This window comes from Panicum virgatum, chromosome 7N (assembly GCF_016808335.1).
Source record: "Panicum virgatum strain AP13 chromosome 7N, P.virgatum_v5, whole genome shotgun sequence".
Taxonomy (NCBI): domain Eukaryota; kingdom Viridiplantae; phylum Streptophyta; class Magnoliopsida; order Poales; family Poaceae; genus Panicum; species Panicum virgatum.
In genome coordinates, this window is record NC_053151.1 from 42,091,505 (window position 1) to 42,159,557 (window position 68,053).

The 68,053-nt window shown below is 46.8% G+C and overlaps 5 protein-coding genes, 2 long non-coding RNA genes and 1 pseudogene across 12 annotated transcripts; 7 read left to right on the forward strand and 1 right to left on the reverse strand.

The window, feature by feature from the left end:
* Window positions 1-921: 921 nt before the first annotated feature.
* Window positions 922-9,652, forward strand: LOC120680721. The gene is made up of 3 exons (XM_039962246.1): window positions 922-1,754; window positions 1,907-2,120; window positions 8,936-9,652. Exons 1-3 carry the CDS (start codon window positions 1,254-1,256, stop codon window positions 9,460-9,462), a joined length of 1,242 nt encoding a protein of 413 aa, XP_039818180.1. The 5' UTR covers window positions 922-1,253; the 3' UTR covers window positions 9,463-9,652.
* A 2,569-nt stretch (window positions 9,653-12,221) lies between these two features.
* Window positions 12,222-18,791, forward strand: LOC120680720 (nucleoporin NSP1-like). Of its 3 annotated transcripts, none has more exons than XM_039962243.1 (10): window positions 12,222-12,511; window positions 13,130-13,284; window positions 13,757-13,844; window positions 14,182-14,440; window positions 14,540-14,860; window positions 15,717-15,762; window positions 17,064-17,163; window positions 17,284-17,403; window positions 18,194-18,283; window positions 18,387-18,791. In XM_039962243.1, the coding sequence occupies exons 1-10, from the start codon at window positions 12,458-12,460 to the stop codon at window positions 18,510-18,512; spliced, it is 1,359 nt and encodes a 452-aa protein (XP_039818177.1). In that variant the 5' UTR covers window positions 12,222-12,457; the 3' UTR covers window positions 18,513-18,791. The 3 variants fall into 3 exon arrangements, with proteins under 3 accessions (XP_039818177.1, XP_039818179.1, XP_039818178.1); XM_039962245.1 differs by having other exon boundaries at window positions 13,177-13,284; XM_039962244.1 differs by having other exon boundaries at window positions 12,224-12,511; window positions 15,717-15,758; window positions 17,066-17,163.
* A 949-nt stretch (window positions 18,792-19,740) lies between these two features.
* On the reverse strand, window positions 19,741-23,993 carry LOC120680719 (putative pentatricopeptide repeat-containing protein At3g11460, mitochondrial). Of its 3 annotated transcripts, XM_039962239.1 has the most exons (4): window positions 21,998-23,993; window positions 21,839-21,923; window positions 20,298-20,408; window positions 19,741-20,210 (listed from the first exon to the last, which is right to left on the reverse strand). In XM_039962239.1, the coding sequence occupies exon 1, from the start codon at window positions 23,935-23,937 to the stop codon at window positions 22,447-22,449; it is 1,491 nt and encodes a 496-aa protein (XP_039818173.1). In that variant the 5' UTR covers window positions 23,938-23,993; the 3' UTR covers window positions 19,741-20,210; window positions 20,298-20,408; window positions 21,839-21,923; window positions 21,998-22,446. The 3 variants fall into 3 exon arrangements, with proteins under 3 accessions (XP_039818173.1, XP_039818176.1, XP_039818174.1); XM_039962242.1 differs by lacking the exons at window positions 19,741-20,210; window positions 20,298-20,408 and adding an exon at window positions 20,418-20,749; XM_039962240.1 differs by lacking the exons at window positions 19,741-20,210; window positions 20,298-20,408 and adding an exon at window positions 21,554-21,768.
* A 2,950-nt stretch (window positions 23,994-26,943) lies between these two features.
* Window positions 26,944-27,999, forward strand: LOC120682663. The gene has a single exon (XM_039964636.1). The coding sequence runs from the start codon at window positions 27,259-27,261 to the stop codon at window positions 27,637-27,639; it is 381 nt and encodes a 126-aa protein (XP_039820570.1). The 5' UTR covers window positions 26,944-27,258; the 3' UTR covers window positions 27,640-27,999.
* An 8,983-nt stretch (window positions 28,000-36,982) lies between these two features.
* On the forward strand, window positions 36,983-38,961 carry LOC120682278. Of its 2 annotated transcripts, none has more exons than XR_005678338.1 (3): window positions 36,983-37,345; window positions 37,431-37,574; window positions 38,680-38,961. It is a non-coding gene; the product is annotated as an uncharacterized LOC120682278 (long non-coding RNA). The 2 variants fall into 2 exon arrangements; XR_005678337.1 differs by lacking the exon at window positions 38,680-38,961 and adding an exon at window positions 37,688-37,855 and having other exon boundaries at window positions 36,984-37,345.
* Window positions 38,962-38,968: 7 nt separating this feature from the next.
* On the forward strand, window positions 38,969-45,186 carry LOC120682277 (annotated as a pseudogene).
* Window positions 45,187-60,541: 15,355 nt separating this feature from the next.
* Window positions 60,542-63,030, forward strand: LOC120680642 (protein HOTHEAD-like). The gene is made up of 5 exons (XM_039962144.1): window positions 60,542-60,664; window positions 60,791-61,438; window positions 61,527-61,906; window positions 62,013-62,578; window positions 62,734-63,030. The coding sequence occupies exons 1-5, from the start codon at window positions 60,580-60,582 to the stop codon at window positions 62,798-62,800; spliced, it is 1,746 nt and encodes a 581-aa protein (XP_039818078.1). The 5' UTR covers window positions 60,542-60,579; the 3' UTR covers window positions 62,801-63,030.
* Window positions 63,031-63,711: 681 nt separating this feature from the next.
* Window positions 63,712-64,384, forward strand: LOC120682858. The gene is made up of 2 exons (XR_005678622.1): window positions 63,712-63,970; window positions 64,131-64,384. It is a non-coding gene; the product is annotated as an uncharacterized LOC120682858 (long non-coding RNA).
* Window positions 64,385-68,053: the final 3,669 nt, after the last annotated feature.

Here is a 68,053-nt window from a genome sequence, read left to right on the forward strand (position 1 = left end):
TGCCGTAAATTTGCAGCAGTAAAATTGTGATGACTCTTTGTAAATTGTACGAACTCCTATTTTTAAATACTTGTCAATTTTACCAATACGCGGTTTCCAAGGCAATCCACCTTTTTAAGATGAAACAACCAAAAAACACCTTAGAGCAAGTATAATGATGGTAACTTTTCAGATTTGAAGCTAACGAGGTGGACGAAATGGAGGTACACGTCAGCCTGTATCCGATGTGGGAGAGGGAGAAAATAGGAGAGAGAATGAAGATGGTGTTTCGCTCCACGCCGGCTGCAACAGGCGACGTGCATTATTCAAAGGTTTGTGCTTCTCTTCAAGCTTGATGTTGCTGCTCTGCTCTCCAGAATCCACTTAGCTGCTAGAGTCTGCAGAGTATTGATTGATATGTGGGGTCCGCCACTACCATTCCCTGCTTTATGCGTGACCTGGCCTCTGATGTAACCATTAGCTTTGCTCTTATAAAGTTAGCTTTACGTGATTCAAAACATTTCAATAGTATGTGCACAAGGGCAAAACTGAAAAATATACTTCGATAAGCTTGAAAAATCATGTACTCATGTGTTTTGAAATAAGAAAAGAAATTAAAATGACAAGTATTTGAAAACGGAGATCGGTAATAAACAATCTGACAATCCGGCAGAATTAGTGTACGCTCGACCGACAGTATGTGCCGGATGAGGACGGTCATTCTTGTTTTATCGCATTCGCATGCACGAGCTCTTGAACCCAGCCGAGCACGACAAATCCGGCCTGAAAACGATACGAGCATCCGATGCAGCACACTGCCGACTGCTCATCTGTAGCCACACCCTCCGAAATCCGAAGGCCTCTACCAGCATCCACAACGTGCGTGGCGGCTGTTTAACCGCGGCCGGCGGAACACAAAAGCGCAGACATCCTCTGCGCCTCCTGACGCCGCTGCGCTGAGCTCCTGCTTCCAAGCTCCAGCTCAAAATTTTACTCCGGAAGTCCGGAGTCCCCTCTCAGCGCACGCAAGTTCGGTCGCCTCGCCTCGTGTCCTAACCCCATCCGATACATTAGCAGGCGGCAGCCGAGGCCGAGCCCTGGCGGTTTCGCCTTCGTCGTCTCTGCTCGCTCAACCTCCCAAGGACAAGGACGCAGGTCACATCGACCTCCTCCGTCTCTCCACGCGCAAGATCAAATTATTCCTTCGGAGGTCGGAGCAATCGCGGCGCAGTTTCTGTTGGCGTGGCCGTGCAAAAAAAAAAACGCTGCCCTCCATGGGCGGCACGGAGCTGGAGGGGAGGCCGATGCCGCAGGCGCTGATGCTCAAGGAGTGGCTGGAGCTGGAGTCCAGCGCGGAGCTCTCCCGCGACGGCTTCGGCTGCTACCCGCGGCACCTGGCCGCCGACCTCCGGAGCGCCAGCGGCAGGCGGAGGAACGGGGACGTCATCGCCAGGTTCTCGGCCGCGGTGAGGGCCGCGCTGGCGCTGTCCCGCGCGCCGGCGGGGCGAGAGGCGGCGGCGGCCGCCGCCGCGCTCCCCAGGACCACGAGCCTCTCGAGGCGGCTGCGGGTTGGGTTCTGGAACAGGAAGCGGAGGGGGGAGGCGGAGGAGACGGACAGGCCGGCGGCCAGCTGCTCCGCCACGGCCGCGAGCAGCGGAAGGAGGGACGCGTCGTCGCCGGCGATGTCCCCGCGTCGCATGAGCTGGGAGGGACGGCAGGGCGGTGGCGACGGTGCAGGTCATCTGAGCGTCGGCCGTCTGAGCCATGAAAAAATGGTAGGAACTGATGATCCTTCCTTTTCTTGAAAAATTATTAATTCTACTCAATTCGTTGTTCCTCCTCACGAGCGTTTTCTGTTCTTGATCATACAGTAGCTAGCAAATTCCATATCCGATTGACCGCAGCGATTCTGTGATCGATGATGAAGGTTGTGGGATGCGAGTGCGAGACAGCTAGTCGCTTGGACGAGGCGCGGGAGCGGGAGCAGCGGCTGAGCCCCGTCTCGGTGATGGATTTCCTCAGCCAGGACGGAGATGACGGCCACGACGACGACTGCAACGACCACGGCGGCGGCAGCGGCCACAGCGAGGACGGCGACGGCGCCTCACCGACGTTCGAGCGAAGCCTGGCCTACATCCGAAGTAAGCCCTCTGCTTTCCGTTTGGCTCAATTTCCAACTGAACTCAGTTGACCCAGTTCCCGTTAGCGCCATGCAACTGAGTATGCAAGTTGTGTCTGTTTCATCTGCATACAGCATCCGTTTCTTCCTTTTTGAATCGCTCACGTACAAGTGTCTGTAAAAAAATCTGGTAGTACACGTACACGGTACAAACTGTCCCTGAGTAGCCCGAGAAGCCGGTACAAAGCGCACACTTGGGTTGTTTGGTTTAGGTTGTGTTAGTGAATAGTGACAGTTTGACCGCTAATTATGGTGTCAAATAAAATCAGTTTACAAAACCAACTTCAGAACCCTCGCGCTAGTGACCCTGAAAAATCTATAGAGGTCTTTGATCGCGCGATTAGAGAATGGTTATTGTAGCATTACTATAGCAAATCATCGATTAATTACCGTCATTAGATTCATCGCGAAAAATTACACACATCCCTGAAAAAAATTTACAAATAGATTTCATCGCGAAAAATTACACCCATTCCTAAAATTTTTTGCAAATAGACTTTATTTAATATACCTATACATATAAATTTTTTTAGAATGGAGTAGCGTGGGAAAAATAAACAACGCCCACATGCCCAGAGTCCGTACTTCGTACTGCTCTGGTCAGACTGCTGGTCATGTTGGTAGCAGAACCTTTTTTTTCCTGCCAGAGTCCGTACTTCGTACTGCAGGTGTAGGAGAGCTGTGACAGCAGCAGTTGCCCACACAGCTCGTCGGCACAGTGCTTACGGTGTCAAATGCCGGTTTATAAACTAACTCCAGAATTCCTGTGTTAGTGAGCTAGTGATCCTAAAGAATCTAATGAGATCTTTGACTGTGCAATTAAAGTATGCTTACTGTAGCATCAATGTAGCAAATCATTGATTAATTGTCGTCATTAGATTCGTCGCAAAAAATTACACCAATCCTTAAAATATTTTTACAAATAGACTTCATTTGGTCTTTCATGCGGAGACTAAAAGAATCACGCTAGAATCCTAACGCGCGAACCAAACAGGCCGTTGTCTCGTCTTGTGCTAATGCTAGACTGTTAATGTCAGGCTGCTTTCACCGTTTCACCCGTGACAGTCGTCGAGCAATCTGGGCCGTTGGAACAGAGAACGCACGCGTGTAACCTGACGCGCACGATCCGTTGGCGTACTAGGGTTTAGGATCGACCATGCTGGTAGCCCGTTGCTATCGCGAGGCTAGCTTCCTTATCTGCCCAAGGAGATCGCGCATGGGCGAGAGCCGTTGGAGAACAGTGCGGCGAGCAGGTGGTGAACAAAACGGAAGGAAGAGAACGCGAGACGTTGATAGCCAAGCGGAACGTATAATTGGGGCTCGGAGAATAATGGTGGCGTGGGAGTTTGTATATGCTGTGTGCAACTAGTATACTATCAGATTAAACAAACATGAAAACCTGATTCCCAGAAGGCAAAAGCTATGCGGCCAGAGGTACACGACGCATGATATTCTGGTCCAGTCCAATATGTAAAGTGCAAAGGGAAAGGGATAATAGGACAGAATAATCACTTAATATTAAAAATATAATCAACTAATCAACATAAGGGCCAAACTTCAAAACTAGATGATTCTCCATGGGTTGCTGCGAATTTTGAGAGAGGTTTTTTTTATAAACTATGAGAGGTTGGATGTCTTTTATAGTTGCAGGAAGGGAGCAGAGAAGTCAGACGATGAGCTGAAAAGCCATCAGTAGTTGCACTCGATTTATGATCAGACATTGATGAAGATGTTAGACATAGAATTTCAGCTGACTGGTTGAAATGGCGACAAGCTTCTGGCATCCTTTGTGACAAGAGGGTGCCACAAAAGCTAAAAGGCAAATTCTATAGGACAACAATTCGTCCGGCGATGCTATACGGTGCTGAATATTGGCCTACAAAAAGGCGACATGTCCAGCAACTGAGTGTAGCAGAGATGCGGATGTTGCGGTGGTTTTGCGGGCACACAAGGAGGGATAGAGTCCGGAACGAAGTTATTCGGGGTAGGGTCGGAGTGGCACCAATTGAGGAGAAACTTACCCAGCATCGGCTGAGATGGTTTGGACATGTCCAACGAAGGCCTCATAAGGCACCGGTGCGTAATGGGGTTCTTGAGCGGGTCGATAATGTAAAGAGGGGTAGAGGTAGACCTAAACTGACGTGGGATGAGTCGGTTAAGAGAGACCTTAAGGATTGCAATATCTCTAAAGAGATAGCTTTGGATATGAGCGCTTGGAGACTAGCTATCAATGTGCATGAACCTTGAACTTATTTCTTTCGGGTTCCATCTCTAGCCTACCCCAACTTGCTTGGGAAAAAAGGCTATGTTGTTATTGTTGTATGGTTGATGCTAGTGGAGGATGAGGGGACGATGCATGGACGACAGGAAGTCGGATGATGAGCTGAAAAGCCATAAGTAGTTGCGCTCGATTTATGAATTATTATGATCGATGCTAGTGGAGGATGAGGGGATGATACATGGATGACATGAAGGGAGCAAAAAAGTCAGATGATGAGTTGAAAAGCCATAAGTAGTGGCATTTGATTTATGATCATTATGATTGATGCTAGTGGAGGATGAGGAGATGATACATAGACGAATGGATTTTAGAGATACCGATGATATGACAGTAATGAAAATAGAAGTGAAGTAGCTTAATGTGGTCGTAGAGAAATAGGAGTAAATGAACCTTAGTGGGTTTCATCTATATAGGTTATATATATAGATGTATAATCAACGTAAGGGCCACTGGTTGCCTGTTGGACTTTAGATCCACAAAAATATACATACAGAAGATGGCGCGTGTTATGGAGGTGTAAAATACGTAGTATTTGTACCTAATAATATACTTCACAGACGCTGAAAAAGAGACAAACTGCGCTGACATCCCACGGTGTTGTCAGGTACGCATCCTACCTTTTTGAAAGAGAAAGTTCGTATCATACCTGTCAGTACGAGCCTTCTCCTGTATATGATTGGGCTTCCTTGGATACGCAGCTGAATGATACGCGTGTGCGGTAGAACACCAGGAAAGGTGCATGAATTTAGCATTTGTTTAAGTTGGGTTTCAGCTGTTGGGAATCTTGTGCGTGCGTTCATCATGAATTCATGATGAGAATTGAGAGTTGGCCAGTGCCTAGGATTTGTTTAATTTGATAATTTATAATTTGGTTACCGAGCTAAAATTATCTTTCTTGGGGGGAGAGAGACAGAGCTAGAGAAGAGCTAAAAGTTCTCTTGGGCAGCCAAACTGAACCGACAGGGCCTAGAGGTGATGGGCCACAAGGCCCACAGCCAATATCCACTACAAGAAAAAGTTCCATGAGTACCGGGCGCATGGCGCCGTTAGTACGGGCTGGGCAGCCGGTACCGGCTGGCCGGTACTAAATGGACAACTATTTAGTACCGGTCGCAGCATCCGGTACTAAATGTACCAATCTTTAGAAAAAATACATCGAGATAACTGTGCGTGCACCGGGGTTCGAACTTGTGATCTGTGGCCTCGCGTGTAGTCTGCTCTACCATCCCACCCACACAACACATGTGAGTGGATAGAAGATGCTATCCTTTTGATGTAACCAGGACGAACCATTTAGTACCGGACCATAACCATTTAGTACCGGGCCGTAACACCACCCCGGACGAACCATTTAGTACCGGACCATAACCATTTAGTATCGGACCATAAAAATGGTGGCATTTAGTACCGGGTGGTGTTACAGCCCGGTACTAAATGGTTGGGAGGCCCCGGGAGCCATTTAATACCGGATCATAACACCAACCGGTACTAAATGATAGCATTTAGTACGGGGTGGTGTTATGGCCCAGTACTAAATGGCTCCGGAAGACACTGTGTTATAGAACCGGTACTAAATTGACATTAGTAGCGAGTTTAAAGCAACCGGTACTAATTGGAGGTGGACGAATGACTTTTTTTCTAGCAGTGATCTTGCGTCTTGGTGCGACTTCCAGGCTCATGATATGCCATATCGGTACGCAGCTGCCACTAATCATCACTAGAGCTTGGTTTCTTTCACAAAGAAACATATCATTCGCCAACATTTGTTGTAGGATCGTTCGCTCGTACGATCACGAGGCCTAGTTTCAAGAGCCCGTGATTTTAGCACTAGCTAACCAACCTTTTTTTTCTTCTTCTTCCAACTCACTAGCCCTGCTAATGGATTGTAACCCGCACCATACCCAACCCCACCCAAAATTAACATATTTAGATACCCAACCCCACCCAACCCAATTATTTAATTTCTCAACTCTAACCAACCCGCCCCATTATAAACGAGTAACCCATAAAAACCCATGAGTTCTACTATGCAGAGGAATTTAGTGGTTCTACACTTAATATGGGGACCACATATGTCTAGTCACACTACTTTGCACAGAGTATCTGTTAGTAATATTGACCCATCTCTAAAAATTTCAGTCAATTTCGATAAAATTTTATAGTGTGAACGCGAGATTTTAATTCTAGGGTCCGGCTCTTGATGTGGAGCCCACGTGTACTTCTAGCCACGCTGCTTTGCACAGAGTAGCTGCCAGTCGTACTGAGTCATCTCCAACAAATTTCAGTCAATTTCGATAAAATTTTATAGTGTGAACGCGATGTTTTAATTCTAGGGTCCGGCTCTTCATGTGGGGCCCACAGATAGTTCTAGCCACACTGCTTTGCACAAAATAGCTGCCAGTCATACTGAGTCATCTCCAACAAAATTCAATCAATTTCGATAAAATTTTCTGATATAAACACGTGGTTTTAATTTCAGAGTCCATCTCTCATGTGGGACCCACATTTATATATAGTTATACTATTTTGTAAAAAGTATCAATTTCAACCCACCCCAACCCGCTCAATCCGTATTTATATAGAACCCGCCCGACCCACCCCATTAACTAAATACAACCCATTTTAACTCATCAAACACACCCCATTTCAAAACCCACCCCATAAAACACATTTCAACCCAACCCATTAGCAGGCCTACAACTCACTAGTAAGTGCACCCGTGGTAACGCCAAGGATAAGCAAAGAAATACAGGCTAATTAATTTTGCCCCTCTTTACTCTACCTTTATTCTTTTCCCCTCATAAAAACATTATATTTTCTTTTCATTATAAAACAATAAAACATTCACTACGCATATAAGCAGACACGAAGTTGTACATCAACCCGTGCTAACGCTACACATAAATTTTTTTAAAAAAATAGAAAGCTTACCACATCTTTCTGTTGATCTCGTGCCAAAATACTGACTTTATAGCTGATGTTGTAGAATCAACCTTGATCCTAGCTAGTAAGAAAATAGAAAATCAGCATGAGAAATCTTGACACGAAATACATACTCGCTCTGTCCTAGAAAGACCATAGTTGTAGGGTTTAAATTTTATCAAAAAAACTGTTGTTATTGGAGATCATCATTTCACGTGGGATCCACTTCTCAAGTGTTCCCACCTCACAGATATTCGTTGGAGCTGCCCACCGCTACGGAAAAAAAATACTCCTTCTATTCTAAACTATAAGTCATTTCAAGAATTTTGAAGAGACAATTTTTTTAAATTTGACTAAATATATGTAACAAGATAATAATATTTATGATACCAATTAAATATCATTACACTCTTTGTTAGCTATATTTTCATAGTATATATGTTTGACTTCATAAATATTTATATTTCTCTCTATAATTTTGGTCAAACTTTACAATAGTTTAACTCTCCAAGATTTTTGAAATGACTTATAATTTAGAAGGGAGGGAGTAAAAAGAATTAATCGAAGCTCTAGGCACAGATGCCCTCTCATCCACTCATTTGCTGACAGCCACAACAACATCGCATCCCCCGCCTTCTCTTTCTCCCTTGGCCTTCCACGAGCTCTATTCGGCTCTTCCCCAATCCTTTTGCTCCCTCAATTTCTCTCTCCCCACCCTACTGCTCACCCGCCCCTCTCTGTCTCTCCCTCCCTGCTTCGTGCTGCCTTTGGTGGGCGCTCCCTGCTGGCCATCTTTCTTCCTCAATTCTCCTATCTCCCTCCCTGCTGCGTGCTGCCCCTCGTGGGGGACGGCGCTCCCTGCTGCCCCTCTCTCCCTCAATTCCCCCCCTCTCTCTCTCTCCCTCCCTTCCTGCTGCCCCTGGTGGGCGACCCGCGGAAGGGATGACGGCGGGGCGCTGCGGGTGTCCCAGCGGCGCAGCCCACGCGGACGCCCCTGAGCGTGGCGCACGAGGGCCACGGCGAGAGGGGCGATGCGGCGACCCGTGCGTGGCCCGTGGGAGCCACGGTGGCTGGCGATGGTGGCGTGCACCGTGTCATGAAGGCAGCCGGCGTTGGGATCCAAAGTGAGGCCTAGGCGTTCTCGCCAGAAGCTTCTATATGCTGCACATTATTTCAGGGCTCATGGTGCATGATTTGGGGGAGAAAAAAGTGGAGAGGGAGGAAAAAAGAGAAAAGAGAGGAGCCTGGGATTCGAACCCAGGGCGCCGCGGGAGAGGGAGGTGGGGGCGCGGTGGAGTGTGTTGAGGCTGGGATGATACGGCGATTCTGGAGAGTCGATTCGTGTTGAAGCCTCTGAGATAGAATGGTAGCTTTAGATTTTGATGTTGTTGCTTTTTTTTGGGTACATTTGCATGGGTGGATAAAGGTTGGACATCTCTGTTGGGGGCAAATTTTTGGGTGGACACAGCAAAGTTTTTTCGTGCTTTAGTAGAAGGATATGATTGATTCGCCGTTTTCACCATTAATCGCCTCACCCTAACGAGCTGACGTCTAAAAAAATTCTCTTGCTACAGGAGCAAGCCAGCAGCTGCTTCAGAGAGTCCAGCGATTCGAGCAGCTGGCAGACTTGGACACGTCGGACTTGGACGACGCCACCACGACCGCCGAGGACACAGCAAGCTGCTGCCACGTCGAGGAGCTGGACCCAACCGAAGAATACGATGGAGTAGGGCACACACCGGAGCAGGACCCGCCACTGAGCCTCCACGAAGGCGAAGCGGGCTCGCCGCGCGCCGCCCACTGCTTCAAGAAGCTCCTCCAGGATTTCTTTCGCGAGGGCCTGTCGTCGTCGCCGTGCCACGGCGGGAGGCCGGACGACCCACCAGAGGAGGTGGAGAGGTCGTTGCTGGAGACCGCCAGGGCGTGGCTGGACGGGCGGCATCGCGCGCCGGGGCCGGACGGGAAGGCGGAGGTGGAGGAGATCGAGCGGCTCGAGCGGTGGAGGCGCTTCGGGGAGGACGAGCGGGAGCCGCTGGGCTGCGACGTGGAGGGCGGCATCTTCTGGTCCCTGGTGGAGGAGTTGGTCGCTGATCTCTGCTGACCGAGCAACGCTGCGGCATGGATGAAACCGTACTTGGATAGGAAACGTGTTGGGGATCCCCGCATGATTCCTTACCCGATTGGGGATCGGTGTTTTGCTCTGCCAACAAAGCTCAACTGTAAATTCGAACGTATGAAAGTATGAAATGAAACTAGTAAGAAAAGAAGGAAAAAAAATTTAATTAGAGCAACTCGAGCACATCGTCTAAACAATTTTTTATCTCAAATTTAGAGAGCTAAGCTCAAAAGATGCACTCCAATGGACCTTCTATTTGGCCCCCTATTTGAGGTCTTCAAATTTACTCCTCCACTCTCTATTTCTATGAGATCTCTAGAGGAGCTCTCTATTATATATTAGAATGGAGGATTATTGCTGGAGTTGAATCAAATTTAAAAATTTCTAAAAAATAGAGGCAACCTCTATTTAATATTTAGAGGGTTTAATTTAAGAGGTGTTGTTGGAGATGCTCTTGCTTCAACCGGACTGTAAATTTGGGATTTAACAGTAAGACCTGGAACTGAAACGAGGATGAAAACACTTTGCACGTCCTTTCCTTCCTGAAACAAACTTTAGGTACTTTTGGCTGACTGGCTTGCAAAAATAAACCTTCAAATATCCCTTGATATTTCCCCATCCGGGCCCCTCCCGAGGTAGCAAGCGTCTGGGACTCTGGCTGCTTTGGTTTGACTGACGCACGTGGCCCGCACGCACAACCTACCAGACCAAGACCAAGCACCAGCTTTGTGGGGGAAAAAATGGGGCGCATGCGCGCCTCCGTGCGCCCCTACGCATCCGAAGGTCCAAGCGCTCGCTCCGATTCTCCTCGGCTCGCCTCCCGCATTGCGCAGCTGTAGGCCCGCTCGGCTGCTGCGCCAGCTCGGCTCAGTTTTGCCCTGATAGCATTAGCAGCAGAGGGAAGGCGACCGGGCGGGGAGGCGGCAGCGGCCGCCAGCCGCGGGCGGGGCATCAGCGAGCGGCCTCGCTCCCAACGCCGCCGGACGAGCCCCTGCAGTAGCCGCGCCCCCCCAAAACCAGCACCGGGCTCCCGCCCTCGCGCCGGCGACGCCTCTGTAGCAGCGTCCCCCCCCTGATGACGCGGGGTCGCGGTCCGGTCGGATGTCGCCGCCGGCCAGCACCGAGCTCTCCATCACGGGCCAGCACCGAGCTCTCCACCACGGCCCCGTCGACGGCCGCCCTCCTCGTCACCCGCCGGCGACGCGGCGTCGGGGTCCGACCGGATGCCGTCGCCTCAGCCGGACGGGACCTTGCCTGGTGGACGTTGCGTTGGGGGATCGAGAGCCGAGCAGGGTTTACGTTTTCGTTTTTGAAAAAAATTTCGGTGACCACCGAAAACGGTATACCGGCCGAAATTTCACGGTTTTCCGGTAATTTCGATCGGAAAGAGTTTTCAAATTCAAAATTCCGAAATTTCGGTATACCGGCCGGTTTTTTCGGTGCATCTCGCCGGTTTTTTCGGTGCTTTTTACCGAAAAATGATGGAAACAGTTGGAAAATGATGGGGAAATTATGTATTTGTGAAAAGAAATTGAAAATTTTGGGGAGTTTGCCCTAATTATGTCTATATTTATAGATTATAATACACAACATATAAGAAACTCCAGCACACAATGAGAAATACGAAAACGAAACACATAATTCATGTCCAAAGTGCACACGTACTTAGTCTAAAGTACAAAGTCTATTAAAATTATTACAATTAAGTCCGTAGTCCAATTAATACAACACATTGCTTCCATAGTAATCGAAAGTATTGTCCATCCATAATCCATGTAGCAAATGCATAGTCTCTGCATACGAAGATTTTGTATGAAATGAATGGAATAACTAGAAAAAACGAAATATAGATATAAAAACTTTTCGGTTGCTTAAGTACCTGCGTTCTTCACTCCTCATAGATGGTGAGACTTAAGCAAATTTTGACCTACCAAATCAACTTAGATTTTGACTCCTCATAGCAAATTCATCATTTTGACCTACCAAATTTTCACTCCTCATAGAAAATTCATCATTTTGACCTACCAAATCAACTTAGATTTGAATGATTTCAAGTGCTATAAGCTAATAAAAATCCCTAGTTTTTTATCATAATTTTTGCCGATTTTTTTGACGGTTATTTATAATTTTTTTTGAAATTTTAAAATTCGAAACGAAAAATACCGAAAAACACCGGTATACCACTTTCCGGTACCTACCGAAAACGGTAAATTCACCGGTTTTTCGCCGGTTTACCGCCGAAAAGTTAAACCCTGGAGCCGAGTCGCTGGCTGCTTCCGGAGCCGGGAGATGAGCCGATGCGGGGCTGTTTTGGTTTTTTAGAATCACACAGTACAATGAAGACGCCCACAACACGCACGCACACTTACACCCTGTAAATATATGTACGCAAATTCTACTCTTACGAGCACCTCCGAAGGACTGAGCACCGACAGATCTAAAGATTCTCAAAGTCACCACCGGCGTCTCGTCATCGACGGAAACATCGCTTACCACTTAAAGTGTAACACCGTTAAATCTTAGAAAAATCTCAGGAAAAAAATGCGAGCACCAAAATTTAAACCCTTATAGGTAGCGTCGCACTGGATGTACCATTGGACTACAAGCCAATTCGCTGCCGGGCTGTCGGATGGAATTGATGGGCACGCGGCATCCATCAGGCAGGGGGTCGCACCGGCCACCCTATGGACCCGTGACGGGTCACCCGTCGTCCACACAATTTTTTTCCCTTTGTCTACTAAAAAAAAAACCCCTTTGTGGCACCGCCGCCAGCTTTCCCACACACTCCTCTCTCCCCGCCCTCGCCCGTGCCCGCCACCGTCGCCTTCCCAAACCCCGGCGCTCGATTCCATTGCGTTGTGCGCTGCAGTGACCCCACTCCCGCGCGGCACTACTCGGCTCCCCTGCCAGCTCCCCCGGCCTTCTCTGCAGTCCGTGTTTCAGCCGCCGCTAGGGTTTCGGGAGCTCGAGGCGAGGCCGCATGACGACGCGAGGAGCCAAGCGCGCCGCCACCTCCGACCCGGGCGCCCCCGATGTACGCATCTCCGCCTCCCGGGCGCGCGCGATATGTTTTTTTTTGTTTGGGGACTTAGTTGGGGATTTGGGGACTGTTTCTGGGTGATATTCAGCTCGCTGTACTGATTCGATCTGGTTGATTAAGAGGATGAGCCACGCCATTGCGGTTGGGTTATTTAAGATCAAATGTTTATTTACATAGTGCACGCATAAGCTGAGTTGCTGAGTTTCTGTGCAATCTATAAGATATTTTGAGTTATGTAGATTCAGAACTCAGAACCAGAGCCGAATCTTTTAGCTTGGAAGAGAAAGCAGCGTCATAGCCAGTTCTACATCACATGATCATTGCTAGCTTATAGTAAACTAAAGTTCTTAGTTGTTAATACACTTCAGTGTTGGTAACAGAACCATATCACTATTGGTTACTCCGTCTAAGAGAACCATCACAAGTTCAGAACTTTAATTGAAGCTTGACCGTTGCATATCAGTTTTAGCACGTTATACGAATGACCACTCTGATTTAGTAACTGGAACTTTGGTAGCTACCATCCGTTTCAAATATGTTGTTTTCATGTTGTTCTATATTCCTGCAAAATCTGCTCCTCCGTTATTCATTTCTGTCATTATAATGCTGCAGCTACCAAGTAAGAGAGTAATGGACGGACCCTCTTTTGATGTTCACAGGGCGGAGTCTTCCCATCAGCATGTGATGGCAGGACCCGCTACTTTAGATCCTCGACGGGCAGAGGCTGCCAGCAAACATGTCAGGGCACTTAATAATCAGTTTGCGAGGTCTGTTTCTTCACCTGCTAGCTTGTACTTCTTCTCCTGGGTGTTGTACCATGAGTATTCTTTTCCCGTGTGCTGTACCATATATTCATAGTCTCATACAAGTCGTATCACCATCTGGGAATTGGTGCACAACCTACTAGGTCTCATACAAGTCGTATCACCATCTGGGAATTGGTGCACAACCTACTAGGTCACATTATCATGGTCACAGATTTCTCATGGCTAATGAGTGATCTCTTGAGCTTTGCTATTTCCTTCTCTCATTATTGATTTCCTTGGTGATTCTGCGAAGTATGAAGTCTTCATTAGATATTAGTGTCCTCATAAGGTGTTTGATTTTGGAGAAAACAATTTTGGAATGTTTCCTGTTCATGTCAATCTCTGCTACATATACCTCAAGAGTTGTACTTATATATTTATTTCTAGTTGAATGCATACTGTGTCCTCATAAGGTGTTTGATTTTTTGGGCAGCTGGGTTCAATTGCAGCTGCAAAATCATCCAGCTGAACTTTGGGAGGATGGTATCAAAGATTACTTATCCCATGCTTCTGAAATCATGGTAAGCTTTGCTGGTTGTAAATGGACAATATTTCCTCTGTTTCATTCATGTAACTCATGCAACTAATATTGATTTGGGAATATGCATATCATGTCTTATTGTAGTTCCTGATTGCTTACAAAATGTATCACGTCAACTTTATTTTACTTCTGATTGCAGACCTCCTTCTTACATTGTGTTTGTGTTGAGGATTTGTTTCTTTTACGCAATGATTTCATATTTTTTTACTTCCATTTATGTTTCAACATTGCATAGGCGGCTGTATCTATACATTCTTTAAGCAGTTTATAAGTCAGATTTCTCATTGTATATGCTTATGCCATTGTTTGTTCATTAGGAAAAATTCAAGGATGTTGTCAATTGGCTTAGACAAAATCAAGCAGGTTCAAAAGCTGTTTCATCCCCAAGTCCACAAAAGGATGGGAAGACTAATCCACTAGCAGCAGATGATAGCAAGCTCTTGGGGCAGCCAAGTTCAGATAACGCACAGAAGGCTCCAGTGATGGCGTCTAGTTCTTCAGCTTTTCAGAACTCAAGCTCACCAACACCAACCCTCTTTTCGATTCCTTCCAAGCCACAAACACCAGATTTCAGTGGTATCCCTACTCACTAATTTATATATCATATCGTGTTAAGATTTTCTTGCAGATATATCTAGGTTATTTTCATATTGCCTATGTTGCAATTATGTGCAGGTATGTTTGGTGATAAGAAGAACACATCCGGTGACAGCAGTAAACCAGCTTTCCAGTTTGGTGGGAATAATGTCATTTTTGGTGACAAGAAGAACACATCTGGTGATAGTAGTAAACCACCTTTCCAGTTTGGTGCAAATAATGGTATATTTGGTGACAAGAAGAATATGCCTGGTGAAAGCAGTAAACCACCTTTCCAGTTTGATGTAAATAATGGCTTTTCGGCATCCAATGCACCATCTTTGTTCTCTAATTCAGCTGCCCAAATTTTTAGCTCACAGTCTCCACCTCTATTTTCAAATCAACAATCAGTTCTCTCAGGTACTTTTCCGATCTTGAATTAAATTGCTCCTCTCATATTGTTTATTTCACACATACCGGGACATAATGCATCAGATATTAATATTTTTATGTATAGCCGTAATGCCTTGGTAAAGCCAGCTTTTGGTGCCTTTCTCGATCTTTATTGCAATGCCATAGGGGTGTCTCTCCCCATGGGTCGAGTTTTTATAATATATATTTTGGATATGTAGTAAGGTTTCTTCCTTTTTAGCAGTAAGAGTCTAGGACTGCAAATCACCAACCAACCAAAACTGTGTTATGCTTATTTACATATTTCGCGTTCACTATTCTATTGGAATTTGATCAGTGAATGAACTCTTCGAAACCATTTATGTTCTTCCCAAAGGACGCCATAACACTGTGATGTAAACTTCAACTTTTAAGGAAATTTTGTCGTATATCACCGAATGATCCGGTTTTCAGCAATACAGCCAAACCTCCGCATACACTTTGGTAGCAGCAAAACTTGCCTCTGTTACTCAATTTAGCATTTCATACATCTCCCTTAGTTAAGAATATCATATATTCATATGGCGGAGCAGTGTACAATGTCTCATGTCTACATGGACTTGTCTAAATGTCAAAGTTATTACATTTTTCAGTTTGGCAAGTGTAACAAATACCACTTGCAATTTAGAAACACAATTGTAATTTGATTGATGTACACAAATTTGTTGTTTCCTATAATGCAACTTATGTCGCATATATTGTGCTTCCTTATCCTGCTATTTGCATTTGAAATTATATGATAAGTAATTAACATTGGCAGCACCTGTGTTTGCACCTCATATCCTTATTTTTTGTGTGGAACATAAACTTCTTGTTGCTTTATTAGGAAATCAAAATGCTTCTGAAGCTTCAGCTGATGCAGATGAAGGTGAGAATCTAAAACTTAAAATCCTGCTTTTATGCCTAGGACTTGTGTCTTGAGTAATGCAAGTCCCACACCCCATAGTTTTCAACTAGAAAGACTGGCGCGGTGTTGCCGCGCCATAACCTGTAGCCCAGTGATTGGTACGAAGGCTGGGAATGTTTTTTGCGAAATTTTAGGCTATGGATTAATTTATAGAAACTTTAGTATATTATTACTTAGTTAGAATGTAGGGGCCGCGGGTTGATCGTCATGATTTTGGGAGCTTTTTTTTGCAAAGTTTTGGGTGTGGGTACATTTTTAGGAAGTTTAGGGCTTTTTTTTTGTAAAAGTCTATGGAGCATGGGTTAATTGCTGTAGAGCTTGGATTTGTAAAAAATGCATGGATCATGGGTTGGTTGTCATAAAGTTACCTGAGAGGTAGTTGGATCGAGAGAGTTCGCGTAAAATTGCTGAAGAGGTGGCTTGAATAAATGGTATTTATGAATTAACTGAGTGTGGGCTGGATTATATATTAATTTTGATAAAGTTCAAGGAGTTTTTTATAAAATTAAATGTAGGCTGAAATTAACTGAGTGTGGGCTGGACTATATAAATGAGTTGAGTATAATTGACAATAAAGTTACTATGTTTTTTTTCCAAAGGTAGGGATTATCTAGTATATTCTATTATGGGCAGTGTTATAGCCCATTATTCAGTGTGTAAATGTGTGAGGCGATTTAACCCGTCAACGATATACATTAAGCGGGTTGGTTTTGCAGAAGTCTTGGGGTGTTTTCTGTGGATTTGTTGTTCGTGGAGTGCAAATTGATTTCACCAAACCTCATAGGGTTTTATGTGGAGCGACGCAGATAGAGTGCGAGTTGATTTTATCAGATTTCAGAGGTTTTTTTTTAAAAAAACTGTAGTATGTCCCACATATAATTGGTTCCGTGGGCCCCACATACGGTGGGACCCACTTGTGGGTCCCGTGGGTCCACAGTGGGGCCCACTTGTGGGACCCACATTGTTGGGTCCTACGGGGCCCACGGTGGGGCCCATAACCCACTTGTGGGTCCTGTGAGTCCACAGTGGGCCCAGTTGTGGGTCCCGTGGGTCCACAGCGGGGCCCACTTGTGGGACCCACATTGTTGGGTCCTACGGGGCCCCACGGTGGGGCCCATATGTTGGATCAATCCGAGCCATTCACGCGCGATCCGACGGCCGAGATATTTCAGCCTAGGTGGCACAATGTGGGGGCAGAAATCCCCCCCCCCCCCTTTAGGTCTTTTAAAGATATTCTGTCCTCTTAATTCATGATTTATCATGATCAGATGCCGAACCTGAGAAACCAAGCAGCCCTTCTGTAAAGAAGGCAGAAGAAAAAGGAATAGTTGTTGTTCATGAAGCCAAGTGCAAGGTGTATGTGAAGGTACCATTCTTTTCCATTTATCATCTTGCTTTCCTTCCTATAGGACTGTAATACCATGCAATTTTTGTTAGCAAGTTGTTTCAGATTTTGCTTGACTAAATCTGTTTTCTATTCATGCAGCATGATGATGCTACCAAGGGTTGGAAAGACATTGGTGTCGGTCAACTCTCTATCAGAAGTAAAGAAGGTGCAGAGAAAGCTTCTAAAGAGTCTACTCCGACCATTGTTATTAGGAACGATGTAAGTATCCTTATCTGTTAATTTAGATTAATATAAAGTTCATTCATTTATATTCCTTTCAATGTAGGGAATATATCTGGTGCAAACCACAACTTCGTGAAAACCCGTGCAAACCACGGCAAAAAAATCTTCTAAATTTACCAAAAAAATCACACATGTAGATGATATGTTGATATACAATCTTGTAAAATATCTTGCCCAAACTCGACTTCGTTTGTGAGATATAAAAATAACAAATTTCAAGCCAGAAAGCTATTCAGATGATTTGTTAGAAATTTGTTATTTTTATATCTCACAAACGAAGTAGAGTTTAGACAAGATATTTTACAAGGTTGTGTATCATCATATCATTTACATGTGTAATTTTTTTGGTGAATTTAGATGACTTTTTTGCCGTGGTTTGCACGAGTTTTCACGAAGGCTGTGGTTTGCACTAGATATGTTCCCTTCAATGTATGCTCAGGTTAATATTTATCCTTCTACTGCATGTCAACCTTGAAATTACATTTTGTATCTGATGGGATACTATCAATATTCCAATCCATGAACGAATCGTGTCTCCCCAACTTCTGTCCATGTTAAACAAGTCTAGTTGTTCTCAGTGTGTGCTAATCGTCTTGTCAATTTGTTTTTTAATTTGAGAAGTTTCCAGCATATTTATCTTGAAAATTACCTTTGTGGCAAGGTTGTGTTATAAATTTTCTTTTCACACTATTCTTTGCAAGATTTACACTGCTTTAAGATTGTTTTGGGTATGGACAAAATACTAATGTTTTTAAATTGGCAACAGGTTGGTAAAATTCTCCTAAATGCTCTGATCTACAAAGGGATAAAAATGAATGTTCAGAAGAACACAGTTGCTTCGATTTTTCATACTTCGGTAAGTAATCAGAGACCATTGAACCACCACCAGCACACACCCCTACACCTCCTAAAACTCAGAAAATAAAACAGAAGACCATAATTCTTGTATATATTTTCAGGATGCACAGTCAGATGAATCAAGCAGTGGTGCAGTTGTAGCTCGAACATACTTGTTCAGGTTGAAAAATGAGGATGAGGCTACAAAGTTGTCAACAGCAATCAAAGAGAGCGCGCCCTTGGACTGATTCTTGCAGCTTGGATTACCATCTCACGACGCCTAAGCATCTGGGCACGAGTTGTAATAGTAGAGGGTAACACCACCAATGGCCTCTGCAGCAGGCCAAAAGATGCCTTGCAGAGTCACGGCTGGCGTATCCCAGGCCTTAGGCCAATAGCTTCCTACCCCAATTTTGTGGTGTATCCCAATTCCCAACTGTCCCTTCTCCTGTTGCTGACTGGAGCTGAACCCCCAACAGTATTTATTTTGTGATTCGTTCTGCTGTGCCGGCGAGGCCCGTTTCGAACTCTTGGACTAATTATGCTTGGATATCATTGCCGGATAGAGCTAATGGATGGATCAGCGGGGGCAGTATTAAACTCCAGGAGGGGCTCTCTTTTTCTTCCTCCTCTCGTCTCTCATTCCCTCATTTTTGCTCCTCAAAGGCTCTCTTCTTCTTCCTCCTCTCGTCTCTCATTCCCTCATTCTTGCTCCTCAAATTTGTAGGGGGCCTAGGAGGGGCTCAAGCCTCCCCAGACCCTTCACTGGATCCACCTCTGGATCAGTGGCTGATACACAGCACAACAGACTTGACTATTAGTCTCAAGTCTCAACTGCAAAACCATCTGGCATCTGTGCAGTATCATCATCCCTGCGTTTTCCCACAGTGATAGGGAAGATAACTGAATAAATCTCTGATTCGTTCTATGCGATGTTGAGCCCGCGGCCCGGCCGGCAAGGATGACAACGCAATTCCGTCGGGCAGTGTGCCTAGGCGCCTTGCCAGTTGCCACAAGGACACCACATGGAATTTCGAATTCGGTACAGGCGTCCGGGCTGCCTTCCGCTGCTGGTGCTCAAGAGGTCCGCTCCGTCAGCGCGTCATCGCTTCTTGCTCTGCTTGGAGGAGAGCTGCTGAATCCCAACATTTCTTTTTTGTATCTATTGATGATCATTGGCATAGCCCTTGGGCTAATGCTTTGGATAAATTTGGCCTTCTATGGCCTGCATCCTCGTACTGATTCCCTTTCTAGTCTCTCAAACGGATGGTTTCTTCAGAAAGCCCTCTCTTTTCGTAGCTGATTTGCCTGTCTGTATCAGTAGGTGTACGTGCTTGATTCTCAAATACAGCTACCTTAGTTTCATCCCTCAGTCCACTGTCAGTAACTCAGTATATATCAGCTTCTACAAAAGCTTAGCAAGAAGAAAGACCGGAGGTACAGAATGGTAATTGCATGGAACAAAGTCCGTCTCCATTCGTGAAAAATTCAGTATCTAAAACACTATTTAGATTCTTCGACCACTTTACATTCTTCTTTGTTAAAACCAAAAACAGTTTTTTTTTTCGAACAATAAGCCAAAAACATTTTGCACCCCCACAATGTGTAATCTAACGCGTGCGACCTCTCTTGAAGCGACCTATATCGACCAAATGAAGGACCAGACGACCAGTTGACAAACATGAAGCAGATGTAGTGCACGCAGCTATCGTCAACGAGCACCTTCCACGCCACGCCAGCGGCTTATCGTATGACACCGGCCGGTACACGCACAGGCTGCCGGGGATGCACGCAAACCCCTGCTCCATGACGCCAGGGAGCTCCGCGCACAGGTTCTTCCTCACCTGGTCGTCTAACACCTCCAGGGTGATGTCCTGGAGCCCCACCAGCGTCGTCTCCAGCATGTCAAGCCCTGATTGGTTCGCGAACGTGAACACTAGCATGGCCTGCGTGGAAAATGTGTCCTGAGTCCAGAAAAGAACAATCCTGAACGTGCAACGTCAAAGCAAATTTTCAGATACGATGGAGCGGACCTTCAAAGAGCAGCAGAGTAGAGCACTGGTATGATACGAAAAGGTTTTTAGCCCTGCTTCACACAGCCACTACCATCTGCAGATTTGATGAGATCAGCCCCAAAATGAAACCTGCATGAGGAACTAGCATCAGCAGAAACTCAAGAATTCAATTTTTCTTTGAGGTGAAAGAATTCAAATATAAGCACTTGTAAGCTAGCAAGTAGCAATCACAGTTGACACAAATGGGTGAGCCTCCTTGCCTTTCTTTAAGCCACAAGATTTTTCGTCCTTCCTTGACTGTAAATATTTTTACTCTCCTTGGCACGCAAGTTTTTGAATCTGATTGACTTCTGAACCTAAACTAAAGTAGTGTATTTGCCAAAAAAAGAGCAAGTTGCATCATTTAGGAAATTCTCTCTTTGCACTACGATATATTTGATTTCCTGAGATATGGCAGACTTCCGTGATAACTGCTTGGAGTTTTGACAGAATAAGTGGTGCATAAATAGCAATTATCATGCAATATTTCAATTTAGATATGACAGTTAGCATGCAGTAAGTAGATACTAGCAATGAGCCAATGACCCAGTAGCAGTCAAGATTCCATGCAAACCATTTAATTCTAATCAGTGCAATCAGTTGAAAAATGCAAGTAGCAAACTAAAGAATGTAGGTTAGCAGCAATAACTGGTTTCAGCACGGCTGATGCTGGAGTGTTGCTTTCAGGTTCTATTTCCTCCTAAATAATATTGTCACTCTCATTGTCTGCAACATATATTTATCTTGATACAAAATTGAGCTGTAATTGAAGATACTTCACTTTGGATTTTCATATTTATCATGTGAAGCTGGGAATAATTGTGAGTATCGGTTGGATTGAAGTGGATTGAGATCAACAAGGGAAAACAAAACATGTAGGCAGCATAGGTCAATGGCCTACCAGATACAAAACAGGAGAAGAATAGTTTTGTTACATGAAGACTAATGTTCAACATGCTGAAAGAGATCAGTTAACACAACATGGCAAAGTTAGTTTACTGCAGTTGGCTTGCGAATCCAGGTAATGGTTTTAGTACAATTAATGAAATAGCAGCCATTAGTTGCTAAGGCAGTAAGTGGGCGGGGGGGGGGGGGGGGGGGGCTCACATGTGAACAGTGTGGGTATTGGAGGTGATTTATTGCTAACCTGCTACAGTAGTGACCCCAATAATGATAAACTGAATTATTGGGGAGATATGCTCTTAGAACTTAGTCTTTATTACACAATTTATCTCTAGTAGTAAAGTTTAGTCTTTATTCCACAATTTATCTATAGTAGTAAAGTTTACAATACTAGCTTCTATCTTCTTGATATGATTATTGTACAATCATGCCGGTCACAAACTGGCATACAACCATGCCTAAAACATGTGATTGTGTGGAATGGTCTCTTGATTTGCATGAATTCACCGACAGATTTTCTTGCATATAAAGGATCCAAGCACAAGGACTGTCAACAAGCAAATAGAATTAGTAGGAATGAAAAGGTACCAAGACTGCAATCCCATAAATAAACTCACTTTTACACTCGGAGGAAATGATGCTCAGCGCATATCTCTTGTGACAGCATAAAAACTTCTCATGAGGGCCGCAGGTAACATTCACCTAGTCCAAGGAAATTATGGAATCAGCTAAGGATCAAAAAAGTCTAATATAGTGAAACTCCAATTCGTGCTTACCTCATAGAGATTGACATTGCTCTAGTTGATTGCAAATTGCCATTTAGAGAAGTTTATCATTTCTCTTTCCTCTCATTTTATCACAATGTTCAGAATCACTTGTTGAGGCTTTGAGCTACCTGTTGTGCAGTTCGATGGCATCAGATACCAGCACAACTGCTGTGGCAGTCGGAGTAGAGAAGGCATTTCTTCCCTTGAATCAATTGCCCTTGTTTCTCTCACCCCTAGCATTTCATGATTCATAACAGCACTCCAGATCTGATCATAATATGTTTAAGTCCTTCAGCAATTGGCAGTACAACACATAAAATTCCATGCTTCACATCATAAAAGTCTGTTCATGTATAGCACAGCAGCAATGAAGTTAGATTGGTTGCTTTATCTTCACACGAAAATGGGACTGTCAATACTGGACCTGTGGACCATCACAAATTCAGTGCTGAATTATCTCAGTTCATGCTCAGATATTCATCATCAGATTCTGAAGCACCCATATCCTCAAGTAACTGATCTAAAACCCATAGCATCTGTCTCCTCAAGTAGCGTGGGATGCTCCCTTGGTAGAAGGCATGGGCTCTTCCCTTCACATCAACCCAACTGCAACCAGGTGTCTTCAACATGCCAAGTTCCTTCATCCTTGACCTTAAGCCTGCAACACAATCTGACCGACCAACTGCATCGTAAATGCTACATAGAGTAACATAGTTGCTAGCATTACCTTCTTCCAATTCAAATAGCCTATAAGCTGCAATCTCTCCGACATCGACATTATCATGCATCGCACAAGCAGAGAGCAATGCTCCCCAGGGACTGGCACCAGGCTCCATGGGCATCTTCCTTATGAATCCAGCAGCTTCTTCAATGGCGCCAGCACGCCCTAAGAGGTCAACCATACATGCATAATGGTCAGCAGTGGGCTCTACACCGTGTACTTTGTTCATCGCCTCAAAGATCCTCTGTCCATCACTCACAAGCCCTGAGTGGCTGCAACTTGACAGGATCGAAGTGAACGTGATGCAATTTGGCTTTACCCCTCTGGACACCATCTCCTTGTAAACCCTCAATGCTTCATCCCCCATGCCATGGACACCGTAACAAGAAATCAGTGTCGACCAGCTCACCACATCCTTCTCCTTCATGCCTGCAAACACAGCCCGCGCGACATCCACACACCCACACTTTGCATACATGTCGACTAACGCATTCCCCACAGCAATGTCCGAATCAAAAGCGAGGCACCGTACCATCCTGCCATGGATCTCCCTTCCCTTCATCAGCTCCCCTTCCTTTGCACAAACATTGAGAACGCTTGGCATGGCGCGTAGATCATTCGCCATGCCCACGGCCTCAACCTGCCCCCTCCTGAAAAGATCCAGGGCCTCTGCTGCCCTCCCCGCCCTCGCATACCCAGTGACCATGCAATTCCACACGACAGCATCCCTCTTCGGCATCTCGTCGAACACCCTCACAGCACCATCCAGCAGCCCAGCCTTGGCGTACATGTTCAGCAGCGCCCCCGAAACCACAACATTGGGGAATAAGCCGAGCCGGACGGCGAAGCCGTGGAGCGCGGTTCCAAGGACCGCGTCCCGGAGTTCCGCGCACGCGCGGAGCGCGGCGGGCACGGCGTACCTGTCGGGCCGGTGTCCTGCGGTAACGAGGCGCGCGAGAAGCTCCAGTGACACGCCGGGCGGGGACGCAGCGAGGAGGATGTTGTAGGCGTGCATGGACGGCGAGAGCATTCCATCGAACACCTGGCGGGCCCGACGGAGCTCCCCGCAGCGGCAGTAGAGGAGGACGAGGTCGGTTTCCACGGTGGCATCCGGAAGGCAGCCGCCAACCAGGGCCCGCGCGTGGAGCTGCGTCCCGGGGGAGAGCGCCCCCAACGCAGCGCAGCGCCGGAGGAGGGCCGACAGGCTGCCGGTGGTGGGCGGCGGCATTTCGATCGACGGCCTCCGCGTACGAGGACGTCACTGTCGCTGGGTTGCCGGGGTGGGGGGTAAATGAAACAGGGCAAATCAGCCTATCAGGTGCGCAGAAATTGCAAACTGTGCAAATCAACTAAAAACCTAATCTAGAATTCCTCCTGTGGATGATGCTAAGGCCCTGTTTAGTTCCAAAAAAACTTGTATAGTATCCGTCACATCGAATTTTTAGACATATGTATGAAGCATTAAATGCAGTTGAAAAAATAATTAATTATATAGTTTAACTGATTCATACGAGATGAATATAATGACACTAATTAATTCATGATTGGATATTAATTGTCAAATAACAATGAAATGTGCTACAATATCAAAACCCAAACTTTTTCGCCATCTAAACACAGCCTAATATTCTATAAACACGCAAAAGTTGAGGTGCGCTAAAATATCTACAAATTGGCAAATTTCATGTTGTCACGTACTAGTGCAAATGCACAAGAACTTTGTTATTTTTGTGACTATTATATATCAGATCGAGTTTTACACCTCAATTTTGCCCAGGCGTAGGACCACCCTCCTCATGGCGCTCGATCCTCATTTTCCGGCGGCACGTATGTTCAGAAATGGAGCAAAAAATCATTCATGAGGGTATAGACATCCGCATGGTCGTGCACGATTTCAGAGCACGAAGTGATCTTCTAGACACTAGAATAAGGCCCTGTTTAGTTTTCCCGGTGCTAGAATTGTTTACTACTTTGACTAATAATTAAGAGTACTAAATAAAGACAGTTTACAAAACATCTTCAGAATTCTGTGCTAATTCGCGAGACAAATCAAATGAGATCTTTGAGCGCATAATTAGAGTTGCAAACGAGCAGAACTTGGACTGCACTTTACCTTCTCAGACAGTCAGACTGTCTTCCATTGCATGCATTTCTGCTACAATCTGGGTGCAGTAGTGTCGCCATTTGCAACATTGCAAGTGCCATTTGCTGTAACTTACCTTTCATTTAAAGAAGGCTGTGAGCTGCGAGGGACCATGATGTTCATGTTCTCTTGGTCAGCCCGCAGAACATTTCTTCCACCTGCATCGCCTAAATTGTCACGCAAAATCTTGTGCTGATCGCTGGTCCATACAGGTTGGAACAAAATTACGATCGTTTTCCCTTGAACTCGGGTCGAGTTGGTGGCCCATCGTTGTCTCGCGGGCCGGAGATTCGCAGTCAATCAGTCGAAAACGTGCAGTAGCATGTTCAAAAAAAGAAACGAGCTTAGTCCGATAAACAGAAGGCGCGGTGATCAGTAAACTGAACTTTCATCTGCAGCAGATTCACGGTTCAACTCGTTGCCACAAAACATACAGAAAACAGCCTATTTCTCGTTGAGAATTAGGTCAGAAGCAGAGGCCGGATGCATTCTGCCAGCGTCTGAAATCGTGAACCCCTGAGCCGAGAAGGTAACAATCCGTTCGAATTTAGGTTCAGGGCAAGCAGTAGATGAAACCAACGAACAAGGGTATCCTATCCTCCTCATGAGGCCAGTTGACGACTGACGTGCATGTCTGCCCGTAATGTGTATGCTGCAAGTCACTTCAGCCGTTCAGCGCATCACCTCACCTCACACTTTCCTCTCAGCGAAGCCTCGGCTGCAGTGCGCTCCTGACGCCGACCGGAGCGCAGGCCTCACCGAAACGGACGCCGGGCGAGCCCGGACCCCCGCGAGACACGGCCGATCCCTGCCCTCCTTGTCACATCGCATCCTCTGTCTCTCGCTCCCCTGCCAATGCCATGCCATGCCGTATCGGAGGCTCCGGGGCCAACGGCGATTTTTGTTCGGACCTCCACCGCCTGAATTGACGCCGGGGTTACGCCAAGGGGCGACAAAAACTGATAGCTGACGCGAGGAAGAAGCGCTGAAAAAAATTAGGTGAACAGTTGCTGTGGACATTGAGGCGCATCAGTAACGTACGGGGGTTGGCCACACGAGCTCCATGGCGCGGTGCCGGGCTGCCGGCCGGCCCCGCCAGAGCTATATATCGCCCGCGCGACAAAGCTCGAAGCCATCGCCTGAAGGCTGCCCTTCTTCTTCCTCATGCTCCGGTGGGCGGCGGCGGCGAGCTAGGGGAGGGGCAGCGGCGGCAGCGAGCTAGGGGAGGGGGAGGGGGTGGCCGGCAAGAGGTGGTTGATGGGGGAGTGGCCGCTGGCGAGGTCGCCGGCGGCTGGGGTGGTGGAGGGCAGCGGCGGAACTTAATTTTCCGTGTTGCTGGGGCTTCCATGGCCGCCGACCTTAGAGGAGGGGGCCGGGGGCGGCGGCGGCCCGGCGGTGGTGGCGGGTTGGGCGGTGGAGGGCGAGGCGGCGTGGGAGCGCCGCCGGCCGGGCGGGGTAGGACCCCCGGTGGGCGGTGGGCGGCGGCAGGGTGAAGAGAAGCGACGCGGCGGTGGCTGGGCGGCGGCGAGAAAGGTTAGGGGCGGCGGCGCGGAGGCGGGGGAGGGCGTTGGTGGGTCGCGTGAGCCTTCTTCAGGCGATGGGTCCGGCAAATATCGCGACAACTAATCGGACCCGGCCGGCCCGTCACCCGACGGCTGCGGGTTGCCTCACCGATTCAGGCCATGATTTTGGGGTATATTCTTGCTCGGAGCTCGGCAAGCGGAGGAGGGCGTCTGGTCTGAAGAGGGGCTCGCACTGTTTGCAACTGCCGTACGTGAGAATGAGGGTACAGAAACCTACCGAATGGAGTACGGTGGGTGTTTTGCCCCCCAACCTCCCCGGCTCCAAATCTAGGTAGTACGTTGCACGGCCAGCAGACACCGCGGTGTCCACATAATAATGGCGCAAACTTTGGTATGAAGCAAAGGAAAATTCTGTGCTAATCATGAGAATCCATCATGTTCCTTGTCATTTCAGTGGTGCCAGTGTCCCAATTCCCAAGCCTGAATCATATGCTCAGTCTCCAGACCATTTTAGTAGAACTATTCAGTCTACCATCCTACAGAAGAAACTTGTTTGTTGCTAGTATCCCCTTGAATCTCGTACTTGGAATGGACACTTGACTAATCCATCTCTGCCATCGCAATTAGCACGCCGTACTTAAGCGCCTAACCGTCATTAGTGAACGGACAGTAGCCACATTCTCCGCGCGCGGTCTCGCGTGGGCTCCACGTCTAAGAAACCGTCACCGAAAGTCCGCCGAGCCAAGCCGCCCCGTCCGTGCCGCCGCTCCGGCCCGCCCGATAAGAATCCGTCCCTCCGCCGCAAAGCCAAGCAACTTCCACTCCAAACGCAACGCAGACTCCCAAGGGGGGCAAGGGACGCGGTCGCGGAGCTCCCGCGCGTATGGCCGCGCCGGACACGAACAGCGTCGCCCGGCGGCGGCGCGCGGAGCTGTGCGCGGCGGCCGTGTCGGCGGCGGACGCGGCCTCGTGGTGGTGCGCGGTGGCGCTGGTGTCGCTCGTGCTGCTGGGCGCGCTGCGCGCGGAGACCGCGGGCGACAGCGGCGGCGACGGCGTGGACCGGCGGTTCAGGGGCCCGCTGCTGGGCGGCCCCGCGGCGCGGCCGTGCGAGGAGGTGTACGTGGTCGGGGACGGCGAGACGCTGCACAGCATCAGCGACAGGTGCGGGGACCCCTTCATCGTGGAGCGGAACCCGCACATACACGACCCCGACGACGTCTTCCCGGGGCTCGTCATCGCGCTCAGCCCCACCAAGAACGCCTGAGCCCCGCACGGGCGTCGCGCGGCGCGTCCTGCACCGCACGGTTCGCGTGCGCGCGGCGGGGACGGAAGGGCAAGAACTCGAAGAGTTCTTCCCTTCTTTGTTGCTTTCTGGATCCTTTGTTTAGTTTGGCCCCCCGAACCGATCCTTGTGTTCTTGACAGTATCGATCTCTGTTCTGGAGGAGAGGTAATGGTAAGCTGAGCTGTGTATACACAAAATCACAAAAAAAATAAACTATACTTGAAGGAACCTGCTCTATGTTTTATTTTACTATTATTTCCTTGTATTCTTTCCTGGTTGTGCGGTTCAGGTGTTCTCATCATGTTTGTCTCTTCGAAAATCAAATGGCTAGTTTTCATGATGTTCTTAGTTGTAGTTGTATCTAGGCCGTTTCTTCTTTTTCTCTTACGTTGTAGTTTTTTCCTTGTGCTTTGGCGTGAGCTCAGGTACATTCCGTGAAACCCTTCTCGATGAAATGATTGCCTAGGCTGTTTTCCGGTAGAAAAAAGTATTCTTTTTGCCGCGCTTACGAATTAATGCATCATGGTCAACATAATACCTAGTTAATTTCAAAATGAGAGGACGACTGGTGGAGAGACATGATTCAGTGCATGGATCCGTTTTAATTCTGGTTGGGGTACAAGTGCCTCTTGCGTGACCAAGAGTCTCGCATAGCTCTGTTAGGCTACTAACTCACAACTCATAACAAGAGAGCCTAACCCCAAAGCAAGTGGCTCTAGGAGTGCATGTTGCATATGTACTCAATACTCCTTCCGTTCCTAAAGAAATAACGTGACGTCTTATTAAACTCTAATTAGTTTTGTCCTGAACAAACATAATGCTCATATTCTGGTTGCATTGGGGTGACATCCGTGACAGGCCGGAGCAGTTGTTGAATCTTGAACGGCTATTGATTTCATTTGCTCCATCCACCACTTGCCGCCGTTTTTTCTTTTTTATATTTTTAAAAAATAAAAATTTCAAAAATATATGTCCGTTTTGAAATATTTCAAAAATATCCCCCTGTCGCCCTCCCATAGGGCGACAGGCCCTAAGTATAATTTTTTTTCTTCAAATTCGCAACGAGGTCCCTGACAAAAAAAAAAGGGCCTGTCGCCCACCCAAAGGGTGACAGGCCCCTGTCGTCCGTTGGGGGGGCGACAGGGTTCCCTCCCCCTATATAAGCCCTGGCCGCCATATGCCCCCATTCCCTTTGTCATTTGAGCCTAAAAATTCAGGAAAAAAGAGAGGGGTGAGGAGAAGAAAAGCGGCGAAGCTCTGCCGAATTGCGTACTTGTGATCTACCGGTAACTTCCGTATGAATCCATTGATATTGTATAAAAATTTAATTTAATTAGCGGATTAGCTGAATTAGATTTGGTGCTTTAGAACATTCATTTAGTATTACAATTTCAGTACTATTACAGACTTGTTTTTAAATTAATTATGAATTAGAATAGAATTATGAAAGTACCTTATTGATATTGCAGCATAAGGCAATGGCTGCCTCCAATTGTGGAGGATTTTCATGGACCGAAGAAAAATCTAGTATAATACTTGATATCATGACCCATCTTGTTATCAGTAAGAAGTTGGATCCGTTAGCGGATGGTACGATAGAGATGGTGTTGTCCAAAGTAGTAGAGTTTAAAGATTTAACATTATTTCGAGGAATTACGACGCAAGATGTAAAGGGACACCTGCTAGAACGTCGGAAGATATACATTAGAGTATGTGAACTAACGAATCATCCTAATATCATTGGATTCTTACAAAGTTTTTGTAAGATATGGATGCGGCCAGAGGTGTATGAGATGCACATTAAGGTAACTCTCATTCAGTTGTAATCCCGTCCGTCATTTCGAATCCATATTTATGGAACAGTAACATTGTTTTTTAATTATATGCTAGGATTACCCCGAGGACACAGAGTTGATTAACAAAACGGTACCAAATTTCCATAAATTGGTATGTATCTTCGGTGGTGGACTTATGCCGCAAACTAGACGAAAGAGGCAGATAAGATCTTCGGGTGATAGTACTTGGCATGCGCAAGAACAGATGCCCGGAGGTTCGTCAAGTCATGTTTCACCACCTGCAGCACAAACTTGTGTTAACTGGGATGACGACATGGATGACTTCATGCCCCCCAAACCATGGCCTCCAACACATGATGTTCCTCCCCCTGTACATGAACCTAGAATCAGAAAGGAGACAAAGGGAAAGGTAAGAGGTTCGTCAAGTCATGTTGCACCACCTGCAGCACAAACTTGTCTTAACTGGGATGACGACATGGATGACTTCATGCCCCCCAAAGCATGACCTCTAACACATGATGTCCCTCCCCCTGTACATGAACGTAGATCCAGAAAAGAGAGAAAGGGAAAGCCAAGAGGTTCGTCGAGCCATACTACACCACCTGCAGCACCACCATCTGTCAACTGGGATGACGACCTAGATGATTTCATGCCATGATCTATAACATATGATGTTCATCGGTTTAAGATGTATTCACATTTAGTATTGTTAATGTTGTATTATGCTTGTATGTATGTTTCGTACCTAACTTGCATTCACTGGACATGTACATAATGTCGAGTTTGAATCGTACTTAGTCATAATGGAGCATCGAAGTATAAACATGTTGATCGGACCTGCTTCTTCCACGCGGTCAACCAGGGCAAAACGGGCCTCCAGCTCATCCTTCCACCAGGCCGCCACCACACGCGGACCTACAGCCTCCCCGACGATAGGGAGGCCGACGAGGTAGGCCACGTCCTGCAGCGTAGGAGTCATCTCCCCACACGGGAGATGGAACGTGTGTGTCTCCGGCCTCCATCTGTCAACGAGCGCCGTCAGGAGGGATCGGTCGAGCTGAATAGGCCCAATCTCAACAAGACGGCTCAGAGTACAGTCAACCTGCATGCCTATCGCTAATAAGGCACACATCTGGACGTGCAGCAACAATATGAATCTTCACTCGTTCAAGGAACCAATACCAGCTGTTTATGTTCTCATTCTCAACAAATGCAAATGCAAGCGGAACTATTTGGTTGTTGCAATCCATACCGATTGCGGTGAGTATCTGACCTTTATACCTTCCAGTCAAAAATGTGCCATCAATGCATATCACCGGAAAACAAAACTGAAATGCTCTAACACAAGTACCTATGCAAAAGAAGGCTCGTTGCATAATTCTTTGTCCCCTAGTAACGGCTGGTACGAGGTATGTGTCATAAAAGCTTCCAGAATTTTTAGCAGCAACCTGGGATAACATACGAGGTAGGTTATCATATGATGTCTCGTATGTGCCGAACCGCATCTCAAACACCCTTTGTTTAGCCCGCCATGCCTTCAAATAACTGATGGTGTACTGGTAAGTCTGCTCAATGTGCCGAACAATCATTTTTGGCTCATAATTAAGGTTGTCCATAATAAACCCATACATTTGCTTTGCAACAAAGTCGCATGATATATTGCGATGCGAGGAAAGAACTTCTGATAACAAACAAGTGTGCTCTGTCACAATGGAACATTTCCAGTTGGACTTCCATTTTCCCTTGAATGCATGTACTCGCCATGGACATCCATCATTCACACACTTCACCTCATATTCTTTACTGCCAGACTTTACGACTCTGAATTCTCGTTTCAATGATATTGCCCATAGTCTCACAACATATTTTACGGCTTCAATGTTTGGATATGTTGCACCTTGCACTATCTCATTCCCTCTGTACTCTCACTCCTGATTTCGTACATCTTCTGCGATATGACTCCCAAAACCATGCTCTTTCCACTCTTTTGGCAATGAGTACTGCTCGTCATCAGAGGAGCCCTCATATTCGTCCATCTCTATTGCGGTTTGGTCTTCTTCCTCCATCTCTTCCACAATGCTATGTATCCTCTCTCCCTCATCAGCAAGGCCCTGTGGTCCCATGTTTTGGTTCTCTGTCTCTTCTGACTCATCTTGCTCAACATAATTGGTCTCTCTTCGAATACTCGGAGTTCCTTGATCTGCACAATGTTGGATTTCATTTTGTGTCTTCTCCCGGATTTGAACAAGAATGGCCAGAGGCCACCCACGCTCTAGAGCTGTTTGCATGTACTTCTGCCAGTCATCAGTGCTTTGTATCATCATCAATTCCCATAATTCACTTTCTACCTCCCAATTAACAAGAGACTGGACGATGATCACATGTGTCAACGGATCAACACGGAACCCACGCTGCAGCCACTTACATATAGAACCAAAACTCTTTTCCAGAGGTTTATCTATGGCGCTAGATGTGCACTTAAAGGCAGAAAGATCTACTCCATTTGGCCCATACATAACATTGTAGTCACCATAAAATACTTGAAACTGCATCTTGCTCGACATATCTGTATATCACATAATACTTATCGAGTTATACTCTTTACTTCACTACCTTATTCAATAATCCGTAAAAACTAAGTATAAGTATTCATAAGTACGTGATGACACTCAAATTCTATACTGCATATGCCAAATTCTATTCTAAATCATAATTAATTTATAAACACGTCTCTAATAGTAATGCAATTGTAATAATAAATGCGTAGTACTAATTTTCTAAACTAATTTACTACTACGTAACTACAAACTAAAGTATCATTAAACTCCAACTTAAATGGTTCTAATATAGCACTAATTAAATTAAATTACTCACCCCTACTTAAATTACTCCTACTTAAATGCGTAGTACTTAAATAGAAAAATATATACACTAAATGTACTAACCTGCAGATCACAAGTGCTGAATTCGGCAGGGCTTCGCCGCTTCCCTTCTCCTCACCCCTCTCTTTTTTCTGGATTTTTGGTGGAATTTTCGGGCTCAAATGAGGAGGGAAGGGGGGTTGGAGCTTATATAAGGGGGCTACCCCGGTCGCCCGGGGGGGGGGGCGACAGGCCCCCCTGCCGCACCCGTGGGCTGGGCCCACTGGTCGCCCGAGAAGGGGGCGACAGGCCCCCCTGTCGCCCGTTGGGGGGCGACCAGCCTCCTTTTTTTTCAGGGACCTCGTTGCAAATTTGAAGAAAAAAAATTACACTTAGGGCCTGTCGCCTTATGGGGGGCGACCGGGGAGTATTTTTGAAATATTTCAAAACGGACATATATTTTTGAAATTTTTATTTTTTAAAAATATAAAAAAGAAAAAAGCGCACACTTGCCGATACTGCACGGTGCACCTAGGGGTGGTAAAGGGTCCAATATTTTGAACTAGAAAATCTAAGGATCGGACCCTAAAAGGACCGGGCTCTAAATATATGTATTTTTGAACTAAAATTTTTAAGGGCCCTATTGGGCTGTGAAGAGGCCATTAGGGCCATGGCCCATTACCACTCCTAGGTGCACCCAATTAATCGAGACGAGAAGAGAAACAGAGCTGCCGCTTTTGGGCTATCTCACTCCCGATATCAGCCAGCCAGGGCCCATATGTATGTAATGTGGGTGGAACGCTGCTGCGAGCGAAGCAGCCCATGTGCGCTGGGGCTGCTGGCGGTTTTTTTTATTTTTATATTTTTTATTTCCGTTTTTTACAAAAATATATTTTCGATTTGAAAATTTACAGAAATACTTGGCTGCCGTATTCACTATATTACTTGTGCGTGCGTGACACCTCGGTGCCGTGATCTGTGGCGCCAAGACGTGTTATCTCGGCGCCACATATTACAGCGCCGACCCCCAGGGTCTATTTCTGCAAAAAGTTACAAAAATGTGAACATATGTGAAATTATTTCACGAAAAAGACTAAATTGCAAAAAATAAGGCCGGCCGCCCCGCAGCCGGGCGACCGGTCCCCAGGGATCTATCTGCAATTTTTTATTGTATTTTTTTGTAGATTAGCCCCTGCCGCCCGGCTGCCGGGCGGCCAGGTCCCGGCCGCCCGGTTGTCGGGCGGCCGGGGTATATTTCTGTAAATTTTCAAATCGAAAATATATTTTTGTAAAAAACGAAAATAAAAAATATAAAAATAAAAAAACCGCGGGGCTGCTGTCGATTCAGATCCACGCGGCCGCACGGCCTGAAAAAAGAAACGTTAGAGCCAGCGCATGGATGATGGGCCGATGCGAAGTGGCAGCCCAGGCGCCCATTAACATTTTATTATAAGCCTTAATGTATATCAATATACATACCTATTTCTAAAACGAGTAAAGATTTAACTCTAAATTTCTGGTTTGCGCCATCTTATATCATTGACAGATGGGTCTTAGTCCATCCCGTATACAAATCGGACAAGCCCTCAGTCTACGATTTGATCACGTAGATCCCTACAAATTAACGAACAGATAATTACACGTATCCGATACTTATACCAATTTTATCTGTAGTAACGCACGGGCATGATAGCCTAGTCTACTTTAAAATTACTAATATACATTAGGCTTTGCTAATTATTAGCTAATACCATCATTAACATACTAATGGACTGCATCCCGTGATCCTGACTCTGGAGAAACGGATTTCAATCTTGTTTCCCGGGAGCCAGGCTCGCTGGGTGCATTCGCATGCCGGCAGGCGCCGGCCAGGCTCCCGCCTGACACGGTTGATGCAGGAAAGCAAACGCGCCCCTAGTCTCTCCGTCTCGCGAGTCATAGTACGAGCACGACGAGCAGCGACCGGTCCCAGCACAGCCCCCCATCGCTCTCCGCATTCATCTCGCCATGTCAAGCGCCTCGACACTCACTGCATGATTGAGCTGCGCATGGCTGTACGCCTGTACCTATACGCATCTTCAATAATTCCGGATTTGAATGGAGCACATTTGCGGATGCTTCGGGCGATGATTTGTTGGGGGCACGAACGTGAATGCGCGGGTAACATGGGGCACTCTGGGACTGGGAGAGCTACCTTGATCCGTGCTAGCCGCTAGTATTTTCTTTCCGGATTTCAGATTCCAGTGATAGTTTCAGAAAAAAGAAGATTCAGTGATAGTGATGATACGTGCGTTGAAATCCTCATCAGGATGGTGCCGGCCGTCTCTGAATCTCGGGCGCCATACCAATGCTGACAAAAGGTTATTAGGTGGATCGTCTCTTCGTTCCAACCTGACAACCTCGTCGCTGGATCAGTACTCTTCAAATAATTCAGATCGGAACACGGGAAAAGGCGCACTGTCAATGCAAAAACTTCCTGTGTTAAAACAGCTCGAAAGCTTCTTGTTTGCAGAAAACTTTGTATGCGGACAAAATTGTTTCAGTCCGTCGTTTGCGGAACAAGAATTTCTTGTCCCTGTCCTGGAGCTGTCCGTTTCAGCGATGAGCCATGTGGATGGCCTCGTCGGTTCCAAGCTGAAATCGTCCTTTGGGGAACCGCGGTAGCTGGGAGGTGGATCTAGGCTGTAGCAGCGAGAGGGACGTGCCATGTTTCTTGTCTGCCGTGAGCCATGATTTGTTACCTGACTGCTCCGCGCGAGATGCAATGCAAGGTAGGGTTTGGCCGCTGCGAATTCGCCAAAAATGAAATGCGAAGACGAACCGAAGAAGATCTGGACAGCAGCTGATCGATGATGACCAGTAGTCCATGATGGCATAGCATGCCTGTGGAGTACACTAGCTACTGTAGCTGGGATTCCAGATTTCGATGCGAGATACCGAGATGACTGGGCAGCAGCAGCAGCGCACACTGTTGCACTCAGTCATCGTGTCGTGTCACATATTCCGGCACCGTTACGACATGCATGTGCAATACGGCGTGCACTACCGTACGGTGTCGGATCGGAGCTAGCGGCCGGGAAAACCACAAGATCCAGGACCATACATATGCATCGCCACGGCATGAACTCAGCCGATCAGGGTCACCGCCACCAACCTCGCGACTGATGGGAGGAAGAAGAATCGCCCCCGAAAATCTTTTGTTGCTGATGAACGCGAAACGCATGTGTTTTCAGCGTTCTTGCGGCCTGTCAGAAATAGGAGTCTGTTTAGATCCAAAACGCAAAATGCAAAATTTTTATAAATAGCTTGTATGATGTACTAAATGTAGTCATAAAATAAATTGCATTACACAAATGGACTGTAAATCGCAAGACGAATCTAATGAGCATAACTAGGATGTGATTAGACACTAAATTGCTACAGTAATGCTACATTAACATGCTCTAATGATGAATTAATTAGGCTCATTAGATTCGTCTCGCAGTTTACATACGAGATTTGTAATTAGTTTTGTGATTAGTGTACATTTAATACTTCAAATATTAAAAATTCTCTTCCAAAAATCTAAAAATGTAAATTGCAAAGTAATCTAAACAAGGCCTAAGGCTAAAAAGCAAAGTCTGAAGCGAACTCGTCTCCTTCAACAATGATCATATTTAGTTCCCAAAAATTTTCAAGATTTTCCGTCACATTAAATTTTTGGACACATGCATGAAGCATTAAATGTAATTTAAAAAGATAACTAATTGCACAGTTTTACTGTAAATGATGAGATGAATTTTTTGAGCCTAATTAGTCTATAATTGAACACTAATTACCAAATAAAAACGAAAATACTACAGTAGCCGAACCCAAAAAATTTCACCAACCAAACACGCCTGAGGCTTGAGAATTGAGAGGCGAGCGAGAGGAGTCCTGAGTCCTGACGCCAAGAAATTGCAAGCAGGACAAATGCCAGCCAGGATGCGGGAGCCGGGTAAACCCTGGCCACTGACAAGGTCGGTCAGGGCATGCACCAATCGCCACCGCGGCAAGAGCGCCGTGTGTCTCCGCCACAATTCAAATCACAGCCACCCGGCCCCCCTCGATGCCGATCCTCTCTCCGACCGGCGGCTCTCCTTCCTTCTCTCTTCCCGGCAGCCCCTCGTCTTGGCGTGTTGCCCAGCATCAGCAAACGGCATTGCCCGTTGCAGTGACGCTTCCGTCCGGCCACTGCGTGAGTACTAGTCGTCCCTTCCGCACGTGCGTCTCACCTGCCCGAGGAGCAATCAGAACGAACGAAGGTGGCCGTGTTTGGTTTGGGCCGAAAATTTTTTGCGGAACCTTTTTTTCATGTTTGACTATTAATTTAGAGTATTAAATAAAATCTAATTACAAAATCACCTGCGGGACTCCTGGTAAATTCGCGAGACCAATCAAATGAGACTTTGACCGCATGATTAGAAGATGATTACTGTAGTATCACTGTAGCAAATTATAGATTAATTATCGTCATTAGATTTGTCTCGAAAAATTACACTCATCCGTAAAAAAATTTCACAAATAAACTTCGTTTAGTACTCCATATATATATTCGTCTTTTTTTGAAAAAAAAAATTCACACTCTCGAGAAGCACAGAAGCGAGGAGAGTCTCCGGAGGTGGACGGACGTGGTTGTGGCCCGCGCCGCCACACACGCATCCAAGTTCCAAGCCGACGGGATCCCGGTCGAATCTCCCGCACCCCCCACGCGAACGCATCTCCTCCACACTCCGCAGCCGCAAGTTTCTGCCTGGAGCGAATTCCACTTGTCTCTTCTTCCTCCCTCGCCTCCGCCTCCGCCTCCCCACGCTGCGGTCTGCGGCGCTATAAAAACGACTCTCCCGGCGGGTTTCCGCCCGCCTCCTGAGCCCTGTCTGGCCCAGCAGCACGACCGCACAGGCAGCTGCGTGCGCCATTGCACACCTCCGCCCGGCGGGCGGCCGCGTCTGCTTCCACCCTCGCTCGGCCCCTCCGCGCGTGCCACCTCCCCGCTCACGCACCAGGCATGGTTGCGCACCCCGACACGCGGATGAGTTTCTTGTTCGCAGATCGCGTTCCCGTGTCCTAAATCCTGCTGAATCTCTGTGCTGCAGAAGGTGTTTGGTTGTTGCAGGTCTGGCGCCTCCGTACAGGCGGCGTGCTCGTGTTTGCTGATGTTCATCTAATTGTATCGCCGGGGGAAAGAGTAATTGCCAAGACAAGTGAAGGGAGAGGTTGAAGGCCATTAATTAATCACGGTGAGTTGCTCGATTCGTTTCCTTCGCTGACGCTAGGTTGCCCTGTCTGCTTGCTGCTCATGGCTCTCTGCTGCATGCATCTTCCACCGCGCTGCCTCTGTTCGTCTCGTCAGGCTTGCAAGATTTCACAGAGAGATGCTAGACGATCGAGAGCGAGCTCTCTGAGCCTGTGAAAACTGATTTCATAATTTGCTTGTTTAACTATGCATGCTGGTTTCATAATTTTCCGTTGCTTTTGAAAACTGAGAAGCAAAAACAATTTGCTTTGCGTTCCTTCACCATCCAACTCTTGTGTTTTGAGCGTTCAATCCTCTTGATCTGTTCCTTTCCACCGGTCGCTCTCACCGGCCGCCGCCGTGCCTCGGCGCCGGGCATGGCCGGGTTCGGCCTACCCCCGCACCGCCGCACGCGCCTCCGTACCCATGCGTCAGTGCAGCGTGAAAACCGTGCCCCTTCCCGCTAAGCGCCGCCGTGCCCGGCTCTCGGCGCCGCATCGGCGTGCCCTGGAGAGGACCTCTGCTCGCCTGCCTGCAGATGTCTCCGGCATCGCCCCTTACATATGGGGTGGCCCGCTGTGGCCCATTGGTCAGTTTTTTTTTTCGAACGTACCTGAGCACGTATTTCATTAAGAAGGTAGAGAAAAAAGTTACAAGAAACCCGTCCACGAACCGCAGTTCATGGCCCAAGGCCCATTGGTCAGTTTTTCAAAGGTAGAACCCTAACTAGAAGGTGTTTGCGATGCTGGTTGTTTGTTGAGCTAAACTTTTGAGCGTTTTAATCTGAAAAGCTTTTTAATCTCCCACTGAAAAGTGAAAAGCCGAATTATGTGTTGAATTCAAGTGCACGATTTGAGTTGTAGCGTGCAGCTGCAAGCTGATCCTCCAAATATTTTAGGCCTTGTATTAACTGGCTGGAAATCATTTTGCCGTAGTCGGTCTACAACGACGTCTGTATTATTTAGTTCTCCTAGCAATCTATCGTCAGAAGATACTTGTTGATGATGGCTTAGACACTTGTCCACGGCATTAGTGATTAGAAAACTACTGGACATGTATGGTAAATGCAATCAGCAACCATTATTTTGGTTTTTGTTTTGACTAAGCAGGGGTTGAACATTGTGAGCACATACAGAATGATTGGCTAAATCTTAGTCTTACATCGCTGTCTTTCCTATCGTTGTACTGCAAGGCAACCACCAGCTCGATAGAAGCATATAAGCAGGCTTAACGATCAATAATTGTAAAAAGGTAGCTTATGTAATAGCAGTATAGCGTTCTTTCCCCCTTTTTTTCCCTTGAAGGAGTCACAAGGACCTATGCTAAAATAGCATTATGGTCTAAATCATGCAGCATCACTTTTTTTCTGTGCCATGTCATCTAATTCTTTACCTTCAGTTTCAGAAACAGCCATTGAAGCGGCAAGATGGTTAATTTTGGAAAGAAGTTGATGGTAGATCAAGTAGAAGAATGGAAAGGGTATGACTTTTTGGTCCAATCTAACCAACTAATGAGATTTGTCTCTATTCTTCTTTCAATTTTTTTTTGTGTCTATTGTTTCTCCACTTGCAAGTTGTGCTTTAAGTTCAAATTTTGTGAAGGGATATAGGACATATATTCTCTGTTAGAAAAATACATTACGGAGTTTTCATGACTAATTTTCATGCAATTTTGTATCTTTAAAGTTAATTTAGCATTAGATGCTCCTAATCTATGAAAGTAATCATGAAAAAACTTAATGGATTTCTCTAACATTTATGTCACTCTGTGATGAGGAGATTGAACATATTGATATTGTTTCGAGGAGTAAATCTAGCTGATTTTTTGTTAAAATGGCTAAGTGGATTGTCTGGGGGTAGTAACACCTTTTTATTTTCATTTATGCCCCACTAAAAAATATTGATACACCAAACTCATAACCGCCTTATGACCTGATTTAACTTTTAAATGAAACAAAATCTATGAGATATTATAAACAGTAGGGGCTTGACCCGTCCTGTTTCATAAAAAAATAATATTCTAGCAATTATCCAATTGCAAGGTTGCTCAACAATGATGAAGTCAATATCCGCCAATGCAAGCTAGTTTCTCTGCATGTAACCATTTATTAGAAATCTTATCAGCTTTTGGTCTTCCTTCTGCTAGATACTACATCAATTACAAATTGATGAAGAAAATGTTAAAGCAATATGTTGAACAGACCCAACATGGTGGGAAAGATCGTGAACATGTTCTTAAAGAGTTTTCAAGGATTCTTGATGACCAGGTATACAAAGAAAGCTTTCTCTTGAAATAACTATAAACAGAAGGTTTTGAGCATCATATTCATTTTGTCAGTAGTCACTTGTAGTTTGCTAGGGACTGGAACAGTGTCATACAACAAATGCAAGGGTCTTAGAGAAATGGCATAAATTGTCTTGGTTGTGGGCTAAAATGCACGTTTGTTACTTTATTCCAGATTGAAAGAATTGTACTTTTTCTACTACAACAACAAGGCCATCTTGCCAGTAGGATTGAGGAATTGGGAGAACAACGCACTGCTCTTCTGGAACAGTATGATATATCACAAGTTTCTCAGTTACGCGATGCATACAGAGAAGTTGGGTTTGATCTTATAAAGCTTCTCCGCTTTGTTGATATGAATGCTACTGGTATACGGAAGATACTAAAGAAATTTGATAAGCGCTTTGGCTACAAGTTTACGGATTATTATGTAACCACTCGTGCGAACCATCCTTATTCTCAGCTGCAGCAAGTCTTTAAGCAAGTGGTAATTTTCTTGTATTATGCATTTCTAGGACCGTTGTTTTTTCCCCTTTCTTCATGTGGCAGGTAGTTTACGGCCTTTTATTTATCATGCGCCCCGCAACACAGGGAATTGTTGCTGTAGTAGGTGCATTATCGCGCAACCTTGAGTATCTGCACACCATGAAGGAAGTTTTATATCCATCTATGATCATCCAGCAGTTACTTTGAAGGTACAATATCTTCACTATCCTATATTTAGTTCAAAGCTCTTTAAAGTTTCTAAAAAGAGAGGTACCCTTTCTGATCTCTGACTTGACATTTACTTTTATGATATTCAGGACCCTGTTATAGACCAAGTAAACCACGCAGTACAGAAACTTACACATGCCACAAATTTTATGCAATTTTTGGGCCAACACTCACTTATTGTCCAGGAAGATGCACAAAGCGAGTCGGAGGATCTTGTTGGTGACCAAAACTACCATTTCATGTCTCTGATGCTTAATCTAGTGAACACGTTCCTTTACTTGGTGAATACATTGTAACGAACATGGCACCATTCATGTCATTTCGAGTGATTTTGGTGATCGAATGATAACGCAATCAATGAGACTAATAGTTTTGTTAAGTGAACATTTCTAGATCCCAGGGATGAAGTAAAAAGACCATGCAAAGTAAAACACAAAGAAAGAACTCAAAGAAACGCTGAATTGGACGAGTTCTGCAGAAACTAGTAGCACCGGAAGAACCGATGCCTAAGCATCGGTGCATCCGATGGTTGTCGGAAGATCCGACGCCCTCGCTTTGGTACAAGTCTGAGCACCAAATGGAGATCAAGGGAAGATCAAGTGAAGCACCGGTTGAACCGATGGCTTCAAGATAAGCATCGGTGCATTCAGCGTACCATATTCCAGAGACGATGTCAAGCGAGCAGGAGCCACGCCTTCAGCACCGGTTGAATCGGTGGTGCATCGGAGCAAGGCGTCAGAACAATGACGTCAGCAAGGGCAACGGCTACGAGATAATCAAGAGTCACCGGTTGAACCGACACCATAGCATCGATTCAACCGATGGGTCCCAACTTAGCTGCAGAAGCATCAGAGAAGCCAACGGCTAGTTTCAGCCTGTGAGTGACCGGAAGAACCGATGCAGAAGCACCGGAAGTTTCAATGCCCACGCAGAAAAGCTGCTAACGGCTACAAACGGCTAGTTTGAGTTGGTGGCCTATATATATGAGCTCCCCCGGCCATTTTGAGGGTCTGTTTGGAATCGCGTTTCTCACGTTCGCGATGGCGTTTGAGCAGGATAAGCGGAATAATCCCGCCGAACGTTTTGCGACGGACGCGCGACTGGGAGTCGCCCGCGTTGTGTAGTTGGAAGAAATGAACTGGGGACCCGCGATTCCAAAAAGCGAGCTTGGAGCCGCGTTCGCGATGCATTTTCGCGCGACTGTGAGCCACAGAAACAAACAGGCCCTGAGTTTGCTGGAGTTGCTGGACATCCCACTCACACCCAAGAACACCTCCAAGCCATCCAAGAGCATAAATATCAAATCCTTAGTCCTTAGCACAAGCTTTGTGAGTGTTAGTGCTAGGTTAGCTCTTGAGTGAGTGATCAAGCAAGGTTGAGATCCTTGTGGCTGGTTCTATAGTGAATCTCACTTGTATTACGGTGCGCCGGCCCCTTGGAGCAATTGGTGGCTCGCCCGCAAGTCAACGACCCTCCGGCTTGGTGTGGAGTGGCGTCGACAACATTATGCGGGGGACGGAGACCCCTCCTTCGTAAGCAATCTCCCTTTGTGAAGATCGGGATCAAGGTGACCGTGATTGTGTTCACAGAAGAGACTTAATTGCCGGGAAGCGATACTCTTCGTGAGTGCTTCAACAACATGGACGTAGGGGCGCCTTTGTGGCAATCCGAACCACGGGATAAATCCTCGTGTCGAGAGTTCACTTTCTCTCATCCCTCTCTTTAAGCTTCCGCATTTCATATTGCAACTTGTGTACCTTTACTTTTCTTAGTGTAGTATCTTGCTAGAATTGGCTATATGTTGCAAAACTCTTTTGGGATGAAGGTTTCACACTAAGGTGAACCATAGTTGCACATCTAGATAGCTTGTTTTAGTTTAAATTTTGTGCAAACTAGTTGGAGCCACATGTTAAAGTTTTTAAGAGTGCCTAATTCACCCCCTCCCCCTTTTAGGCTAGAGCACCCGATGGCTTTCATACATATATCATTGTGCCGACTACAGATGACTATGCAGTAAGCCTTGGGGCAGCTGCAACTGTCTGTGGTATAATTATTGGATCAATGGCAGTCGCTCAAGTTTTCTCCTCAGTCTACTTCAGTGCCTGGTCAAATAGGTCCTACTTCAGGCCTCTTATATTCAGCAGTATTATGTTGTTTCTAGGAAACCTGCTATATGCTTTGGCATATGATCTAAATTCACTAATGGTTCTCCTGATTGGAAGACTACTATGCGGGTATGAAATTTTCTTATTCACTCCTCTGTGTCGCTTAATTTATGTTTCACCTTTGTAAGCTAGCATTGATCTGGGTGAAAAGTACTGTCATGGTAAATGTAGGTTGAGCACCCTTAAGCTAAGGGCATATTCTAGAGTATATTACTACATACAAACAAAATGGAAGCTTTCTAGCTTACAAAGAGGGAAAGGATTTGAAATGTGGTAATTTGTTGATGTCTTTTAAGGTGCCTCTGTGATTGAACTGGCGAAATTCAATGTGCAGGTTAGGCTCTGCAAGAGCAGTGAATCGTCGTTATATCAGTGATTGTGTGCCTCTCAAGATGAGGCTGCAAGCCTCTGCTGGATTCGTTAGTGCTAGTGCTCTTGGCATGGCATGTGGCCCTGCTCTTGCTGGTTTTCTCCAGACTAAATTCAAGATATACTCGCTCAATTTTAATCAGAGCACACTACCTGGATGGGTCATGTGCATTGCTTGGCTTATTTATTTGCTGTGGCTGTGGCTTACATTCAAGGAGCCAGAACACTTTATTAAAACTGTGGTCAGTGAACAGCCGTCAGAATCCGGTAAACTCTCAACCCACTGATACAGCCACATGTTTTGTTTCATGAATTATACTCGAATCTAACCTCGTACTATTAGGATGTGTAAGCTGCCATTGTCGGTGTTTTTACCATTACTAGGAACTATTCTGATTTGATGTTTATTTTCCTGTGAAAATAGGTCACAACGTAAACGCTAACTTGGAGGAAGGTTTAGCTCAACCATTGCTTATAGGTACAGAACGAAGGCAGGATGAGACCTCAGAGGATAATGATGATAGTGAAGTAGCCTCGGAAAACTCTCATGAACCAGCAACATCAATTGCTTCAGCATACAGATTGCAGACTCCATCCGTGAAGGTTTCTTTCCCCTCCCCTCCAATTATCGACTTTTCTTTTGTATTGTTCTTCATTTCTTATGAAGGAAGTTAGGTAATTAACTGTAAAATATAAGAATAGTGTCTTAGTGTTAATGATATTATGATAGTTGTAATTGGTAAATGCATTACAGTTACTACATCTGCATGACATACAAGCATATGTAAATGTATTACTGTTTTACCTCAAAAGAGTTGCACTTCTATTGACACACCATGTTGAATGAACTGAGCCCATATGAAAAGCTCGGATCAGTGTTTACCCTTTCCTTTGGACCATTGCATGCTCAGCTGCTTTTGTTATCTTTCAATCTTTGCTGGAGCTACCTTCTTCTGTATTTGCAATTTTCATATCTTTACATGGGTGGTTATTTGTCAGGCCCAGCTAGTGATATACTTTATGCTCAAATACGCTATGGAAATTTTACTCTCTGAGTCAAGCGTTGTCACTACATAATATTTTAGCTGGTCTACAAGTGCTGTGGCTATCTTTCTAGCGATTCTTGGATTAACAGTTCTTCCAGTAAATGCCATTGTTGGAAGCTACATTACAAATTTGTTTGAGGACAGGTAAGCTTTGTGCTCTTAAGAAAACATACTACAGAAAAATTCTCTCTTCTTTATACATTGTTTTTCTAAGACATGCTCTGCAGATACATTACCAATTTTTCTGTTTTGATTTTGGACTTAAAATGTTGTATGGTCACATTCTTCGCATATGATCAGATCAGATTCAAAATCATTTTAGTTTCAGAACACTAGATCATAAAGCATAATTAATAAACAGCTGCTGATATGGTTCTTCTCATTTGTAGGCAAATTTTGTTGGCATCTGAAGTCATGGTTCTCATTGGAATAATCATGAGTTTTCGTTTCACACCTCACTACTCCATTCCGCAATATGTCATTTCAGCTCTCATCACATTTGTATTTGCTGAGGTGCTTGAAGGTATGTATGTTTGTATATGTTCAGTGCCCCATCTCAAAGCATTATGTACAGAAAAATCTAAATCAATCATATGCTACTGATTTATCTGTCATGCAACTACTAATATCGAGCAATACAGGAGTGAATCTGTCCTTGCTTTCACGAGTAATGTCGTCGAGGCTTTCCCGAGGCACCTACAATGGTGGACTTCTCTCAACAGAGGCTGGGACTTTGGCCCGTGTAATTGCAGATGCCACGATTACCGCAGCAGGTTACCTAGGCACGGTCCTCCTAAACGTCACTCTTCTACCACCTCTTGTGATCTGCATAGTCTCCATCGCTGCAACAATCTACACTTACAACACGCTCTACTGAAGAGGCATGTTTATTCCCTTGCAGCTATACAACATTGATCCTTGTTAAATGATTCATGGGTTTGCATATTTGTTCAAGCATGGTTTGTAAACATTCAATGAAGTGTATTTGTAACATTTATTGTATTCAATCAATGCATTATGTAAAGATTCATCTGGTAAAGATTTATGAGCTGCGATTGCTTTTTTCATAAACTCATGAGTCGCTCTTTATTTCAATCGTTCAGCCAAATCTATATATACTATGTAGAAGGCACCCACTAAGAAGCATTTATTTCTATTTCTCTCTTCTCTTAATCAGCCACATCACGTTGATTATCCTAACCGTCCGATTAACTTCATGCACATCTTCTGTCCATTAGATAGGTCATAGGTGTCTTTGGTTTCTTCCTTCTCCATTCATTAATTAACCAAAGAGTAACTAAAAATTATGTTTCTTCATCCAATAGATGGCTCACATGGCTTTCAACGTAATCTCTACAAGTGTATCATTTATACAAGCAACTAAACAACCGCATTGGTTTTTTATTAGATTTAATTATTAAATGGTTTATTCCATAATATGAGTGTTGATGCATGTGTGTTAGCTACCATTATGATTAGATCTCTAAGCCAAAACTGCCACTATGTGTCTTAAGCAATATTTTTATTTTATATAAATATCTTTATATATTTTATGTGAATACCGGTTCTATGTTGTATTAATTTTCTCCATGTGTTCATTAGCCCCATGACATTTTTTCTTTATTCGAAAAATCTACCATTTTGTGTTTTTCAATAAAGTCTATCTAAGTGCTTTTTTGTAATATTACATGTTCTCCATAGTGTTTTATCTAAAAAATATTAAATCTTTTGTTAATAGTTTATTGGAAAGCACCTCAAATTCCGCAGCAATGCCTGGAGAATAATCTAGTCGGGAACTACATAGCTGTCCCCCAATGGGTTTGCGTATTTGCACAAGCATGCTTTGAATAATGGAAACATTCACTGAAGTTGTAACATCCCAAAAATTCACCTAAAGAAATTACTCGAAATCATTTCAAAATTTTGGTTCGTCGTTGAGCTCCGCAAATCCCCTGGAACCCTTTCCATCAAATCGCTGTCCCAACATCCGAATCCAATCGCTGTCCCGTCTCCCTGTTCTCCCTAGTTCCACGCGTCACGCCCGACCGGCGCGCGTGCGCGTCCAGTCGTGATCACCGCCGCGATTTCCGCCATCTCTCTCTTTCTTTTTCCCTATTTCTATTTTTTCTTTTTCCTTTTTCCTTTTTCTTTTTCTTCCCTCCTCCTTCTTTCTCCTTCTTCCTGCTTCTGCCCTGTCCCGCACGCACGGCGCCGAGCACGCCTCCACGCGCTCGACGCCGGCCGCCCCCTGCCACCCCGCCTCGCTGAGCCGTCGTGCCGCTCGCCTGCCTCGACGCCGAGCCCCCCCCCGCCTCGACGCGCGCCCCTGCCCACGCGTGCGCACGCGCTTCACGTGGCCGCGCCGCCCGCCGCTGCCGACCCGCCCTACCCGCCTGCCCACGCGCTGCGCGCGCTGTGCGCAACGCGCGTTCCGCACGACCCCGACACTCGCCACGCCGCCCGTCATCTAGTACCGCTACCGCCTTCCTGTACCCCGCCTCGCCGCCGAGCCGCACTGCTCGCGCACAGCGGCCGGCCCTCCCCCACGTGCGCCTGCCCGAGCTGTCTTGTCGTCCTGAGCCGGCTTCGCCGCCCGCGCGACGCTCGCAAGCGGCCAAACGCCATTAAAGGCGCCCGCGAAGCTCGCCGGCCGACCACCCCGCGGCCACCGCCCCACCGCTCTCCCCACCGCCTTACTCGGCCTATAAAAAGGCCCCCGCGCCGCTCCCCCAGCTCCACAACCACCTCAACCGCTGCGCGCCCTCCTCCTCTGCGCAGCAGCACCGCCGCCGCGAGCCTGCTCCGCCCGCCGCGCCTGCTTCCCGTGGTTGGCCCGCTCCGCCACCTCCCTGCTCGAGCCAAGGGCCGAGGTAGGTGCCCTGGCCCTCCCTCTCCCTTTTCCCCATGGGCACTCGCCCCTGGCCGCCCCTGCTCGCGCTGCCCATGGCCGCCGCCCACCCGCCACGGCCATGGCCATTGCACTCCCTGCGGCCCCCGCCTCTGAAATTGGGGAGGGGAATCGACTCCTCGCGCCGTCCTGCCCCTTCTCCCCTCTCCCCGACCGCCGCCGAGGCCCAGGACGCCGGCCACAGGGCCGCCGGTGCCCCGTTTCCCCCCTCCTCTGTTCTGTTCGGGAGGGAGGTTGAAGAAGGGCGTTTTGCCCTTAGCTCCCTGCCCTTTTTCCTTTTTAATTAAGAGCCCCCACCCCTTTATAACCCTTTTCCAAAAGAGGCCCTTCCTATTTTCCTTTTTGCAAACAAACCCTTTCCACTAAATGAAAATAATTTTAAATAGGTCCCTGCTCTTTCCAAGAGTGACCCTGACATTTCTGAATATTATAAACAGGCCCTTGTCATCCCAAAGCTATTTACAAATAGGCCCTTGGATCCATGATTAGACCCTAAACACCCCGTTAACTTATCATTTCATGCGCCAAAAATCCTCCGATCGACCTGAAACTTTACCACGCCATTTCTATTATAATTTTGGCCATGCCATTAGAAAACTACCCAAAAATATTACTCCTATCCTCATATCTTAATTGTTTCCGAATCGAGCTCAGCGATAAAACCTTTATTTCTTTTTCTTGATTGTGTGCTTGCTTGCGTGCGTCGTAGATCACGGTGTGAACGAGGGAGAACTTGTCGACGAGCAGTACTGTGAGCAAGTGAACGAGGACTAGTTCCGCGACCCCGAACCCGAAGGACAGTACCTTGATCAAGACTTCCCGGAAGGCTTTGAAGACGGCAAGTTCAATCCCATCCTTTGATGCATATTTTGTCCCAGTTTTATAAACACAATCTGTTGGCCTGTTTTACAAAACTGCATATGTTTTACCTGCTGAAAACATGGTTGGATAGCCACCCCTTGATTTGTTATAACTATTCCTTGACCACCTAGATTAATGTCTGAATTAGTTCTGTTTGGACGTTAATCGCTGCTAGAACGCTTAGGACCTTAAACACGGTATAACTTGTTTTATAAAAAGAAAATGTGTGAGTGTGTGGGAAGGGAAAATGTGGAATTTTTGATAGATGAGTTTAGACGGGATGGATGGCACTTCTGTGTGAATTGCCGAATGGTGTGCTCGTGCCTGTGTGGTTGAGCAAGGAAGGGAGATATCCATCTTGTCACAATTAAGGACCGAGTTGGTGTGTCATCTTGCCTAACTCCACTATCATGCAAACCACTCGACCGTTGTATGGGCAACGGCTTAGCATAAACCCCACTAGTTAGTCTGATAGCCATCAGGAGAGCTGAGAGCAACGAGTGACTAAGGAGAGGGGATAAGTTCTGTGTGACTTATGCCCCGGTTAAACCTCGGAGATAGGTCAATGGCCCCTTGGTGGATCCCGTGGTGGCTAGTCAGGTCTAGCTAAGGTGGGTAATGGCTTTGTTGGGATCTGCGCCGACACTAAGGTGATCGTGTTGTGGTACCCCGCTTGTGGGTAAAGTTGCACAACTCTGTAGAGTTAAAATCTATTCGAATAGCCGTGCCCACGGTACTGGGTGAGTTATGGTTTGGTCACACAACTAGTATTTCTTTTGAAAATGGTTGGGTTGGCGTGAGTTGTTTTGGAAAGTGTTCGGCAGCTGTGCCGTGTGCTACGGCGGATGAGGAGTTCGGTAGCAATTTAAAACTTGGATCCTATGTGGATCAACCCTGCGTGGTACTCAGCGCAAGATAATTGCCTTTGAAAACCCCTTTCTTTCAAATAAACCCATGCATAAAAATTAGCTTTCCGCAAATTAAACCCTAGCCTTATCCTTGATTTACCCTGTGCATTATATTCTGTTTATACCCCCCTCCGTGGGTGTGGTTGGACTTGCTGAGTACGTTTGTACTCACCCCGTTCTTAATTTACAGAGGAAGATCCAGACTTCATTCCCGAAGACGTTGAGCAGAGGTTCCGTCCTGCACCCAACCTTGCCTGTGGATAGGGTCACCCGCAGGAAGTTCCGTATGGCGCAAGACTCTGATGACCCCCTCTTCGTAGTTAATATCGTTGTGTGGGTGTTAGTTGTTATCCTCGCGATAATGGCGCTTCACTGCTCACTTCCGCGTAGAGTTGTACGTTGATGTACCATCTGATGTAATAAAAGTGTTATCAGCCTCCTGGGACTGATATTGTATTAATTTTAAGTCTTCTCATATGAGGGGACGCTTCTGGTGGTATCAGAGCCGTAGGTTGGCCGTAGGACGTGACCCTAGGAACGAGACTCCGTTTTCGAGTCTTTCCACATTAGGATTTTCCTTGCTTAATCCTTTTTCCACACAAACACTCACCGCTGATTCTTGCCCTGTTCTAGATGGCTGACAATGGATGGAGTGGCGGAATCTACCACGCAGAGCCCGGCCTTCCTAAGTTATTGCTACTCAGCCTGGAACGCGTCGGAGTTGTGGACCCACCAGAGTACGTCTACTGGGAGTACGACTCCAGGGGCACTCTTCGGTGCGACATGATGATCTTCGTGGGAAAAAGCACCCGCTACCCTGATGTGGACCCCTGGTTCATCTCCACCACTGGCTTTCGCTTTCTAGACACCTACCAAAAAGCCGCCCGAAAAGCCCTGCGACTTCTGCGTGTGGTCTACAAGCATCATCTTCAGCGGACTCCTATGAGATTTTTCCCGCGCACGGGAGGAAGAGGACGCTCATGGATTGCCCGGCTGAGAGGACTTGGGAGAGAAGAAGAAGACCTAGAAGATACGGTCTCCCACCTATCCATCTACCTCACCGGCCTGGATGAACTCTACCGCGAACAGGCGGCACAACTGAAGCACCAAATCCACAGGGAAGAAAAGGCAATCCAAGAAATGGAGGAACAACGAACCAGAGCCGTACGAGCTGAGTATTCCCTGGCCACTCTCCAAGCCCAATGGCAAGAACACGAGGCTCACAGAGGAGTAGGTGGGTGGATAGAAGAAGAACCCGAAGAAACCCATTGGGATAGGGGTACTCAGACCGAAGATGATGTGATGGAGCAGTGTCTTCCACCAAAGAAGCGCCCTATCCGGATTGAGGAAGAATCCCCATGATAGGAGAGTAGCACACCTAAGCTAGAACCCATACTCTAATAATCGTGTATCCATGGAATCTGTACCCCACCATGTTGTAGTAATAAGTACCATGTATCCTCCTTTGTACCTAAATATTTGTGCAAGCTTGTTCACCTTATCTTTGTTTTCAGATGGCTGAGGAAGGATGGACCCAGGGAAATTACCAAGCCGCACCTGGCTTCCCCAGCCTCTTGATCAATGCCCTAGAAAGCCTTGGCGTTACGGAACGCCCAAGGTACTACAGCAGAGAGTACGAACACCATGATACCCTCCACTGTAGAGTGATCCTGGTCATCGCCAGAAGTGACCGCTACCCCGACATTCAGCCATGGCGAGTGACCGCTATAGGGTTTAGGCACCAAGACACCTATCCCTTGGCCGTCAGGAAGGCGCTTCCTTATCTATGCCGAATTTTTGAAGGACACCTTGCCCCCACACCAATGAGGTTCTTCCTTCCGGCCATCAGAACCCCAGTTTGGAAAGCTCGTATGAGAAGCCTGAAACGGCGCCGCCATGAGGAAGACCCCCTGTACCAAGTGGCTACCTACCTAGCCTCCTTGGATCAACTCTTTGACGAGCAAGCCAGCATCCTGAGGGAGCAAACCCATCGAGCCGAGAAAGCAGAGCTCGCGGTAAGACTGTAACAGATCCGGGAAGCCCAAGCCGAAGCAAGAGCCGCAGCCGCGGTCAGCAGCGAAGCGGTTGCCCAGGAGAGTCTCAGGCAAGCACGAGACCGGCGTATGCAAGAATGGACCAGAAGTGGAACGCCAGTCCCGGCAATTGGAGAAGATCATGTCCTACTTGGGACGCCCGTCATAGAATGGGGTCCACTCTTGAGAACCCCACAAGCCCCGCCCGAGAACCCTGAAGGGCCTACTGGCGCTGTTGAAGGGGAAGCTGCTGGACAACCCCGGGAAAATGGAAACCCAGAGAACGGCGAGCAAGGACTGCTCGTTCCCCTGGAAGCACACTCTAAAGAAGGCTCGTCCCGCGAGTAGCATGCCCCGAAGCCACCCCAGTCCCTTTGGCTTAAGTTGTACCCTTAAGTGTGACCCTGTACCCGGACGTGTAGTACGCGTTTGGCCTTGTCCCAGTGTGTACCCCCCTGCAGAAATAAAGTTATTTGTGCTTGTTGTTTGCTAGTTTGTGTGCTTGTTGTTAAGTTTGTGTGCTTTTCGGCGGAAGGTAGATTCTGCCTTTTCAAAAATACAAATTAAACAACTTAAACATCACTTAATCCTAATCCCAATCTCACAAAGACTACCCAATCTACAGATGGCTTCCCGAAGCGGTACGAGGGCCTCCCGCAACCGGACCCCTGCAGCTGCTGGCGCGGGAGGACAACCTAATGGACAGAACCCTCTTCAGGAAGAACAGGAAGTGAGCCAGAACGGAGGAGGAAATCAAGGAGAAGTGACACTGCCACCACCACCACCCCTCGGAGACCTGGCACAGATAATACACAACCAGACCCTCATACTGGAAACATTGGCCAATGCCCTCGTCAACAAGCGGCCACGAGAGCAGACCATGAATGACAAGCTGACAGTTTTTCTGAGGACCAAGCCACCCATCTTTGCCGGATCCAGCAACCCCTTGGATGCAGACGACTAGCTACGTGTAATCCAGAGGAAGCTCGAGCCGTTCAAATGCCAGGATCGAGACAAAGTCCTTCTGGCAGCCCACCAACTCACCGGGACTACCTTAGCCTGGTGGGAGAATTACTGTGCCGCTGCCGAAGATGCCTCCACCATCACTTGGAAGGAATTTGTGAAGGAGTTCCGCTGCTATCATATCCCCTCGGCCACCATGAAGCGCAAGGCGGATGAGTTCCGCGCACTGCAGCAAGGAAGCATGTCAGTAGAAGAGTACACCTACCAGTTCATGGAGCTGGCCCGATATGTACCAGAGGAAGTAGACGATGATGAAAAGAAGCAGGACATGTTCAAAAAGGGATTGAACCCAGAACTCCGGACCTTGATTACCCCACAGATCTACCCGAACTTCAACACTCTGATGAACAAGGCCATTCTCACAAAAAGGGCCAAAGCGGAAGAAAGGAAGGATAACAAGCGCAAGTTTCTGGAAAGCAAGGCCCACCAGCAGGACCGCTTCCAGAAACCAAGGAATTCCAGCTATATGGCACCAAGATATCAGGCCCCAATGCAGTATAGAACCTAGTCACAAGTGACAGGATCCCAAGCCCCTAACACACAATTCAGAAGCCAGAACACCATGAAGGCCCTGCAGAGCAATGCCAGCCAAGTCACCACCAACAACAGCAATGCCAGGGCCTGTTTCAACTGCCGAGAGATAGGGCATTTCATTGCTAACTGCCCGTATGCCAACAACAAGCCGGCAGCCTCTGCCTTCTCCAACTCTGTGAATGGACCAAGGCCAGTTCTGTCAGGTGCCAACCGAGTGCCCATCCGCAACAACAACACCAACAATAACAGTCAGCAGATGAGGCAGCCCCAGCAGTCATTTGGACGAGCCCGCGTCAACCACATCAACGCGCAGGAGGCTCAAGGAGCTCAGGGCATAGTGCTCGGTGAGTACCTAGTCAACTCAGCTCTTGCAACAGTACTATTTGATTCTGGAGCTTCACACTCGTTCATATCCTCAAGTTTTGTGGAAAAACACAATATACCTACAGTACTACTAAAAACACCCCTATTAATCCAGACGCCTGCAGGTGACATCAAGTGTCAACTAGGTTGTCTACGGGTAAGGATCAATTTAATTGGGGTAGAATTTCTAGCAGACTGTTGGCGCTCCTTAAGTACCCATTTTATTATATGATTAGGAGTGGTTTTGGTAAATTCTTCGGGATGATTCATGTACTAACCCGCCACTTGGCACCCGTACTTGACCGTTTTCGATTTTGTCCTGGATTTTGGAGCATGTTGTATTTTGGCAGGAAATTGGACATTTTCGGAGATGTTTTGACACATGGTCACAACTGGGCTAAGATGAGGAATAAGGAGAAGAGGCCGCACACGATAGATGGAACCGAAAGGGGCCAGAAAGGGCCCAGGCCGGCCGGCCTGAGGCCCTCTGAGTCGGCCGGCCTAGCCCATTTCCAGGCCCAATCGACCTCAGTTTTCTTCAGCGCGAAGTATTCGTCAACCCTAGCCTGTGTTTTACCAAAACCACCGACCAGAACCGCCTATATATACCCCAAAGCCGCCGTCAAAGAGGGGGGATTGCAGAGAGATTCGGAAGAGAGCATCTAGAGACGAGTTTCAGAGATCCATTCGAGTTAGACACAAGAGAAAGGCGACACCGGAGGCCTCATCGTCCCTCGGCGCCGCTGCAAGTTGGAGGACAGCAAGGGATCCATCCCTTGCCGGAGATTTCGTCACCATGATCGACTACGCTTCGCTTAGCTTCATGGGGTAAAGTCTTCGTTTGTTCATGGGGTTGTAAGGAGATCTTGAGTTGTAATTGCCGAATCCTTTATGATATTGATCTATCACGATTCTTGTTGATGATGCTTTGATGCCTAATAGTTCATGACTTGGCTTAGGGTTTGCTTTGCTCTTGCATGGTTTACTTAGATTACATCAACTATCGTGTTCTTGCTGATTCGTTACCGATTATCCTCGTGTAGTGACAGTATGCGGGAGGGAAAGGTTTTGATCTTGGAACACACCTTTGGTAGATTAGATCCATTCTTCGTTGCTTGGCGATTACATCTCTAGTGATCCTAGACCCTATGGACAAATGCTCTTCATATCTTGTACACAAACCTATCATTGCTCAATAGTCTAGATTGGATTCGATTGGTTAAATTAGATCTATTTCACACTCAATCACTCAATATAGATCTTTTACCAACATCATTAGTGCTTAGTTAAGTATAGTAATATACTTGTTCCGTGGATTGATAAACCTTGGGGGAATACTCTAAGGGAAAAACTACACGATCCGTGCGCTTGCGGTACGTAAATTGGCGCTCTAAGGAGCGTCAACACAGACCTAGTAGTATTTAAGTCTAAGGGAATAGACGTGATCCTTGGAATGGACTGGTTAAGCCTGCATAATGGTCTCATAGGTTTTGCTAACAAGGTGGTACACCTAACGAACCCAGAAGGAGTATAAGAGACCTGCCATACCCGGGGTAGTGGATCAGACCCGATGATGTTTAGCATGGAAGCCAATTCCTTGGAAGAAGTCCCGGTAGTAAACGAATACCTAGATGTTTCCCCTGAAGAACTTCCCGGAATGCCACCAGATAGGGATATAGAGTTTGTCATCGACCTTATCCCTGGAACCTCTCCTATAGCCAACAGACCCTATAGGATGGCAGCATCTGAATTGGCAGAATTAAAGAAGCAACTGGAAGAACTGCAATGAATTGGCTTCATCAGACCAAGCTCGTCGCCTTGGGGAGCCCCAGTCCTATTTGTCAAGAAGAAGGATGGGAGTATGAGGTTGTGTGTAGATTACCGGGCACTGAACGAGGTTACCATCAAGAATAAGTACCCCTCCCCAGGATTGATGATCTTTTTGATCAACTAAAAGGATCCAAGTACTTCTCCAAGATTGATCTGAGGTCAGGATATGTTTAGCTCAAGATTAGAGAAAGCGACATCCCAAAGACAGCTTTTGTTACCCGTTACGAGCAGTTTGAGTTTACAGTGATGTCTTTTGGACTCACCAATGCGCCTGCTTATTTCATGAATCTAATGAACAAGGTGTTTATGGATGAGTTAGATAAGTTTGTCATAGTTTTTATCGACGACATACTTATTTACTCCAAGAGTGTCCAGGAACACGAGCAACATCTGCAGGTAATATTGGAAAAGTTGAGAGTACATAAGCTATATGCCAAATTCAGTAAGTGTGAATTCTGGCTTGAGAAAGTAGCTTTTCTTGATTATATTCTGACCACAGAAGGAGTAGCAGTGGACTCTGAGAAGGTCGAAGCAGTCTCCAACTGGCAGCAACCGACCAATATTAGCAAAATCAGAAGCTTTCTTGGATTAGCTGGGTATTATCGGAGGTTCATTGAAGGATTTTCCAAGATAGTCTGGCCCATGACAGAGCTGCTCAAGAAGGATAAGAAATTCACCTGGACAGAGTCATGTGAAAGAAGTTTTCAGGAATTGAAGAATAGGTTGACAACTGCCCCAGTGCTGACCTTACCGGATATTCATAGGGACTTTGTCATCTATTGTGATGCATCCCGACAAGGATTAGGGTGTGTCCTCATGCAGGACGGGAAGGTAGTGGCTTATGCTTTCCGACAACTCAGGCCTCATGAGCAAAATTACCCAACACATGATCTGGAGTTTGCAGCCGTAGTGCATGCCCTCAAGATTTGAAGGCATTATCTAATTGGAAATAAGTGCGAGATCTATACCGACCATAGGAGTTTGAAGTATATTTTCACCCAGCCAGATTTGAACTTAAGACAAAGACGGTGGTTAGAACTGGTTAAGGATTATAATGTGGAAATTCATTACCACCCTAACAAAACTAATGTGGTAGCCGATGCCTTAAGCCGGAAATCTTATGGACCCAAGGATACCCATCTGCTGGAAGAGTTGGCACGATTGAATGTGCACATTGTCCCTCGAGGTTCCATTCGCAAGATGAGCATCCAACCCACTCTGGAGGATAAAATCAGAAATTCCCAAAGTTCGGACAAGAACTTAATGGAAATCCGAATGCATACTGGCGAAAATAAGGCACTTGATTTTAGAGTGGATAGTGAGGGAACTTTATGGTATAAAAATAGAATTTGTGTGCCCCAGAAAGGAGACTTCCGGCAAATAATCATGGATGAAGCCCATAACTCAGCCTACTCCATCCATCCAGGATCCACCATGATGTATATGGACTTAAAACAAAAATATTGGTGGAAGGGAATGAAGGCGGATATTGCACGGTTTGTCGCCTATTGTGATACTTGTCAAAGGATCAAGGCCAAACATCAGAAGCCAGCAGGATTGTTGCAACCCCTACCCATCCCGGTTTGAAAATGGGATGAGATAGGAAAGAATTTTGTAGTGGGTTTGCCCAGAACACAGAAAGGATATGACTCCATATGGGTAATAGTGGACCGACTCACTAAAACGGCTCATTTCATACCAGTGCGGACCAGTTACGGTGGAGAAAAGCTAGCCAAGCTTTATGTGAAAAACATAGTAAAGTTGCATGGAGTGCCTAGCAGAATCGTTTCAGATAGAGGGACCCAATTCACCTCTAGGTTTTGGAAAAGTTTGCATAAAGCCTTGGGCACCAAATTGGATTTCAGCTCCGCCTATCACCCACAAACGGATGGCCAAACAGAAAGGGTGAATCAGATTATGGAGGATATGTTGAGAGCATGTGTCCTTACCTATGGCAAGGATTGGGAGCAGAATTTGCCCTATGCGGAATTTTCATACAACAATGGTTATCAAGCAAGCTTGGTCATGTCACCATTCGAAGCTCTTTATGGGAGAAAATGCAGAACTCCCCTGATGTGGTCAGAAGTTGGAGAACGTGCTCTAGTCGGACTCGCACTCATAAAGGAAGCAGAAGAAAGAGTGGCCGAGATTAGAGAAAAGCTGAAGGCCGCCTAGTCTCGACAGAAGAGCTACGCAGACAAGAAGAGACGAGAAATAAGTTTCAACCCGGGAAAGTTCATATACCTTAAGGTTTTACCTATTCGGGGAACTCGAAGATTTCAATTACAAGAAAAGTTGGCTCCTCGGTACATTGGACCGTATCAAGTTTTGAAGAAAGTCGGAGCCGTAGCATACCGTCTGGAGCAACCAGAAGAAATGTCAAATATACACCCAGTGTTTCATGTCTCGCAATTAATAAGGTGTTTGAGGGTACCCGAGACAGAACACGAGCCAGTAGAACCAATAGATCTGCAGCCAGACCTACGATACCAGGAAATACCGATCAAGATCCTGGACACTGTCACTAGGAGGACAAGAAACTCCAAAGTACGGATTTGCAGAGTTCAGTGGAGCAGACACAGAGTAGAAGAAGCTACATGGGAGCGTGAAGATGCTTTGAAGAAAGAATTTCCCCATCTGTTTAGAAGCCAGCCGAATCTCGAGGACGAGATTCATTTTAAATGGGGTAGGTTTGTAACATCCCAAAAATTCACCTAAAGAAATTACTCGAAATCATTTCAAAATTTTGGTTCGTCGTTGAGCTCCCCAAATCCCCCGGAACCCTTTCCATCAAATCTCTGTCCCGACATCCGAATCCAATCGCTGTCCCGTCTCCCTGTTCTCCCTCGTTCCGCGCGTCACGCCCGACCGGCGCGCATGCGCGTCTAGTCGCGATTTCCGCCATCTCTCTCTTTCTTTTTCCCTTTTTCCATTTTTTCTTTTCCCTTTCCCTTTTTCTTTTTATTCCCTCCTCCTTATTTCTCCTTCTTCCTGCTTCTGCCCTGTCCTGCACGCGCGGCGCCGAGCACACCTCCACGCGCTCGACGCTGGCCGCCCCCTGCCAACCCGCCGTGGTGGCTAGTCAGGTCTAGTTAAGGTGGGTAATGGCTTTGTTGGGATCTGCACCGATACTAAGGTGATCGTGCTGTGGTACCCCGCTTGTGGGTAAAGTTGCACACCTCTGCAGAGTTAAAATCTATTCGAATAGCCGTGCCCACGGTACTGGACGAGTTACGGTTTGGTCACACAACTAATGTTTCTTTTGGAAATGGTTGGGTTGGCATGAGTTGTTTTGGAAAGTGTCCGGCAGCTGTGCCTTGTGCTACGGCGGATGAGGAGTCCGATAGCAATTTAAAACTTGGATCCTGTGTGGATCAACCATGCATGGTACTCAGTGCAAGATAATTGCCTTTGAAAACCCATTTCTTTCAAATAAACCCATACATAAAAATTAGCTTTCCGCAAATTAAACCCTAGCTTTATCCTTGATTTACCCTGTGCATTATATTCTGTTTATACCCCCTCCGTGGGTGTGGTTGGACTTACTGAGTACGTTTGTACTCACCTCATTCTTAATTTACAGAGGAAGATCCAGACTTCGTTCCCGAAGACGTTGAGTAGAGGTTTCGTCCTGCACCCAACCTTGCCTGTGGATAGGGTCACCCGCAGGAAGTTCCGTATGACGCAAGACTCTGATGATCCCCTCTTCGTAGTTAATATCGTTGTGTGGGTGTTAGTTATTATCCTCGCGATAGTGGCGCTTCACTGGCCACTTCCGCGTAGAGTTGTACGGTGATGTACCATCTGATGTAATAAAAATTTTATCAGCCTCCTCAGACTGATATTGTATCACTTTTAAATCTTCTCTTGTGAGGGGACGCTTCAGAAGTGTACTATTTGCAATATTTATTGTATTCAAATCAATTCATATGTAAAGATTTATGAGCTGCTATTGCTTTTTTTCGTAAACTCATTACTCTCGTCCTATATTTGAATATGAAGATCTAAAGGTACATTTGAGTACATGAAAGTGCATAATGAACGCTTGCTGATTCAGAGGGATTTTTTTGCCGGACCATTTCTCAGTATTGGAAAGATTAGATGATTTTTATGACCCTGAGAAAAAATGATGATTTTTATGGCAGGACTTGAACAAGTCACTCTGTAGTGAGCTGGACGATATCGAAAACTCTTAGTAATAAGTAGCATCTGTTCTTCCTTAGAGATTATTCTGCACTCTGCATACTCTCTCAAAAAAAAAATACTGCACTCTGCTCCTGTAAGTACTACTCCTCCACAAAGTCCACAGGCTGCGCTGATTCTGAAACTCCCAAGGCCCATCAACACACAGGAGCCGAATGCAGGGGGCGCAGGCGCGTTAACTGAACTTCACTGAACCGAACCATTCAGAGCACGCGAGATCGAAATGTGTCAACCGGTTACAAGGGTCATGCCAGGACCGCGCCTCCTGGCTGCTAAGTACTGCTCCCTCCGTCTTGAAATATAAGTCATCTTGAGAGTGTTTTACTGTGTTCAGATTCATAGAATTTTCAATGAATCTGGACATACATTTAGATTCAAAAAAATATCCAATGAATCAGGTAAAATATTAGAATGACTTACATTTCAAGACAGAAAGAGTAAGTGTTACGCAGGACTCAGCAAGTGGCAGCAGCAGTAGGTCGCAACGAAGCCAGAACTGAAAGGGCGGCGGATTTCATCTGAAGCAAAAGGGTCCGCGTCCGCGTCCGCGTCCGCTCCGGCACGGCCCGGCCGGGCGCCACCGCGGGCAGATGGCCGTGCGATCCGAAGGTGAAGTCACCGGCCGTTCCGGCGGCACGGTCGGTCCGGCTCCAGCCTTGCCGCGACCTACCGAGCGTACCCCTCTTCTTTCCTCACGCGCACGGCGTGCCGGTGGAGCGTCGTCCTGGACGTGGTAAAACGTGAGCGCGCGCGCGCAGCGAGCGAGTGAACCGGCGGCAAGCCTGGAGCTGGAGGCGTCCACGACTCCGGCGCTGGTGGCCTGGGCCTGCTGCGCTGCTGCAAACAGAACGAAAATGATGGCGCCACCGGTAGGCGTTTGACCTCGTCTGTGCCTGGCGATCTTTTAACCTGGTTTGGTTTCGAAGTGTACCAGCCTACATAGCATTCTGGCTCCCTTGTTAAACAAATGTGAAAGGCTCGTGGAGACAACTTTGGTGAGTGGATGAGTACATGTTACTCCCTCCGATCCAAAAAGAACTGCAATTCTCGCTTTTCGATAAGTTAATAATTTAAATTTTGACTAAAGTTAGAAAACAATAATATTCATGATATAGAATAAATATCATTATATTAATTGTAGAATATATTTTTCTAATAAATTTATTTAGAAATATAAATGCTAATACTATTCACTATAAATTTGGTTAAATTTAAACCAGTTTGACTGGCATGAATCCCAGATAAAGTACTTCCTCCGTCCACAAAAAAATGCGACTATGGCATTTGTGAAAGTCAAACTACTTCAAGTTTGATCAAATATATAGTAAATGTTCTTAACGTTTATGTCTCTAAATAAATTTATTATAAAATATATTCATACTTATTATGTACCATGAATGTTAGTACTTTTTTATATGATTTTAATCAAAGTTCAAATCGTTTGACTCATTGAAAAGTAAAAATTGCATTCTCTTATGGAGAGAGCGAGTACTATGATTAGGTTTTTGAACCCAAGAGACCAATCCACTCTATCACAAGCTGCCAAGCTTTACATTTTTACAAGATGCACGGTGAACGTGCGTCACTGCAGTACTGCTCCCTGAGAGCCACGAACTGACAGCCAACAGCCAGGTACTCGCTAGTGTTCAGCGCCAGTTAACCTATGCAACAGTACTCTGCCCTTTGCTCACTTATATAAAGGCACGCATAGTTTCAGTATTGAGCCACACGAAAAGTCTACCCGGTCATAGCTTAGAGGGCGCCCAACAATGGCAGCCAATCGGTTCTTCGCACGAGAACTGGCCACCTCTGTCGCCGCAACCTTCTTCGCACTGATGTGCAGCTCACCACAAGGTGACCATCTCCTTGCTCGCGTGACAACGTTCTCCATTTCCTAGACTTTATTATTAGTCCATGATGCTAAAAAGATCGAATGCTGACTTGGATGCGCTAATACGTGCATAAATAAATACAATGCAGTACGGGGCGTGGACTACGCGTTCATGAAGGATGCGACGCAGGCGGCGAACGTGTCCTACTACGACTACATCATCGTGGGCGGCGGCACGGCCGGGTGCCCGCTGGCGGCCACGCTGTCGGAGCGCTTCCGCGTGCTCCTGCTGGAGCGCGGCGGCTCGCCCTACGGCGACGAGCGCGTCGAGGACATGACCCGCTTCACGGACACGCTGGCCGACACCTCCCCGGGCTCCCCCGTCCAGCGGTTCGTGTCCGAGGACGGCGTCATCAACTCGCGGCCGCGGGTGCTGGGCGGCGGCAGCTGCATCAACGCCGGCTTCTACACGCGGGCCAGCGACGACTACGTGAGGCGCGCCGGCTGGGACCTGGAGGCCACCGGGGCGGCGTACCGGTGGGTGGAGGACGTGGTGGCGTTCCACCCGGAGCTGGGCCCCTGGCAGACCGCGCTGCAGGGCGGGCTGCTCGAGTCCGGGATCACGCCGGACAACGGCTTCACGTTCGACCACCTCGACGGGACCAAGGTCGGCGGGTCCATCTTCGACGCCGACGGGCGCCGGCACACGGCCGCCGACCTGCTGAGGTACGCGCGCGCCGACGGGCTCGACGTGCTGCTCTGGGCCAGAGTCGCAAAGATCTTGTTCAATGTCAGAGGTCAGAACTCGAGAAAAAGTTTTTACGGCCATTAATTAGATTGATTTACACGGAGCTGAGTGGCGGGGGTGACTTCTCTTGGCGCCAGGGAGACGGCCGGTGGCGCGCGGCGTGGTGTTCCACGACTCCAAGGGGCGGATGCACAAGGCGTACCTTAACGCCGGCCGCGGCAACGAGATCATCCTCTCGGCGGGCGCCCTGGGCAGCCCCCAGCTGCTGATGCTCAGCGGCGTCGGCCCAGCCGACCACCTCAGGTCGTTCGGCATCACCCTCGTCCACGACCAACCTGGGGTCGGCCAGGGGATGGCCGACAACCCCATGAACGCCATCTACGTGCCGTCGCCTTCCCCGGTCGAGATCTCGCTCATCCAGGTCGTCGGCATCACCCAGGTCGGGAGCTACATCGAGGGCTCCAGCGGGGCCAGGCACTCGGCCTCGGCCCGCAACTTCGGCATGTTCTCTCCACAGGTAAGGTTCTTCTTGGCTCTTGCCTCGTTGATGATCTTTGGCCGAATCTGAAGTCCCTGCGCCGTTGCAGTGCAGCTTTAATTTCTGACAAGTGCCGTTCTTGCAGACAGGGCAGCTGGCCACCGTGCCCCCGAAGCAGCGAACGCCGGAGGCCATCGCGCGCGCCGCGGAGACGATGAGGCAGCTCGACGACTCGGCCTTCCGCGGCGGCTTCATCCTGGAGAAGATCCTCGGCCCGCTGTCCACGGGCCACCTCGAGCTCCGCAACCGCAACCCCGACGACAACCCGTCGGTGAAATTCAACTACTTCTCGCACCCCGAGGACCTCCGCCGCTGCGTGGCCGGGCTGTCGGTGATCGAGCGCGTCATCCAATCCAAGGCCTTCGAGAACTTCACGTACCCCACCTTCTCCATGGAGACGCTGCTCAACATGTCGACCGGGTTCCCGGTGAACCTGCTGCCCCGGCACGACAACGACACCACGTCGCTGGAACAGTTCTGCAGGGACACCGTCATGACCATCTGGCACTACCACGGCGGCTGCCAGGTCGGCAGGGTCGTCGACACCGAGTACCGAGTGCTCGGCGTCGACGCGCTGCGCGTCATCGACGGCTCCACTTTCAACGCCTCGCCGGGAACCAACCCGCAGGCCACCGTCATGATGCTCGGCAGGTAATCCCTCGTGCTTACACCTGTGATGTTTTATCGGTACAGTTTGAGCACTCTCCAGGCAGGCCCTAGTGGTGCTGATTCTGTCTCCAAGGTTGCGTTTTTAGGTCGAATCCTACCAATCTTCCAATGAATGATTATGTCTCAAAACTTACCAGGTACATGGGCCTCAAAATCCAAAGTGGGAGATTGAAGGCTGAAGGATCAGAGGGGACAAAACTGTAATCCTGTCATCCAAGTTAGCGGCACCAGCACATGAATATTGCAGTATGCAATGCTGGATTCGATGTTGATAGTGTGATTCTGATAGGTTGCACATATTGTCGGAACTCGGAACTGTATCATGTTGTGTCTTATTATGTACTATTTAGCGGTGAAATCTGCATCTAAGCTTCAGATCATGTATTCTTGCTCAGAACAGAAAGACCCGGGAGACAGAATCACTAAATGTCTAATTTTGCTGTGTGGTCAAATATTAATATTCTACTCGCCCATCTTTTCCTCTAAGGGGCCGTCTGGATCCTCACATTTTGGAGGAAATGAAATCTACTTAATAAACTGGGCTATTTGGCTTAGAATTTGACATCCCACCACTTTCCAAAGTTCAGATATAAACTTATCCTAAGTTTATAGGTGGGAGATGGAAATTGATTCTATACACCACCAAATTATATTTCTATTCCGTAACTTATAGCACGCTCTTTAGTTCACTCCTCTGTAGTAGGAATATAGCACATAAGTATCTCCCTCATATGGCTAACAATAGTATACAAATATATTCTATATATAATTATATTAGCTTAATAGATTTGTATCCAAATTATGATTATTAGAATGGAATTCAGTTTCAAGGATCCAAACGGGGCCTAAGAAAAATGAAAGTCATCGGCAGTAAGTGCCTTGTGCCAGTGCCAATTTCCAACGAAGAGTCTCGAATGGGAAAGAGAATCCAATAGTGGGATACAAACTTTAGAGACATACCATGGAGGCAAAAGGGAAAGGGAGGTGTTGGATGCCAAGAGGATATCCATGGTTTAAAACCCTTTGAAAAATCCAGCTCGCATATGCCTTCTCAAGGATATGTTCCCTATATAAATCTTACTCTGCTGCAGGCCCACGGAGAGGTGTGAGCAACAATACCAAGATAAGAAAGAGGAAAAAACTGATCAAGAAGTGGAATTTCTAAGCTGTCCAGTTTCAGGGCTTCTCTTTCTTGGCAGGGAGACCGTGTGAAGCTGTAGCTGTAGCTCTGCTCCGTTCAAACCTCTGCCAAAGGAGAGTTGCCCTGTAGCAGGACCCAGCTTAAGGTTCATGATTCTAGGGACCATTGATGATTGTTTCAAGATTTCAGCTACACTGAAATTTAGTGTTATGCCTGCCAAGGGTGATGCAAAGGTTCGAATGCTTTGAATTACTGGGTTTTCAATTTTACATGTTTGTGTTCAAGCAGCTGAAGGAAATTGATTGCTTTCTGGGCGTTCCTTTGTGGCCAGCTCTTTGCTGAATATCTGGGTACTAGATCCTTTTGGTTTACTGCTGCCTTTCTCAACAACAGGTTTACTGCTACGTTGTAACAAGAGCTTTATTATATGGATGAAGAATGGTCATCAGCAGCTCAGTGCCATCTATATCTGCTAACCTCTGAATTTTTGTTCGTAAAATCATGTATGCTGAATCAGGTACATGTATATTCAGTAATCTCATTGGAAACTTTTCTCCAAGACATTGCCTTGGAACCTGAAACTATAATATTTTAACAGCAGTCACTGCCTAGTTTTGGATAATCCATTGGTCATGATTCAGTGTCAAGATCTAACATGCTTACCTGATTGGTTACCAATTACCCATAATCATTGATTTGGCAATGATGGCTCCCTACCGGAAAACCCTAAGTTGCCGAGTGTCTCGGCCTTTGCCGAGTGCCAGACCACGGGCACTCGGCAAAGATGTGGTTTGCCGAGTGCCGGCCGTCGGCAAAGCAGGGCACTCGGCAAAGTGTCTCCTTTGCCGAGTGCTGGCCCGGCGGCACTCGGCAAAACCAGCGCACGTGCCCAGCACGCGCCCGCCGTGCGCCGCCCGTCAGGGGGGCTGACGACGTTAAGTCTTTGCCGAGTGCCACCTTCTGGCACTCGGCCAAGGAGACATGTTGCCGAGTGCCTCCAGCAAGCACTCGGTAAAGAAGAAACTTTGCCGAGTGCGCTGGCCTGGCTCTCGGCAAAGTTTCTTTTGCCGAGTGCTGGAGCTTAGGCACTCGGCAAAATTGGTTAAAAAAATTCTTTTGGGCCTTCAAATTTTTTTGGTCTCTACTTAAATTTGATAATTTAATCCCAAGTAACATAAAATACTTTTATTGATTGGTTTACTCTTTTCTGTTATTTTTTTTTGTGGGGAATAATCAGTCGAAGTTAATTTAAAATTAGAAGTGGGTCGAAATTTCAAAATCAATGGATAGAAATTTGATATTTATGTACTTGAATCAAAACTGATGCCGTATACACGAAAGAACTTAAAAGTTGAAGCATCTTTATCAGGAAACTTGATCACAAGTGTGTGCACGGACGTTCGAAAAAAACCAAAAATAGCATACAATGTCTGAAAATTATGGTAGTTGTGCAAATCTCTTGGTTTCATGCTAGGATGGAGTGGAAAAAAATTAACAGCGTTTCGGACACGTGACAAGGTACGAAGTTTAAAAGCCGGAGGATCTCCGAAGAAGTTTAAGAGAGATGCGTAGTATCCGGTTGGATTTGTGGTTGAAATGAAAGTCGCATATGATTCTCATTGTGAAACTTTTTATATAGAGAAATAACAACAAAGCATGTGTCCCACGAAAATTTGGTTAATTTTTGATTTAGTTATCTATATATAAAATTATTTTTAGAACACATTGAAAATCAATATATTTAGTGTTAGTTTTAACTTGATCTTTAAACACATGAAATAATAGGGTTTTTTTTGCATGAAATCATGAAACATAAATTGTTGCATTATTTTGGCAAATTATTTAGTTGGTAGTCACTAAATTTTTTATACATACCTCATCAAAACGAATTTGTTGATATAAATTCAATTTGACTTTAGAAACACATGAAATAATAGGTTTTCTTGCATAAAATCATGAAACTTGAAATTCTAATTATCTTAATTTCAGTTTGAAATTATTATGCATGAAATAATGTTTATTTTTAATTCGTATCTTATTTTTTTTGTGTTTTGCAGGTTACAATTGAATTGGCAAAAATTTGTTTGCCGAGTGCCTCGCACTCGGCGAACCCAAGCTTTGCTGAGTGCCCGCCGATCTAGCACTCGGCAAAGGGCTAATAAAATGTTTTTTAAATGGCTTTGCCGAGTGCCCCTGATCCGGCACTCGGCAAAGCCGATGCGGCACTCGGCGAAAAGTGTGGTTCCAGGACTTAACCCCGCGGTTTCCACACACACGCACGCACGCACGCCAGACACTCGACACACACACACGCATGCTCACGCCGCCGCCGCCAACCCGCGCCGCTGGCCTTCCACGCCACGCCGCCGCCGTCGAGCCCCCGGCCTGCCCCCGCAGCCGACCTGCGCCGCCCCCGGACCGCGCCCCCGCCGCCGACCCGAGCCGCGCCGCCGCCGCCGCCGCCCCGGCCCGGCGTCCCGGCTCCGCCCCGGCCTCGTTGTCCCGCCCCGCCCCGCCCCGGCGACTCGACCCGCCCGGGCCCGCGCCGGCGCCACCGCTGGTCCGTGCCGCCCCGGGTCGGGCCGCCACTCGTCGCCACTTGGGGCCACGCCGGCCTGCGCCGCCACTGCCGCGGGTCCGCGCCGCCCCGGCCGGTCCGCCCCCGGACTGCAGCGCCGCCGGACCGCAGCGCCCCCGGCCCGCAGCGGCGCCGGCCGCCCCTCCACGCCGGCAAGGCCGCGGGTCCGCGCCACCCCGGCCGAGCCGCCCCGGCCCGCAGCGCCACCGGCCCGCAGCTCCACGCCGGCAAGGTAATTTTTTAAAAAAATATTTTTAGTTTATAGTTTAAATGTTTATATTGTTAGTGTATATAGAATTTATTTTTTTAGATTGTTATTTATATTTTGTTTATATCAAATTTAGGTTATTTAGTTTATTTTTAGATTGTTATTTATAGTTTGTTTATGTAGAATTTAGTTTATTTAGAATTTAGTTTATATACATTCTTAGTGTATATTTTTAATTTGTTTGTTTATTTAGTTAAGTAGATATTTATTTAGTTTACAACCGAAATATTGATAACTAAATTAGAGTTTAGTTCATTTGGATAATGATATGTAGTTAGTAAATCATGTTCATAGATCGCGTAAACCAGTTAGGCGTCTACCGTTCGGAAGAGATACGACTGGAGATATGCAGTTTTTTCTGCATATCTTTAATCGTATCTGTTTCGAATTGTCCACGCTTCTTTGGACAGCCCGAGGATGCGTAGATGGGGTCAGGTTCTATGGTCCACTCCGATACGAGTCAGAGTTTCGGCATCACCTCCCTGTTGTTCTCGGGATACACAATCTTCCTTTCGGGACGTGTATCTGGAGAACAGCCGGGAGGTGCTGCCGAAATTCTATCTCGGATAGGAGTGGATCATGGAAGCTGATCTTATCTATGTATGGTCGGGTGGGATTAGGACCTATCTTTACCTACTAGAGTCTAAGCCGAATTTTGATAGTAGTCGTTGATATCTTAGAAGATGGATGACCGTGAGTGGATGTACACCGGCCGGGTAACTCGAGCTAGCATGACCAATGAATGGATTGAGAAGACTAACGAGTTCTTGGAAGGGGCATGGGCGCAAGCTGAAGGGTCGAGATTCATGTGGTGTCCCTGCAAGAGTTGTGGAAACCAAAAACGAAAGACAAAGAAGGTCATAGGCGAACATCTTGTCAATTATGGATTTACGCCGGACTATACCCGGTGGATCTTTCACAGTGAAGCCCATCGTATGAGGGACGAGGTCGTGGGGCAACGCATCGATGAATGTGATGCTGCTGGTGGGATTGGAGACATGTTAGACGACTATGAGGAGGCACATTTCGGTGAAGGACCGCAGGAGGAGGAGCCAGAGGCAAGCACAAAGGCGTTTTATGAGATGTTGGAGGCGGTACAGAAACCTCTTCACGGCCAAACAAAGGTTTCTCAGTTGGACGGCATTGGACGCCTTATGGCCTTAAAGTCCCAGTTTGGCCTGAACCGAGACGCCTTTGATAGTATGTTGACCGTTTTTGGGAGCATGCTTCCGGAAGATCATATTCTGCCCAAGACAATGTATCAGGCGAAGAAAATCCTTAGTGCACTGAAGATGCCATATGAGAAGATACATTCTTGTCCTAATGGGTGCATCTTATTTAGGAAAGAGCACGAGGCTGAAACTTACTGTCCAAAATGCAAAGCCTCAAAGTTCCTGGAGGTGGATGATGGTGACGGTCAGCCTAAGAGGCAGCTCATGATTCCTGTGAAAATCGTACGTTACTGTTAGG

Excerpts from the sequence above, each read along its gene's own strand:
- LOC120682663 (XM_039964636.1), top strand. The coding sequence starts at position 27,259 with ATGGCCGCGCCGGACACGAACAGCGTCGCCCGGCGGCGGCGCGCGGAG.
- LOC120680720 (XM_039962243.1), top strand. The coding sequence starts at position 12,458 with ATGACGACGCGAGGAGCCAAGCGCGCCGCCACCTCCGACCCGGGCGCC. Across the intron at positions 14,441-14,539 it reads ACAAACACCAGATTTCAGTG|GTATGTTTGGTGATAAGAAG; the intron begins GTATCCCTACTC and ends AATTATGTGCAG. Across the intron at positions 18,284-18,386 it reads CTTCGATTTTTCATACTTCG|GATGCACAGTCAGATGAATC; the intron begins GTAAGTAATCAG and ends ATATATTTTCAG.
- LOC120680642 (XM_039962144.1), top strand. The coding sequence starts at position 60,580 with ATGGCAGCCAATCGGTTCTTCGCACGAGAACTGGCCACCTCTGTCGCC. Across the intron at positions 61,439-61,526 it reads GATCTTGTTCAATGTCAGAG|GGAGACGGCCGGTGGCGCGC; the intron begins GTCAGAACTCGA and ends TCTTGGCGCCAG. Across the intron at positions 62,579-62,733 it reads ACCGTCATGATGCTCGGCAG|GTACATGGGCCTCAAAATCC; the intron begins GTAATCCCTCGT and ends AAAACTTACCAG.
- LOC120680719 (XM_039962239.1), bottom strand. The coding sequence starts at position 23,937 with ATGCCGCCGCCCACCACCGGCAGCCTGTCGGCCCTCCTCCGGCGCTGC.
- LOC120680721 (XM_039962246.1), top strand. The coding sequence starts at position 1,254 with ATGGGCGGCACGGAGCTGGAGGGGAGGCCGATGCCGCAGGCGCTGATG. Across the intron at positions 1,755-1,906 it reads GTCTGAGCCATGAAAAAATG|GTTGTGGGATGCGAGTGCGA; the intron begins GTAGGAACTGAT and ends TCGATGATGAAG. Across the intron at positions 2,121-8,935 it reads AAGCCTGGCCTACATCCGAA|GAGCAAGCCAGCAGCTGCTT; the intron begins GTAAGCCCTCTG and ends CTCTTGCTACAG.